This window comes from Dendropsophus ebraccatus, chromosome 6 (assembly GCF_027789765.1).
Source record: "Dendropsophus ebraccatus isolate aDenEbr1 chromosome 6, aDenEbr1.pat, whole genome shotgun sequence".
NCBI lineage: Eukaryota > Metazoa > Chordata > Amphibia > Anura > Hylidae > Dendropsophus > Dendropsophus ebraccatus.
The window spans coordinates 69,906,036-69,978,124 of NC_091459.1; the positions used below are offsets into that span (position 1 = coordinate 69,906,036).

Sequence of the window (72,089 nt, forward strand, 5' to 3'; positions counted from 1 at the left end):
CCCAGGTGGAAAATCCTTAACACAGATATCAGGCTACAGATGGAGTGCTCATCTGGAACAGACGACTATTCACAGTGAGTGATCTACCTTAGGGTCCATTTACACAGAAAGATTATCTGCCAAAGATTTGAAGCCAAAGCCAGAAACAGACTATAAACAGAGATCAGGTCATAAAGGAAAGCCTGACATTTCACCTCTTTTCGAATCCATTTCTGGCTTTGGCTTCAAATCTTTGGCAGATAATCTGTCTGTGTAAATGGACCCTTATGCTACCTTTACACAAAACGATTACCGGGCGGATTTTCGCGATAACGATCAAATTCGAACGATAATCGTACGTGTAAATGCGGCGAACGATCGAAAAATCGTTCATTTTGATCTTTTAACATGTTCATAAATCGTCGTTCGCAAAAAATTCGCCACTCGTTCCGTGTAAACAGTCACCGCGCGATAGTCCGGCCGCCCGCTGCCCCGCCCAGACCCCCGCTCGCAGCCCAGACCCGATCATCCGCAGCCCACTGATTGGCTGAAGGGGAGCCGTTTGAAATTCCCGGCTCCCCTCTTCAGCCAATCAATGCACGGCAGCACTGATTGGCTAAAGAGGGGAGCCGGGAATTTCAAACGGCTCCCCTTCAGCCAATCAGTGCTGAAGAGGAGCACTGATTGGCTGAAGAGGAGCCGTTTAAAATTCCCGGATCATCTCTTCAGCCAATCAAGAGGAAGACCTGCTGCGCGGAGCAGGTAACGTATGCTCTTGGCCGCGGCAGTGGGGGCGACCGGAGCAGCGGTGGGGGTGGCGATCGGGGCAGCGCAGGGGGCTGCGGTTGAGCGGGGGGGGGGGGGGGGGGGGGGCGGTCGGGTGGCATTCTCCATAGGGAATAACCACCAGAACTTACTATAGCACACTTAACCCATGCTTTTTCTACTTCCTGGGCTGATTGATCTTTGGTGCCTCTTGAGGAGATATGCCAGACAGCCTCTTGGACTACTCCTAAGACCTTGTTTCCCTCAATATAGAATGAGTAACTTATCACCTCATGGTCAGTCTTCTCTAGCCCTGAGTGGATAGTGTCAGACAGTATAGACACACCCCCAAGCTGGCAACACAGTCGGTTATTCGGTTATAAATTTCCAGCAAGAACAATAAAAGAACAGCATAACACATATATAGAAAAAGATTTTCCAGAATTGTTATTATATGTATTTTCTAAAACATACAGGCCAGGAGTGATGACAGGTCAAGCTCAAAACTCTGGCATACCTATAAGATACTTGTGAGAACAATATACTGTACTAGACAGAGTAAGTTACTGGTTCATTAGCCAAAGATGGGCTATATTCACACAACATAGGAACAAACACTGCTGTTTGGCATTCAAAAACAACAGCTGTTTTATTAAAGCGATTCTGTACCCACAATCTCCCCCCCCCCCAAAAAAAATAAATAAATAAATAAAATAAAATAAAACACTTGTACCTTTAGATAGCTGCTTTTAATCTAAGATCTGTCCAACTTTTAAACTGGCAGCCCCGTGCCCTACATTGTGTTTGCATTAGGCTGGCACAACCTCTGTCCCTCCTCCCCGCCCTCCTCATCATTAGGAATGCTCCAGGCAGATTGCCACCTATTCCTATGATAAAGCAGTTATCTGAAGGTACAAGTGGTTTGGGAGGGTCAGATTGTGGGTACAGAGCCGCTGTAGTGACCTCACTTGAGTGGAATTTCTATTTATGCTTGTGAAGAACTGTCACTATACAGTGGTCAACCCTATACTACACTGAACATTTAACCATGCTGCACATACAATCAAGTCCCCAGGGGAATATGCGATAATGAAACATGCATGCTCAGACAATACTGTATATGTGGAAAAGGGTAAAAGATGGTAACCTTAGGAAAAGAAGCACACCTCACCACTCCTCCTCCTTATTCTTCTTTATACTCTATGTTGCCCGGCCAGTGTCTCTGATTGCAGATCATTCATCTGTAGGCAGTTTATGTATGAAAAACATTTAGTTATAATTGAATCTTTCAGCCCAAATGTGTTCTAGGGGTAACTCATCTGTCTACAGACCTGCCAGCAGTTCATTCTTTCGTTCTCATCCACTGATGCAAATTAAATAAAGCTCTTTATTTCTCTCATTATTGTATCATTTTTAAGACTATCTTCCCACACAGTATTTTTGCAATCAAAACCAGGAGTGGATTGAAAAAACAAAGGCTATGTTCACACACTGCTGAAATTTAGCGGATGGCCCCCATTAAAGACAAATAATTGCCATTATTTTAAAACAACGGCCGTTGTTTTACAATAATGGCAATTATTTGCCATTAAATAACGGCCATCCACTCAATTTCAAAAGGGATTTGAACCAAAGAATGAGCTGCTGGCAGGTCTTTAGACAGGTGGGTTACCCCTAGACCACGGCTACAACACATTTGGGCTCAGAGATTAAACAATATATTGTGCATAACCCACTGCACACATTACCAAAAGGTACCATGCTTACTAGGGGACTGCCAACTACAGCACACTGTCAGCACCTCAGGAAGAGTACGGGTGCTGACAGATTCCCTTTAATTTAAAAATAAACTATCCTAAAAATGGCTACATTATAGCTTACTTTGCATAGCATGGTCTACCAGAGTACAGGGTTACTTGAATTCGGGAGTTGAAACTGAAAAACAGCTATGATTAGTTACAATGGGTAACAAAGGACATTTTTACTGCAAGAATGCTTTTTAAACTTTCCCCTTTGTGTACAGCTAGCATTGCTTGCGGAATTCACTTCCGGTGTTTGAATTGTTACATGTGCTTTGGACATATAGCATATTTTTTTTCAGTAGAACTATGATAAGCACATTAGCCACAAATCAGTTTAGTTAAAAGTACCACCCTTGAAGTATAGATTACCTATTATTAATGCCCCTGCCATACTTGTATGGTAGCATACAAATGTTATTATGAAGCAACAACCATGGGCTATAGTCTACTATAGTAAGGCTATAATCTAAGTTGGTCCAAACATGTTGCAATCTTCAATAATCTTTCAATGGGGGGTTGTTACTGAATTATGCTGCAAAGTACAAACTCATGGACTAATAAATATGCAATGAGTGGACAGACACAAGCAGGTAAGCCTCTGCACTTAGGTCACACTCACATTTTGATTAGTATGTTCCCCTATTTGTAAACTAAAAGCAAGAGTGGAAACCACATGGAAAAAGTACATTCAAAAGATTTGCACCTTTTTGCATTTTAACCCTTTGAGGACCAGGCCCAAAATGACCCAGTGGACCGCGCAAATTTTGATCTTAGTGCTTTCGTTTTTCCCTCCTCCCCTTCTAAGAGCTCTAGCACTCTCAGTTTTCTATCTACAGGCCATGTAAGTGCTTGTTTTTTACAGGAATAGTTGTACTGTGTAATGGCGTCATTCATTTTACCATAACATGTATGATGGAATTCCAAATATATTATTTATAAAGATATAAATAGGTGAAATCGTAAGAAAGAATGCAATATGGTAACGTTTGGGGGGTTCCTGTGTCTACGTAATGCACTATATGGTAACAGCGACATGACTCTATTATTCTATAGGTCAGTCCGAACACAACCATATGCAGGTTACACAGATTCTCTAATGTTGTATATGTATTTTTTTTATGAAATCCTTTTTTTTGGCAATTAAATATGAATAAAATCGGCCTATTGTGACGCTTATAACGGTTTTATTTTTTCACCTACGGGGCTGTATGGGGTGTCATTTTTTCCGCCATGATCTCTAGTTTTTATTAATACCATATTTGTGAAGATCGGACGTTTTGATCACTTTTTATTGATTTTTTTTAATATATAATGTAACATAAAATAGGTAATCTGCGCACTTTTCCCCCTCTTTTCGTGTACGCCGTTTACCGGTCGCAATGACGCTTGTTATATTTTAATAGATCGGACAATTACACACGCTACGGTATATTATATGTTTATCTATTTATTCATTTTTATATGTTTTATTTATATAATGGGAAAGGGGGGTGATTTAGACTTTTATTGGGGGAGGGGTTTTGGGGTAGTGTAATAGTGTTTTGAACTTTTTTTTTTTTACACTTTTGAAGTCCCTTTGGGGGACTTTTACATACATTAGTGTGATTTCTACACTGATGAATGCTATGCCATAGGCATAGCATTGATCAGTGTTATCGGCGATCTGCTCATTGAGCCTGCCTGTGCAGGCTCAGTGTAGCAGATCGCCGATCGGACCGCACGGAGGCAGGTAAGAGACCCCCGGCAGTCCGTTTCAACGATCAGGACCCCCGCAGTCACACTGCGGGGGTCCCGATCGGTAAGTGACAGGGGACTCCCCCTGTCACTTACACTTAAACGCCGCGGCGCGATCGCGGCGTTTAAGGGGTTAATGACACGCGGCAGCGCGATCGCTGCAGCGTGTCATTACCGGTGAGGTCCCGGCTGCTCACTGCAGCCGGCCCCCACCTGCTATGAAGCGCGCTCCGCTCCGGAGCGCGCTTCATAGCGGGAAAAACACCCAGGACGTAAGGTTACGTCATGGGTCGTCTGGGGACAGACTTCCATGACGTAACCCTACGTCCAGGGTCGTCTAGGGGTTAAACCATGTGAAAGTGGCATAAAGTCCAACCAACCCACGACAAATGTATGGCAAAATAAATGACAATTATTGGTAATTTATAGTAGTCAATGACTAAGGCGGCGTTATGCAAATGGCAAGTCTAATGTTATACCATCTTTTACATGGCTCCAATAGGAATTTCTTTTTGGAAAAATCTGCATTAAATAGTGTCACAAGGATAAGAACTCGGTTTAAAAAGTGAGACACAAGGGCTACAACTAATGGCCCTTTCACATTGCAGTATACCTACAAATAAACAGGCCAAGTCATGGGGACACTGGGGAAGGGGGGGGTATTTATCAACCCCCTGCTGTCTGCTGGTTGGGCAGGGGAGTGTGATTGATAAATGATTATGGATGAGCGAATTTACAATACAAGTGAAGCAAAACGCTTCGCTAGGCTAGCTGTAGATTTGTCAGCCTGCTGACTTTGAACTCTTTGTAATTCAACTCTCAGTGCCTGGAAAAGCTGGATCTAGTGCTGGGAAACTCCTCCATTTCCCAGGGCTGGATTCAGCTTTACCAGCCACCCAGAGCAGAGCGACACAAAGTTCAAAGACAGCCAGCTGTGCTTTACAAGAACTGTTGCTAGCAGGTGTATATCATTGTAAAAATCTACACCAGCTTGGAGATAATGTAATAAATTTTCGCATCTGGCCCCTCAACATCAGTCACACTAGAGGGGCGTGGAGGGGCAGAACAGGGGGCGCTGCCCCTGTGTCCATTAAATTTTTTTTTTCCCCCAGAGGAAAAATGTTTAAGAAACCTAAGCCAGATCTGAGCTGCCGTTGGCTTCACTACATGCGTACAGGATTTATATAGCGGCATTGTGCCTCAACATAAACCTAGGATGCATCGGCGCTGCTGGGACATTTTGAAGCCTGGCGCAAAAAAAATGTCGGACTTTAAATAAATATCTCCCTATGTGTTGCTTCCTTCTTTATTCAACCATAACCACCTATTAATTTAATAGAAACTCTAACTTTGTTAACCATAAAAAAAAGTTTTGATTACAAAACATTGCATGCACTCTTTATTCCCTTTATTGCTTTATCTATGACTACATTCATAGTTTACATTTATACCTTGGGTTAGGAAATACCAACAGAGCACTTTAAATTTTAACATTTTCTATTGTAGAGTGTATAGCTAAAAGCTGGATGTGGTAGCAAGAATTCAGTTAAGTAGTAACAGGGAACTGAGAAATAAGAAGGTTGAAAAGAAGAAGACAAGATATGCTTGAAAAGTATGTGCTGGAAAGATGTTTATTTCACGGATCTCTGTCCAGTTGAAGAGGGCAGCCTCCAATGCCAGTGGCCAACATCAGGCTATAAATCGCAACACGATGTAAATCAAGGATATATGTCCAGTACAAAAAGGAATCACATTGCTTTTCAATGCTTACTTTGTGAGTGTAATCGAGCACTTAAAACTGGTCAGTTGTATTCACCACTTAGAATTAAATGTCATGTTGATACACACATTAACCTCTCCGCTGCTGGACATGCAAGCAGTGAAGGGGTTAAGAAATCATTGCATTTCCCAATAGGAAACTAGGCTGATAATCAAAAATGGAAGATCAAAGTTTATTTTTTGTGTTTTTTTGTTTTGTTTTTCTTTCTTTTTTTTCTTTTTTTTTAACTACCTGCATACAAAAACATATTGCACATCAAACAACCAAAACAAAAATAAAAATACCATACTAAGGACTAACATATGCAGTTTTTATACAGGAGAAACATTCTGGAAATTGAACTTTTTCAGTAGTTAGGATTATGCCTTTGTGGACATGACTACGTTCAGTTTAGTGTTTATAGCAATGTTTGATTTTAAATACTGTACAGTTTAATAAATAAACCAAACAAAGCTCCAATGAAGAACAGTCACTGCCAATAGCTGCAGATGTATATTTGTGTTCCAGTGGTCTGCAGTTTTTTTTCCCTCCATACAGCTTTTTTTTTTTTTTAATAAAAAGAAAACAAAAAACAAAAAAAACATGTATTAAAACGACCAGTTTCCAGACCTAACCAATGGAGAAGTTACAGTTCAGTGCAAAATACTTTTAGACTGCATTTTCTAGTTTTCCTCAGGTGAAGAAGTGGTTGCATATTATTAAAAACGTAACAAAAGCAGCTAATGCTTTCAGAACAAATATTATGCAGCATCCCCCCATTCAATGCCATATTTGAAACAAAACATTTCCTATAGCCAGCACTTTTTCTTTTTTTCTTTAATGTTTCGTATACTATCTCAAGGCACATCTGATGATGTATTTAGAACACAGTAGGTATCAACTTATGTTTAACATGTTTATCAGGATCCCTCCCCTTTCTTTATTCCAAATGGAGGAACTGAAAGTGTGGTGTAAAGACTGGCGATCCTTAATCTATCTTTGGCAAGCTTGTACAAGCACTATTGTAAAATGTAATGTAAAGGAACTGTAAACTAGGACACTCCATTTAGGACACCCCATTCAGTATGGCTTCTTGTTTGCTCCCATCTTGACAGCTTGCAGCGCTCCTTTCAGGTGCTGTTGTCAGTGACTTTGAAGAACTGTCACCATTGGACCCCCGTGGTCCATTTGTGACCTTTTCAGAAGGTCCATGTTCTTCAATTACATCCTTTACCTGTACAATAGGAAGTTAGTTACAGGTGAGAAAAGTTATACCAAACAAGCTATTACAGATTTTCATTAATTATTGATCCATACATGCATCTCAAACTCTGGTCCCTGGTGCCATTATACATGGAGGAAAAATCAATTGATTTCCTACAGCTGGGCTGGCAACAGCACAATTAATTACAATATGGGCGGTTCAGACAACTGCCTGGACTACCCATATTATAATCTGACATTTTTTTTTACATTTTGGACACTATGGATGGGGGTCTTGAGTATAAGTGGGTAGGAGGCATTTTAAAAGTGCAGCTCCTAAGGTGAACTATAGATATGACATGGTGGCAGGTTCTGGGGACAGCCCAATCTGCATCAGGGGCGGTACATGCGGCAGTGACGTGGATGCTTCCCTGACTATATCAAGAATGCCGCACACACTCTTCAATAAATATCAAGGTTGGCCAACGACTTTGTCCATTTTTTTTTTTATTTTAACCCACTATGCATTCAGGTTGACACCCCTGGACTAATACATGTTAACAGACCACGCTGGGAGGGTTCTCTCCTTGCCTAGCATATATTTTTTGAAGTATTAGTACTTGTGAGGAGTTATAAGAACCTGTGCAGTAACTAAGGATATTCATCACTCTTGTTCGAGATTTTGTTAAAGTGTACTTGTCATCATAAAGAAAAATGAAGCAGGGCCCTCTCCCACTCATTCTCACGGCTCTGAGTGTTCATCAAAACTTTGACATGTCAAAAGTTTTTTTATGATGACAGGTACACTTTCATGGCTATTCTGAAGACCTCTCTAACATACATTGTTATTCACTACAAGGTTTTGATTTGCAACTGTGCAATCTACACACATTGTAAAAATCAGCAATAGTGGAAATAGGGCTGCAATAAGCAGCAGCACAGCAAATCACTACTGTAAATATATAATGAACTATGTAAATGGTCAAGCAAATTCTGGTAATTTAACATTTGCAAGATGGCTTAAATGAAAACATCAATAGCATAGGTTTAGAAATGAACGTTAGTGGTTTCAGCCACAAAAAAATCACTGCTCACCTTTTCTTTTTTGCCTTTAGCCAGTGCTTCTTTAGGGAGGCTTCTCTGCCGGCTCTGAGACTCTGCCCTTGAGATATAATCTGCTACTGTCACTGGAAACAGGAGGAAAGCATTAGAGTATGATAAAGATTAGAAATGTAAAAACAAATAAAACATCTAGAGGGGAATTTATCGTACACTGTATGCCAGAAACTGGTGTAAAAACCCTGCAAAGTTTTGCATAAGCCTCATTTCTTACACAAGAAACAAGTGTAAACTGCAATGGAAAGTTATGCCGGTATATAGACGGAGCATGGAAAGCCACATCTGTGGTGCACATCTTACTGCAGCGTAATTCAGATTAAAAACAGAGTATGAAACACGGGTCTATCTAAATTCCCCCCCTGAATGTGTAACATTTTCTCAACATTAGTAATGCATACACACAAGTGCTTTAACCAGTGTTACTGTAAAAATACTGTGTTACATTGAAAACAAATACATCCACTAAGGCACACTGCATAGGCGTTTGTCTGTGCATTGTTAACACATTAGTACAAAACATCAAAACAAGAAAGAGCAGGGTAGTATCCTAGGGCAGGCACTTAAACCATACGGCATGGTCTAAATTTTAGTATCTGAGGAGAAACTAGCATTATGGTATCATAACCTTTCCATTTAAATAAATAAATAAATAAATCTCTCCCCCCCCCCCCCCAACACAAAATAGCACAAGTACCTGGAACTAAAAGCAGTGCATTTCCATGCAGATTAGTTATCACAAATTACACCTATATCAGTTACCTGGCTGTCTATCTTCTGCCTGACCCCTGAAGCGACGCCTGCGGCTACGATTGCGTCGCTGGGGTTTTTGTTCACTATCATCTGTAACAGTAAAGTGCATCAAAATCTTAACTACACTATAAGATGAAGGCAAGTTTCATCATGTAATACACCTATGTAATTTGAAATAAAGTATAAACCACTGTAAGCATAGGTCTTGTAATAGACACAAACTAAAAACAGTACACAGGTTTTATGTATTTTGTACAGACTAGCAGTATAAAATGTGCGTGAAAGAATTTTCTCTAGTCAATGCAAAAATTTAGAGGCATACCCAAGCCATTTTCATTGACAGATGCATTATCAGACTCAGTCATTCCATCCATAAGAGAAGCATCTTCATCAGTCCTCCTCCTTCGTGATCGCCTTCTGCGGTTAGTGCTGTGGTGAGATTCACTTGCATCTGTATCTACTGTCTGGTCTGACTCAGTGTTGTCAAGTAAGCTGTACGGATTACTGTCTGGATCCTTCAGCACTGAGGATAAAAAGCCAAATATAACAAAACATCATTTGTGCACCTATTAACTAAATTTATAGAACTGTCAGTCCAACAAGCTTTAGATTAGTGAGGGGTTTGCACCTTCTGGTTGACCACAAAAGTTCAGCAAATCATCCACAGGCCAGCTTGGTAGTTTAGTACCAAATTTCAAAACTTAAAGGGGTACTCCAGTAAAAAGCTTTTTCCCAGTAACTGAAATGTTATATAACTTTGTAATATGCTTCAATCACCTATCTTACCCCCCCCCCCCCTTAACTTCCCACCAGGAAGTGAAGTAAACTCATTCTTACCGAATGACGGTTGACCCCAGGCTTTTCTGTGGCAGCCATTTTGTGACAATGACATCATCAAGAGGGAGACAGCCTCCCTTTGTCAGATGACTCAGGCTGCTCAGCTCTGATTGGCTGAGCAAGATGTAAGCCATCTAACAGTTTTAATGAGTCAGTTAGACATCACAGAAGACAAAGTGCATCATGGGCAAGCCCAAACCAGGAAGTAAAGAAAAATGAGGACACCAACAGGAGGTTCAGGGACCTGCAAACAGCAGGAAATTCAAACGGAGACAGACTCCGGAGGGATGGTAAATGTAATAACTATGGTTATGATTGTTGTGTTTTGTTTTTTAAGCAGCGCTGGAGTACCCCTTTAAATGTCTTAACATAATAAGGAACATGGCATGCAATGAAATGCTGACCTTGAGGCACATGTACAGGGAGGGAAAGACAAACATCAGTGCATCCAAGCAACGACCGCTTCAATCATATGATTTTGTGAAACAGCCGTCTCTTGAGATGCAGCATTGTGTTCCTTATTCTCTTAATTGGAGTGTACTGTACCTACATGGCTTCGGATCTGCTGTGCACAACCTGCTGTCGATATGGTATCTGCATTGTTGCAACAATCATCCATGTTATAACACTCTTAACACATAAAACACTCCCACACAAAACTGCTGGTACTGTGGTGTAGGTTTTATTAACCCCTTAAGGTCAATGCCAATTTTCATTTTTGAGCTTTTTTCCACTTCATGTTTAAAAGGCCATAGAACTTGCATTTTTTCACCTAGAGACCCACATGAGCCCTTTTTTGCATCACTAATTGTATTTTGCAATGACAGGCACAATTTTTGCATAAAAATACACTGTGAAACAAAAAAAAATTTCAATGTGTGGTGAAATTGAAAAAATAAAAAAACGCATTTCTTTTATTTGGAGGGTATTTGTTTTTACGCCGTTCACCCTGGGTTCACCCTTTTATTGTATCTGATGGCCGGTAAAAAATTCAAATCATTGTTAACAAAAATATGTTCCTTAAAATCGCTCTATTCCCAGGCTTATAACGCTTTTATCCTTTGGTCTATGGGGCGGTGTCATTTTTTTGCGCCATGATCTTTACTTTCTATCGGTACCTTGATTGCGCATATGCGACTTTTTGATCGCTTTTTATTACTTTTTTTTCTGGTTTTGAAGATGCGCAATTTTGCACTTTGGAATTTTTTGGCACTGACGCCATTTACCGTGCGAGATCAGGAATGTAATAAATTTATATTTTGGGCGATTACGTGCGCGGCGATAGCAAACATGTTTATTTATTTATACTTGTAAAATGGGAAAAGGGGGGTGATTTGGACTTTTATTAGGGGAGGGGATTTTTTATTAATAAAAAAACATTTTAACTTCTCTTTTTACATTAACTAGAAGCCCCCCTGGGGGACTTGTACACTACCGTTTAAAAGTTTGGTGTCACATTGAAATGTCCTTATTTTTGAAGGAAAAGCACTGTACTTTTCAATGAAGATAACTTTAAACTAGTCCTAACTTTAAGCAAATACACTCTATACATTGCTAATGTGGTAAATGACTATTCTAGCTGCAAATGTCTGGTTTTTGGTGCAATATCTACATAGGTGTATAGAGGCCCATTTCCAGCAACTATCACTCCAGTGTTCTAATGGTACAATGTGTTTGCTCATTGGCTCAGAAGGCTAACTGATGATTAGAAAACCCTTGTGGAATCATGTTCACACATCTGAAAACAGTCTAGCTCGTTACAGAAGCTACAAAACTGACCTTCCTTTGAGCAGATTGTGTTTCTGGAGCATCACATTTGTGGGGTCAATTAAACGCTCAAAATGGCCAGAAAAAGAGAACTTTCATCTGAAACTTGACAGTCTATTCTTGTTCTTAGAAATGAATGCGATTCCATGCGAGAAATTGCTAAGAAATTGAAGATTTCCTACAACGGTGTGTACTACTCCCTTCAGAGGACAGCACAAACAGGCTCTAACCAGAGTAGAAAAAGAAGTGGGAGGCCGCATTGCACAACTAAGCAAGAAGATAAACACATTAGAGTCTCTAGTTTAAGAAACATACGCCTCACAGGTCCCCAACTGGCATCTGCATTAAATAGTACCTGCAAAACACCAGTGTCAACATCTACAGTGAAGAGGCTTTTGGGCTTCAGGGCAGAGTGGCAAAGAAAAAGCCATATCTGAGACTAGCCAATAAAAAAAAAAAAAAAAAAAAAAAAAAAAAAGATTAAGATGGGCAAAAGAACAGACATTGGACAGAGGAAGACTGGAAAAAAGTGTTGTGGACGGATGAATCCAAGTTTGAGGTGTTTGAATCACAGAGAAGAACGTTTGTGAGACGCAGAACAAATGAAAAGATGCTGGAAGAATGCCTGACGCCATCTGTTAAGCATGGTGAAGGTAATGTGATGGTCTGGGGTTGCTTTGGTGCTGGTAAGGTGGGAGATTTGTACAGGGTAAAAGGGATTCTGAATAAGGAAGGCTATCACTTAATTTTGCAACGCCATGCCATACCCAGTGGACAGCGCTTGATTGGAGCCAATTTTATCCTACAACAGAACAATGACCCTAAACACATGGTAGTGTATATACACAGCAAAGATCCATCAGATCGGTGATAGATTGCTGTGGCCTGCTGCAGGACTCAGCAATCTATTGCCGAGCCGGGATCAGCGTCATTACGACGCTGAGGCCCGGCACGGGCAGAAGAACGATCTCATGATAAAAATGTATCAGAAAATGCACCACCATTTGGCAAATTCTAGCTCCATCATTAGAAGCTACAAATATACAACATATTGAGTAATCTGTGAGGTATACCCCAGCACTGACTCAGCAATTTTAGATAACATTTTAGACAGGCACCAAGGGAATCAAAAAATATTTTTTAAATAAAATAGGCATACCAGAGCTGATAGAAGATTTGCCACCCCTAGATCCTCCACGTCCTCGTCCTGCAGATCCACTACGACCTCTCCCTCCAGGGCGCCTTCTGCTGTCTCTCTGTTGGCGATTTTCTCTATCATCTTCACCAGCTAGAGACCAGTCGCTCAGTTCATCTTTTCTTTCAGATTCAGTTTCAGAGGGATTGGATAATTCCGAATTTGTACCTTTATACCAAACAATCATACATTACAAATGACAAGGTAATAGATTATGTCTGGGGACAAATAAGAATGCTTTATAGCTTTCTCTTTTTTCGTCTTAGGTTTTTTTAAGTCACATACAGACTTTCGTCAGCAGACTACAGTACATCTGTACCTAAGCCTTATTTTATAAGCCTTATTATTTTAGCAGTCTATGGGGATTTTAAGATGAATAATTGGATTTTTCACCCATCTTTGGACTAGTTGTCTATTTGATTCAAATATTTTTTTAATGCAACCATTTTTTTAATCTGCCTGTTTTGAGTATTCACCTGAAAATTCTCAAAAAAGCATCAAAAACAGGGTTTTGGAAAAAAAATTGTAATACCCTTTAAAAAGGCTGCAACAGCCTTCATGTAAAGTGAAAAATATAGTTTTAATTTACAAAAAAAAATAAATAAAAAAATATGAAGAAAGTAAACACACGGATATAGGCTATGTTGATGCACTAATTTTGAAAGTAAAAAAAAAAAAAAATCTTTTTTTTATAACAATGGTCGTTTTTTTTTTTTTTTTTATAAGGACAGCAGCCTTTTTTTTTTTTTTTACACAGCCTAAAATGGTTAGAACCCACGTACCATAACCAGATGTATAATTGGGTCCTCTACGACCTCGACCCCTTCCACTGTAGGACCTGCTCCCACGGACAGATGAGGCAGTGCTTTCATCAGTTGCATAACCCTTTTCCTTCTCTGTGCCACGACTTGAAGATGGCCGGAAACCCATACCAATTTGACGAAGCTGTTCATCGATTTGAAGTCTTTCAAGTCTTAACTGCTCTACTTCCTAAAAAAAAAATGCCAACATTTTTAGGTTCTTCTTACAAAACTAAACTACCACAGAGTTTTAGAAGATTTGTTCAAACTATAACTTACTTTTAGGTAAGCAATGTGATATTCTAGAAGAACTTGGACATTTCCAATGCTTTCTTTTGTTCCAACAAAAACAAATGGAACCATACCCTGTGAAGATTAAACAAAAATGATGGCATTAAAAACCGAACAGTATTGTACCTTAAAGAGGTATTTACATCTCAATGTAGAAAGGGGTTGCCCACTTTACAGTAAGATTGTTCAGTGTACAGTATTGGTGGGTGTACTCACTGTGCTTACTGACAGCAGCTCCCTGTGTACCTCAGAGCTAAAATCACACTTCCCTCCTCCAGGTTGTGCTGTCCTGCTCTGTAGTGATTCTGTCCATAAGATGGCCAACATGGAGGATCATGTGAGCATGCCCCGCCTCCATATCCACCACTGAGTCTGTATATGACTTACCACAGAGCAGGAGAGCACAGCCTGGAAGAGGAGAGTCTGATTTTAGTGTCATGAGGTACACAGGGAGCTGCTGTCAGTAAGTTCTTAGAGTACACTTACTCATAGAAGTACACTAAAAAAAAAAAAAAATTTATAGGGTTCATCAAGTTAAGTATTTTTACAAATACGTTTATTTAGCAAACTTAACTCTTTCTCCTCATGTGTTCGCTCTTTCCTTCCCATTGTTGACAGCTCATTGTCTAGGTTACTGACCCCCACTCTGCTCTAAAAGCAGTGATCTGACTGGAGTGTCTATAGCTATAATGTAAATGTATGGAGATATAGTGGGATTTATTAAACTATTGTAAAGTAGAATTTTCCCAGTTGCCCTTTAGCAACCAATCAAATTTCACCTTTCATTTCCCAAGGAATCTGAGAGGAATGAAAAGTGAAATCTGATTGGTTGCTAGGGGCAACTGAGCCAGTTCTACTTTACACATCTTTGATAAATCTCCCCCATAGTGTATAAATACTGTATAGTATATGCAAATATAAATACTATAACTATATAGACACTAGTTAGATCACTGCGTTTAGAGCAAAGTGGTAGTCTGTAACCTAGACAACAAGCTTTAAACAAGGGGATGAAAAGAGCGGCATATCAGGAGATGGAGGCAAGCATGCTAATTTAATGTATTTGCAAAAATATTTCTCTTTATGTGCCCTACGATATTAACTTAAGTTGAGATAGGAATACTCCTTTCAAAAAAAAAGAAAAAAAAAGGGGGGGGGGGGCAAAGTCACACCAGCTTTAATTTATGTGATAATGAGGAAACTCACATCTTCACGGGGTAACTTTGTTTCATTATCGCCTTCAATTCTTACTCTTACAACTCCAGATTTATCCACAATCTCCTGAATGACTTTTCCATTTTTACCAATAACTTTCCCTGCATTAAAGAAGAATAATGTACATTAAAATCAAACTATATATAGCTCTGACAAATGTCAACACATCCCAAATTTTGGGAGCGCATTAGAAAATTATATTAAGTCTTACCGACGAGGTTTCTGGGCACTTGGATGAAGTCCTCCACAAATTCCAAGTAACTTCGAGCTTTTTTTACTGCTTCAGCACTCTAAAAACAGAGCAGAAATGGTATACATATATCCAAATAACCAATTGTTTAAATAAAGTTTTTATTTTAAACATATACTTAGATAAATCATCATTCTCCATTTTACTATCCATATTATAAAATAATCTTGAAATCTTGCAGTTCTCATTCTCATCACTGGGTCTTAAAATCTGCTGAGACTCCATGAGGAGGCTGCTAAAAAGTAAACATTTCGATCTGTTCACATACCGTGTATGTTATGGCTGTAAAAAAATCAGACGTATTTTCAATGTAATAATGCGCACCAACGACTATCACTGCACACACAGTACAGAGTAATGGCTCTAATTGTTTACAACTATTCAAATAATAAACATGCTCAATTGTGACCCACAAAAAAAATGGTCATTTTGTTTTTCCCGCATCACGATGTAAACTATGATTTTTAGGGTGCGTTTACACAGATTTATCTGACAGATTTTTTAAACCAAGGCCAGGAACAGACTATAAACAAAATCGGTCATAAAGGAAAGACTAAGGGGGACATTTACTAAGGAGTTTTATGTGTGAGACTATTCTAATGAGGATTGATGTATATTTTGTTCCAATATCTTGTGACTGATTCTTTAAAATGTAGCACTGCCATAGTGATTGTATCTAAGTGAAAAGTCGCACAAAAAGGTCACAAAAGATTGCAAAAAATGCACAAGCATATGCACCTGGTATTGACCAGACATAGGCCTGCTCCAATTCGTCCGAGTTTTTAAAAAGTGGCAAATGATAAATTGGACGCTATCCCAGATTATGCGAACTCTTGGGTGAATACTCAAAAACAGGCAGATTAAAAAATATTGCATCTAATAAAAATTCAACAGTCGTATACTGGTTCATAAATACAACTTAGACCAAAAATGGGTGAAAAATCCAATTATTCAACTAATGGGTGCGAAGCCCTTGATAAATTTCTCCGAAGGGTTCTCCTCTTTTCAAATCCATTCCCGGCGTTGGCTTAAAAAATCTGTCAGATAAATCTGTGTAAACATACCATTATAGCTGCACAAAAGTTAAATCAGCCAACAAGCCGACCCCTGACATTTTTGCTGGTGGTTATGCTTTGTAGCAGGATGGCCAGCATGAAGGGGGTGGGGGGTGACCCAGCTCTCCCAACTCCCAACATGAAGGGGGGAGGGGGGGGGGGTCATGATGTACTCTGTTTCCATCTGATAAGAGCCAGAGGCAATTTTCAGGACCCGGAAGCAGCACAACAGTGGCACAAGGAGGGGCAAGCTTAAGTTTTGTTTTTTCACACACCTACCAGCCTGCAGTTTTTCATTTTCTTGGGACTTCTTCTAAGTACTTTATATGCAAAAGTAATCTACTAGATACAGTTTACATGCTTTAGTTGCACAACAGTGAAAAAGCTGTACATTTTAAACACACCTCTCCATAGATCCGAAATGTTCCACTGTCTTCTTCTAGTTCGATAGCTGTAATACCTGGAACTTTTCTGGCTTGCTGGATGTTATTTCCATGTGTACCTATTGCAAGCCCCATTAAATCTTCTCGAACAATAAATTCTTCATGAAATGCTGCAGCTAGCTGCTTTGTACACTAGAAAAAAAGCATTACTTTATAGAAGACATTTCATCTCCCCTAACTGTAAGTACTGTATTTTTCTCTTTTCTCCTCCATAGTGAGGGGTGGGGTTTCAGTGTCTTATAAGAAAATTGTAGCTTTTGTAATAGACCATTTTCAGGCAGGAGGAGGCATTTGGTGACATGCCAAGTCTCCCACTCCCTTACCAAAACCCCCTCCCCCCACAGCATCCTCTAAGCTACCCTTAGGATGCATCCACATGTCTGCTTGGCATACAGCCAAGACAGGCTTAACCTCTTAACGACGCATGACGAGTATACCAGTCATGCGGCCGTTAAGAGTAAACAGAGAGGGCTCCCGACGTGAGCCCTCTCTGCAGCGCGCGGTCCCTGGTTGCTAAGTGCAGCCAGGGACCGCGTGTATTAGCCGGCGCGGCCGATCGCCGCGGCCGGCTAATTAACTATTCAAATGCTGCTGTCAAAGCTGACAGCTGCATTTGAATAGCAGCTGTGCCCCCTCTCCCTGGTGTCCAGTGGGGGATCTCCCCCCCGCGATGCGTTCGCGGAGGGGAGATCCGTTCTAATGAGCCGGCCGGGGCTCAGCGTCGGAATGACGCTGATCCCGGCTCGGCAATCTATTCAGATGGTCTGCAGCAGACCATTATAATAGAGCACCGATCTGATGGATCATTGCTCTATTATATACACAGGATTGATCTCAATGGGAGATCAGTTCTGTGTATATAGAAGTCCCCCAGGGGGCTTCATATTACTGTAAGGGTAATCCCCTCCACTAATAAAAGTCTGAATCACCCCCCTTTTCCCATTTTACAAATAAAAATAAATAAATATACATGTTTTTTTATCACCGCGTCCGTAATTGCCCGAACTATTAATTAATCACATTCCTGATCTCGCACGGTAAACTGTGTAAGCGCAAAAAAAAACCAAACTGCAAAATTGCATTTGGTCGCATCAAATCCAGAAAAAAATTTAATATAAAGCGATCAAAAAGTCGCATATGCGCAATCAAGGTACCGATAGAAAGAACACATCATGGCGCAAAAAATGACACCTGACACAGCCCCATAGACCAAAGGATAAAAGCACTATAAGCATGGGAATAGAGCGATTTTAAGGAACGTATATTTGTAAACAATGGTTTTAATTTTTTACAGGCCATCAGATACAATAAAAGTTAAACATGTTACATATCGTTTTAATCGTAATGACTTGAGGAACATATATAACAACTAAGTTTTTCCATAGGACACACGGCGTAAAAATGAAGCCCCCCCCCCCCCCCAAAGAAAAATAATTGTGTTTTTTTTTTTCAATTTCACTGCGCATATAATTTTTTTTCTGGTTTCGCAGCATATTTTATGGAAAAATTCAGCCTGTCATTGCGAAGTACAATTAGTGACGCAAAAAATAAGGGCTCATGTGGGTCTGTAGGTGTAAAATGCAAGTGCTATGGCCTTTTAAGCACATGGAGGAAAAAACGAAAACGCAAAAACGAAAGTTAGCACGGTCCTTAAAGGGTTAAGGACTGCAGGACTGGCTTAAGGACAACTTTGAGTGTTCTTAAAGGGGAAACTCTGCTGAAAATCTTTCTTTCAATTCAACTGGTTTCAGAAAGTTATATGGATTTGTAATTTGCTTCTATTTAAAAAGCTCCAGCCTTCCCATACTTATCAGATGCTGTATTCTTTCCCGTCTGACAGTGCTCTCTGCTGCTACTTTTGTCCGAGACAGGAACTGTCCAGAACAGGATAGGTTTTCTATGGAAATTTACTACTGCTCTGAACAGTTCCTTACATGGACAGAGATGTCAGCAGAGAGCAATGTTTCAGACTGGCGAGAACACAGCACTTCCTGCAGCACATACAGCAGCTGGTAAGTATTGGAAGACTGGAGTTGTTTTTTTTTTTAAATAGAAGTTACAAAGCTATATAACTTTCCGAAACCAGTTGATTTGAAAGAAAAATATTTTAGCCGAAGTACCCCTTTAAGTGGTCCAGCCAAAGCACTGTTTTAAACTCAATTAGAAATCCCTGGAGAGACCTGAAAATAGCTGTCCTCATCCAATTTGTTAATCTTAAAGGGGTAGTGCGGCGGTAAAGAATTATTCACAGAATAACACACATTACAAAGTTATACAACTTTGTAATGTATGTTATGTCTGTGAACGGCCCCCTTCCCCGTGCGGCTGCGTCATCAGCTGCTCAGTCGCGATTGGCTGAGCACAGTTATGCTCAGCCAATCGCGGCTGAGCATCGGATGACGCTGCAGAGGGCGGTCGGCATTCGGAACAGTCGGCCGGCCAAGGAAGACGTCACTGACTGAAGATCGGAGACGGGGGTCGGCATGTGACAGGTAATGTATAGCGCACCACACTTCCGGGTACACGGGTGGGGGTGGTGGGACACGGGGAAGGGGGCCATTCATAGACATAACATACATTACAAAGTTGTATATCTTTGTAATGTATGTTATTCTGTGAATAATTCTTTACTGCCGCACTACCCCTTTAAAAGAAGAAGAAAGGTAGAAAATCCGCAAACTCAGATGAACAGTGTTGCATCATACCCAAGACATCTGGAGCCTGTAATCACTGCCAAAAGGTGCTTCGACTTATGTACTGAGTAAAGGATCTGAATACTTCTATCAATGCAAAAGTTTTTTTCTTTACAATAAATTTGCAAAGATGTCTAACATTCTGTTTTCACTTTGTAATTATGGGCAACTGAATACAGGTAATGAAAGGGAAAACATGTTTTTTTTTTTTTTCCAAATTTTTTTAGCACATGGCTGCAATATAAAAGGTGAAGGAGGCTGAAATTTTTCTGAATGCATTTGTATTTATTTCAGCTTTTCTGAATAATTCGTACCCTCCTGGCCAGGAGAAAGGCATCTTGACTGGAGTCACCTATCCTAAGTAAATAAATAATTGTGGATCTAGTAAAATCTGCATAGAACGTTTTAATTTCTAAAGAAGTAATTAGAAGTAAGATAGGGAACAAACGTAAGAGGTGAAATATATATATATATATATATAAAAAAGGGACATACTTCTAAATGTTTGGTGGCTTCTTCATTCCTTGACATGAGCATCAGCTTTGTGCGAATACTTCGTAAGTGCATGTCACTCAGTATATTTACCCGCTTCACAGTTGCTTCACTTGCAGACTTGAAATAAGGGGGAAAAATGATATATTAATATTTAACCTAAAATGTGTGTTTATCAAACTACATAACATATAAATACCTTATCTCCTCCCCAACCAGAAATCTACTATTATGTTGCAGCAGTTATACATGTCATGAAAGCCACTATAATATTGCTGGGATGGCATGGGCATACTTGTGAGTGTTGGTTGTAATACATAGCTGACTTCCTGCTTTAATGGCTGAGATAGAGGATAATTGACATCCCAGTCATTAAAGGGGAACTATCAGCAAGGTAGACAGGAATGGCGCTGAGGATGAAGGTAAAAGACATACCTTCATCCTTGGCATCTCCCATCGCAGCAGGTTAGATTTGTGTAACCTGCTGATAGTTCCCCTTTAAGCTCTTTATATGTCATAGTAAATGCTACATTAACCTGTAGTAATGTTTGAAACTGCTATGAAAACTTCAATTCATTCAGCAAACAAGCATCCCTCACAGCAACATAGAACAAAAAGGTTATGGGTCTTGTTTAAATAAGTCTGGCAAAAATGTTTATTTAAAGTGACACGGTCACCCCCTTTGTGCATTCTGACATCTCTACACAGGTGTAAAGGGTAAATTTATAGAGTTTTTCATACCTTATTTCATATCATACGTCATGGTGTTTGTTCAAGTAAAAAGTGTCCTTTTATCAACTGCAGATTGTATTAAGTGGGCGTGGCCTCGCGGCATTAGCGCCGCCCACAACGGCACCGTTGGCACCACCCCCTTGACGCCCATTTGTGTTGTGGGCGGGGCTAAGTGGCACTAATGCCGCGAGGCCCCGCCCACTTAACACAATCTGCAGTTGATAAAAGATGACTTTTTACTTGAACAAGCACCATGACGTATGATATAAAATAAGGTATGAAAAACACTAGATTTACCCTTTACACCTGTGTAGAGATGTCAGAATGCAAAAAGAAGGTGACAGTTTCACTTTAAGTATTGTATTGCCCCCAAAAAGTTATAGAAATTACCAATATACACTTATTATGGGAAATGCTTATAAAGTGCTTTTTTCCCTGCACTTACTACTGCATCAAGGCTTCACTTCCTGGATAAAATAGTGATGTCACGACCCGACTCCCAGAGCTGTGCGGGCTGTGGCTGCTGAGTCGGGTCTTGGCATCACCATTTTATCCAGGAAGTGAAGCCTTGATGCAGTAGTAAGTGCAGGGAAAAAAGTACTTTATAAGCATTTCCCGTAATAAGTGTATATTGGTGATTTGTATAACTTTTGGGGGGCAATACAATACTTCAATAAAGATTTGCGCCAGACTTCTCCTTCAAAAGAAAAATCTGCAAAAACAAACTAAAAAAATAAACATAAATGTATATATTCTGTAGTGACAAAAATGTAAGGTCAAACATACAAAACATTGTGCGTCAACTTTACAGTGCAGAAGTAGTAAAAGCAAAAACACGAACAGACTAATTAAATTTGATATCTAGCGATTGCAGTGACCTGCACGGTTAATAATTAGAACAAAACACACTACAGCAAAAAACTACTATTTTTGCTGCCTTTAGAAACCAATCAGAGCTCCGCTTTTGTTTCTTCAATTGCCATGTGAAACTTTTTATGCAATATATAGATGAGATTTCTTCAAATCAGCCATAAGCTGTCTCCATGTTTTCCAGACCCCCTGGTGGCATCCACCTTCTGCATAAACGAGGAATAAAATAGTGAGCGTTCGATATCTGATAAGGTCAAACCCGATCGCTCAACACAAGTCTCAGACTGAGACAGGGGAAAAGAAGGAGAGCAAGGAATAGTAATACAGGGGGAGATTTATCAAAGGGTGTAAAATTTAGACTGGTGTAACCTGCCCACAGCAACCAATCACAGCTAAGCTTTCATTTTACCACAGATGAAAGCTGAGCTGTGATTGGTTGCTGTGGGCAGTTTGCTCCAGTCTAAATTTTACACCCTTTGATAAATCTCTGCATTAATTTCTGTTCCTGCTCCCTAACAAGCACTATACTCCAACCAGCTTTTTGTTTTGTTTTTGACTAGAGTAAATCCCCTTATAGAATCAAGTCAAACGGATTTGAAAACCACTCAAGCAGCTCATCTTTTAGCCCTACTTGACCATAAGCAAATTCTTACCAGTATAATTAATTGATTACTTTCTGAATTAAAATACACTCTACATGCTCCTACGGCTTTCTTGAATTCTTTATGCACACTTTCACTGGCACACCTGCATAAAAACACAACAGCTGCATTATTAGAGGTACCAAATAGTAACTTTACAATCACAACCATGCGGTCAGATACTGTTTTACAAGGCTATCATTAAAGGAGTACTCCGACAAACACAGACACACAGCGCTGATATACTTACCATCCCTCCGGTGACAAACGCAACTTGAATCTCCCACCGGACGTGTGCCCGTCATCCTCGGATCTCAGTCTCAGTCATGCAGAGCAGTGAATGGGAGAGAAAAGGCTGACGATGCCCATGCCAATCAGGGCCAAGAAAGCTGGAAGCCATGTAATGCGCCCCAGCTAATGAAAAGACTTCTCCTCTCCCATTTACTGCTGTGGAAGACAGCGAAGAGGAAGAAGACCAGGCTCGCCCCCTGCTCTGACGACATCGACCCAAGGGGAGGGGTTGGGGTCTGGGGCCTGGGGCCAGATAGCTTATTAACACACATTACTAAGTTATATAACTTTGTAAGGGTCCATTTACAAAGAAAGATTATCTGACAGATTATCTGCCAAAGATTTGAAGACAAAGCAGGAACTTACTATGAACAGAGATCAAGTCGTAAAGGAAAGCCTGAGATTTCTTCTCTTTTTAAATCCATTCCTGGCTTTGGCTTTAAATCTTTGGCAGATAATCTGTCAGATAATTTTGTAAATTGACCCAAATGTGTGTTAATTAAGTTTAATAAATAAATGGTTAGAGTACTCCTTTAATTAAAGGGAAACTATCAGCAGGTTAAAAGACTAACCAGCTGTTATCACCCTATAGTGCACAGAAATCTGAGGCAAGTTTCTTACCTTCATCCTCAGTGCCATATATCTTTTATGCTAATTAGGCGTTTGGTGCACTGGGGAGGGGACTACCAAATGCACAAATCCACCCCGGGCTGGCCCGCCACTCCTAATGAATGCTATCGGAGCAGGTTGGCTGGGGACTGATCTGTGCACTGTGGGGCAGCAGTGCACCAAAACACCTAGTTAGCATAAAAGGTGAACAGCTAATATAACAAAAATGGCACCAAAGATGAAGGCAAGAAACTTCAACGTCAGCACCCTCTGTGCTATAGGGAAATATCATCAGGTTAGATATAAATTATAAAATGTTTAGCCCACAAAATTCAGGGTTATTTTACTATTACATTAAGGCAACTTACGCTTCTCTCAGGTCTTCTGGAACATCCACCATGCATTTAAAGAAAGAATTCTTTGTCACTGGCCTGTTCTGATTGACAGGTCGAAGTCGCTCAAACGTCACTATTTCATTGTAGGTAGCATCACAAGCAGCATATTCAATAACATAAAACTAGAAAAAAAAAAAAAGTTTAAAATCTTAGTTTAAAACCACGTCAAAGTTTGTCTAACTGATACCCGTTCTATTTTATCAATATCCTTATTTAGAGGAGGTCTCCAGAACTGGACGTATTATTCCAGATGTGGTGTCACTAGAGCTCTATAAAGCGGGATTACAATCTTCCTCTTCCTACTGGTTATACCTCTAGCTATACACCCCAGCATACGATTTGTTTTCCACCACCGCCTGGTTCTGCAGCCTTTGCCAACACAGAACTGCCAATATGATACTCGGATAAAGGATTCTTTCTCCCTAAGTGCATTAGTTTACATTTGGAAACATTGAATATTGTTTGGACCACGTATCTAACAAAACTAAATAATTTTCCATATTACCGACACCTCCAAGAATATTAACCCTATTGCACACGTGTGTCATCAGCAAACAGACAATCCAACCAAACCTTCTCCTATGTCCCTTGTAAACATATTAAAAAGAACAGACCCTTGTGGCCATCACTTGTAACCAGTCCCTGTTCAGAAGATACACCATTAACAGCAACTGATACCTATCTTTCAGCCAACAACAAATCCACTATCCAGGGATTTTTCTCTAACTTCTCTATCAGCTCTTTACGGAGCTTTGTCGAAGTCCAGATAGGCGATATCTACGATACCCCCTTCATCCAGCAGTTTTGTGACATAATCAAAGAAATCAAGTCATAATCAAATCAAATCAAGAGATTAGTCTGACATGATCTACCCGCAGTAAAGCCATGCTACAAATGTTAAGCTAACTGTCCTGTAGTTACTAAGCTCTTCTCTACTCCCATTCTTGTAGATGGGTATATCATTGGATAACCTCCAATCAGAAACATCTCCTGTTAGGAGGGAATGGTTATACAGATCTGTCGGGGGCAGCAATCACCGATCCGATTTCTTTAAGAAACCTGGGGTGGACAACACCTAGACCCATCACCTTATTCAACTTTAAACGAACATGTTTCTCTGCAATTTCAGCCTCTGAAAACACTGGAGCCTAAGCCATACAACTGGAGACAATGTTGTGTCCAACCATCCTGTGATTGTGAAGGCCTCCTTCTGAAAACACTGAGCAGAAGTAGCTATTCAAATAGTCAGCAAGTGCCTTACCTCCGTCAATTAATGTATTCTATCCATTACTTATTTTAGTAATGCTGCAGCCATTCTTCTTTTTCTGTTCACTTATCTGAAGGTTTTATTCTTCTTAAGAGATTCTGGTAATTTTTTTTCCTCTTAAAGGGGTATTCCCCAAAGAACTAAAAAAATAAATGCTCCCAAACCTAGCTGGTCTTGCTCAACAAGTCAACCTGAGTATTTTGATCATGCTTCGCTTCTGATTGGTCCGTGATGTAGCAGAGCTGATGATGATGTAGTTCTCTAACAGCACTCCCTGATCTAAAGAGCTGCAGGAGATGTGTGGAGCAGGCTATCTCTGCAGTACATGAACATTATGCTGGGAGTTGTAGTTCCTCAGTGGCTAACAGTAATATGAAGCTCTCTCTGCATCATATTACTGATGCTGCTGAGGAACAACAACTCCCAGCACAGTGCTCAGCAGCCAGCCAACTTCTTATGATCTATCAGAGCCAGCTCCTTTCCATACTAATGCTGATCGCAGAATGCAAAAAGGGGGTGACAGTGTCACTTTAAAGCAAAAAATACTAGAAATCATTCTTTTAACTGTTTTGGTGGAAATTGCAAGGAATGTAGCCTATGGAAATTACATAATGAATAACTAACAGCTAGAACAAAGTAGTTCAATGTAGACTCAATAAGTAAACCAATACAGTATTAATAACCATAGTTACTATGACTAAAGATTGAAACCTACCTCTCCTTTCATCATTCGGACTTTCGCAAGCCACCATCCACAAGGCTCTTGGTCATTAGCTCTGGAGTAAACCTGAAAGGCATACAGATAAATAATGCAAATTAAATAATCACTCTACAACTAATGAATAACTCAAAATTGCTGATGCTTAATAGCTGTTAAAACAAGGAGACACATGAAATCTGTCGTATATCCAGCTGTGCCTTTATAATCAAGAAGTGTTATTTTATTTTCTTATACAAACAGCCAAAGAAGCTTTTACAAGCTACTGAATAGCTGGGATGCCTTCTCTCTTTCCCCCCCTCCCTGCTTGATTGAGACCTGGAGTCCCAAGCAGGGCCAGGTATGGCAAGGGGGATAAGGTGGTGTTACAGCTTGCCGCATTTCAGTAGCTCAGGAAAGCCTCTATCACTCTTAGCGCTATGGAATAAAAGCATTTTTCTACATTAAAGGAGGCACAGACAGATATACGAAAGGTACCATTTGGCTCCTTTACTAAACAGCCTCCACAGTTTGGACAGTGAATTGCAGCCATACAAAATTATCTTTCTCCACTATTCTGTTCAGCGTCTACAGACTTAAGCACTTAAAGAGAACCAATTATGGCTGAAAATCTATTTTTTTTATTCCCTAATTAGATGTAAATTATTATTTTATGAACATTTTTAAATATAATTTCCTGTTTAGCGACGGCTCTTTTCAAAACAGTTGGTATGGAGAGCGGTAGGATAGGATCCCTTGATCCTATGATCCTTTTCCCGCCGATCTGTTAATACACTGTGATCTTGCACTATCCAGCCCGAGATCGCTGTGTATTAGTGTGTCCTTAATGTGCCTCTACAAGTGTCCCTAAAGCTAACTATAAAGATACAGACTGCCTTTACCCGATCCTTTGTCCCCTGGCTGTTCCGGTGGGCGCCGCCATATTGGTGACGTCACTGCATTCCCGCAGTGCGTTGCAGTGGTGGAGCGCAGGGACGTCATCAAGATGACGGTGCCCACCGACACAGCCAGGGAACAGAGGATTAGGCAAAGTATTAGATACAGACTGCAAAAGGTAGTCTGTATCTTTATAGTTAGATTTAGGGACACTTGTAGAGGCACATTAGGGACAGTAGATTCTATAAGTAGGTTCTATAGGTTAAAATTCCCACATTAGGATGATTTTCTTGAAGCTGCAGTACCTCCAATGCATGAACAGCAAAGAAAAATACAAGCTTCATTCAAATCACTGAGTTTTTAATCTACATAATTAAAGACTAGGAGATAAATAAAAAGACTAAGTGAGATCTGATTCTTAACTTACTTCAACCTCATCCCCTTCAGTTATTTCCTTCTTGATGTCAGGTAGGGGTGGCATCCTAACCTCATGGAATGGAACCTGACGCTCCGGCTGCCAGCTAGAAAATAAACAATATGTCAGAACAGAGCCTTTGTGGAACAAATGAATAGCACATGCAAAACAGAAAACAAGATAGTTACTTGTTTTCAAAAACAACTGTGAGCGAATCTTCATGGACATCTTTGATGAATCCCTGAAATTAAAAAAAAAAAGGATTAAAAAAATTGAGATAAAAATAAAACATATTGTACTGACATTGCTTCTGAACAAGCACAGTTAGTACCAGGGTGGATAAAAATCAGTTTTTTTTTTTTTTTTTAAATAAAAAAAGAAAAAATTATCGTTTTTTTGTTTAACCCCTTAACGACATTGGGCGTAAACTTACGCCCTCGCAGCCTGGTACTTAACGCACCAGGGCGTAAATTTACGCCCGATGTTTACCCGACCGCTGCGTGTAAACACGCGGCGATCGGGTAATGATGGCTGCTGTTACTAACAGCAGACCACCGTAGCTTGCCGGCACGGGGGGGTGATTAACCCCTCCGTGCCGACGATCGCTGTAATTGGCTGATTTATCCAAATCAGCCAACTACAGTGATTTTCCGGTTCCCGGGTCATCGGTGACCCGGGGACCCGGAATTTAATGATGATTGGTGCTGTCCGAGACAGCACCAATCATCATTAGTGTGTATACTAGAGGGGGCCATGGTGCCACCCCCCAGATCGCTGCTATTGGCCGGCCAAGCCCGGCCGGCCAATAGCGGCGATCAAAGTAAAAATAAATATTTTTACTTTGATCTGCACGCCTCAGTCGGTTACCTGAGGTGAGCAGAGCAGGTGTGTGTGGTGTGTAGTGCACCATACTCACCTGATCGTAGCGTCCGGTGCGGCGAATCGGCGATTCCGTGGCGTCCGCGTCTTCGTTCGGCGTCGGCTTCTTTCCACGTCATCGTTCGGCTTCTTCGTTCGGGTCTTGTCGCGTTTTTTTCCGGAGATCTTCGGCTATTTCCGTCAGGTACGTAGTACTGCCCCCTAGCGGCTGGTTAGTGTATATCATACACTAATCAGTGGCTTTTGGGTGAAGAAATAGCATTTTTTTTTTTTTTTTTCCCTCAATTTTTTTTTTTTTTGCGTCCTTTCGCCGCTGAGTGCCGATCAGCATCGCACGTAAGTGCGCCGCTGATCAGCAACTCCGCTTTTTTGGCGTAGGGGGTTTTTCCCCCCTTTTCACCCTTTTTTTTTCTATATCCTACCGCCACTGTTTGCTGAAAAGTACCGCACATAAGTGCGGCATTTATCAGCAACTCTTTTTTTGGCGTAGGTTCCCCCCCCCCCCCCCTTACTGTGAAAAACACGTAAAACACAAAACACTACACTACACTACCACACATTACATTACAATACATCTAATAAAGCTTTACACTACACCACTACACCACATTACATTTACATACCCCCCTACCCCAATCCCCGTATAAAAATGTCACAGAAACGATTTTCGGTGGAAGAGGCGTACGCACTTATCGCCTCTGACACCGAAACAGCCAGTGAGGATGAATGGGGGGATCCTTCATTCCTCCATTCATCCTCATCATCATCATCCAGTGATGATGATTATCCACCACGGCGTCCAAGGAGAACGCCTCGGGCTGCCCCCCGTCAATCCATCCCATCCCATCCCCTGCCCCCCAGACAAGTCATCCCATCCCGCCCCCTGCCCCCCAGACAAGTCATCCCATCCCGCCCCCTGCCCCCCAGACACGTCATCCTATCCCACCCCCCGTCCCCCAGACAGGTGACCCCATCCCGCCCACTGTCCCCCAGACAGGTGACCCCATCTGGACCCCAGACCCCCAAAATCATCAGCCCTGGATTCCTGGCTTTACGGCAACGGCGGGAATCCAGGTTAACCCCACAGGTCTCAGAGAAATAGACTTTTTCAAACTCTATTTCTCTGGTGACCTTGTAAATTTGATGGTGGCGCAAACAAACCTGTACGCGCACCAATTCCTGGCCCAGAACCCCTCCTCTTCTTTTGCTAGGCCCATGGCGTGGACCCCTACTGATGCAGCCGAAATGACTAAATTTTGGGGGCTCCTGCTGCACATGGGCCTAGTAAAAAAACCCACAATGCGGCAATACTGGAGTGGGGATATTATATATAATACCCCACTTTACAGAATGGCCATGGGACGGGTACGATTCGAAACCCTCCTAAAATTCTTGCATTACAATGACAATGCAAGGTGCCCCCCACGAGATGACCCCTCATATGACCGACTGTACAAAGTACGGCCGGTCATAGAGCACTTCTCAGCCAAATTTACTGAGATGTATATCCCAGAGAAATACATCTCAGTAGATGAGTCCCTCCTGAGCTTCAAAGGAAGACTCCATTTCCGCCAGTACCTTCCCAATAAAAGATCGCGGTATGGCGTGAAATTCTACAAACTCTGTGAGAGTACCTCAGGGTACACTTACAGATTTAGAGTGTATGAGGGTAGGGACACCCAAATCCAGCCCCCAGAATGCCCCCCCATCCTCGGAGTTAGTGGGAAGATCGTTTGGGAGCTGATCTTCCCACTGCTGGATAAAGGTTATCACCTGTACGTTGATAACTTTTATACCAGCATCCCCCTGTTTCGGTCACTCGCTGCCCGAGCTACAGTAGCTTGCGGCACGATCCGAAAAAACCAAAGAGGCCTCCCAAGTCACCCTGTTAGAGAAACGATGAGAAGGGGTGCGTGCAAGGCCTATTCCTGTGAAAACATGTTGTTGGTCAGATATAAGGACAAGCGCGATGTCCTTATTCTGACCACAATTCACAGGAATAGCACCACCCCTGTCACTGTACGTGGTACCACAAACGTGGTGAACAAACCTGATTGTATTCTAGAGTACAATCAGTATATGGGAGGAGTTGATCTCTCAGATCAAGTCCTCAAGCCATATAACGCCACGCGAAAAACCAGAACGTGGTACAAAAAGGTGGCCGTACATCTGGTACAAACAGCGATGTACAACGCTTTTGTGTTGTACCGATGTGCCGGCCACCAGGGGAAATTCCTTGATTTCCAGGAAGCAGTAATCAAAGCCCTGATATTCTGCAGCCACGGAGCGGGCCCCAGCGCTTCTGGATATGAAGGACCCCGTATCGTAGAGGGACAACATTTTCCAGGTGAAGTCCCCCACACTGGAAAAAAGGGGAGATCCCAAAAGAAGTGCAGAGTGTGCCACAAAAGGGGGATCAGGAAGGACAGCATTTACCAGTGTGACACCTGTCCTGATCACCCCGGCCTCTGCATAAAGGATTGCTTCAAGGCGTACCACACGTCATTGGAGTTCTAAATTTTCAATATTCTGTCCCTTATTCTTATTTCAGGGGTCACGTTGATCCAGGGATTAGTCTGATTGCCATTATGGAGTCGGGAAGGAATTTTTCCCCTGTGATGAGGCTACTGTTTTCTGCCTCACTAGGGTTTTTTGCCTTCCTCTGGATCAACACAGGTTGAATTTGATGGACTCCTGTCCTTTTCAACCTTATAAACTTCTAATTGGCCCAATACCCCCAAATTAATTAAAATTGTTCCTTTTCCCCAACTAAATAGGCATGGCCCCCATTCCCATTAGAGGATGCCATGATGCAATTAGAAAGCCCCTGTGTGGCCAGGACAGTACAAACCCCCCACAAGTGACCCCATTCTGGAAACTACACCCCATAAGGAATCTAACAAGGGGGGCAGCGGGGATATGCCCCCCTGGTGACGGGCACATTTGTGCTGTGAAAGTGAAAAAAATAGTATTTTTCATCTTCACAGCACATGTTCTACATATGTGCTCGTCACCAGTGGGGTCCATATGCCCACTGCACCCCTTGTTAGATTCCTTATGGGGTGTAGTTTCCAGAATGGGGTCACTTGTGGGGGGTTTCTACTGTCTTGGCAGCACAGGAGCTTTGTAAATGCAACATGGCCTCCGTCCTCCATTCCAGCCTCTAAATGGCGCTCTGTCCCTTTGGTGGCTTGCCCTGTGCCCATATGGCACATTATGTCCACATGTGGGGTATTTTCGTACTCAGGGGAAATTACCCTACACGTTTTGCATTTATTTTCTCTTTTAACCCCTTTTGGAAATGAAAAATATCAAGGCTGGACCAACATTTAGTGTAAAAAAAAAAATATATTTTTACACTAAATCATTGATCTAGTCATTTTTTCATTTTCACAAAGGGTTAAAAGATAAAATAAACACTAAATGTGTAGCGCAATTTACCCCAAGTATGGAAATACCCCACATGTGGACATAAAGCATCATGCGGGTGCAGGGTAAGCCTCCAAAGGGAAGGAGCGCCATTTGGCTAGAATGGATGGTGAATGCCATCTCGCATTTACAAAGGCCCTGTGTTGCCAAGATAGTGGAAAACCCCCAAAATTGACCCCATTCTGGAAACTACACCCCTCAAGGAATCTAACAAGGGGTGCAGTGAGGATATTGACCCCTTGATGACGGGCACATTTGAGCCGTGAAAGTGAAAAAATGAAATTTTTTACTTTCACGTCACATTGTTCCACATTTGTGCCCGTCACCAGTGGGGTCCATATGCTCACTACACCCCTTGTTAGATTCCTTGAGGGGTGTAGTTTGCAGAATGGGGTCACTTGTGGGGGTTTACCACTGTCTTGGCAGCACGAGGGTCTTTGTAAATGAAACATGGCCCTTGAAATCCATTCCAGCCAAATCCAGCCTCCAAAAGCCAAATGGTGCTCCTTCCCTTTGGTGGCCCGTCTTGCGGCCGCAATGCGCTTTATGTCCACATGTTGGGTGTTTCCGTACTCGAAACAAACTGCTCTACACGCTTTGAGCTTTTTTTCTCTTTTAAACCCTTGTGAAAAGGGAAAAAATCAAGTATAGACCAACATGTAGTGTAAAAATGTTTTCATTTTTACACTAAATCATTGACCTAGACTTGGTTTTTTCATTTTCACAAGGGGTTAAAAGAGAAGAAACAAAACAAAACGCGTAGAGAAATTTCCCCCGTGTACGGAAATACCCCACATGTGGACTTAAGGCACTATGCAGCCGCAAGACGGGCCTTCAAAGGGAAGGAGCGCCATTTAGCTTTTTGGGGCTGGATTTCGGTAGAATGGATTTCGAAGGCCATGTTGCATTTAAAAAGTCCCTGTTCTGCCAAGCCAGTGAAAACCCCCCACAAGTGACCCCATTATGGAAACTACACCCCTCAGGGAATGTAACAAGGGGTGTAGTGAGCATATGGACCCCACTGGTGACGGGTACAAATGTGGAACAATGTGGCTTGAAAATGAAATATTACATTTTTTACACTATAATGTTGGTCTAGCCTTGAATTTTTCATTTTCACAAGGGGTTAAAAGAGAAAAGCCACAAAATGTGTAGAGCAATTTCCCCTGAGTCCGTAAATACCCCACATGTGGACATAAAGCGCCATGTGGGTGCAGGGCAAGCCTCCGAAGGGAAGGAGCGCCATTTGGATTTTGGAGGTTGGATTTGGCTAGAACAGATGATGAATGCCATGTCGCATTTACAGAGCCGTCGTGCTGCCAAAACACTGGAAACCCCCCACAAATGACCCCATTCTGGAAACTACACCCCTCAAGGAATCTAACAAGGGGTGCAGTGAGGATATGTACCGCTGGATGACGGGCACATATGTGCCGTGAAAGTGAAAAAATGAAAATTTTCAATTTCACGTCACATTTTTCTACATTTGTGCCCGTCACCAGTGGGGTCCATATGCTCACTGCCCCCCTTGTTAGATTCCTTGAGGGGTGTAGTTTCCAGAATGGGGTCACTTGTGTGGGGTTTCCAGTGTTTTGGCAGCACGAGGGCTCTGTAAATGCGACATGGCCCTTGAAATCCATTCCAGTGAAATCTAGCTTCCAAAAGCCAATTGGCGCTCCTTCCCTTTGGAGGCTCGTCCTGCGCCCCCTTGGCACTTTATCGCCACATGTGGGGTATTTCCGTACTCGGGAGAAACTGCACTACATATTTGTGTCTTTTTTTTCCTCTTATCCCTTTGTGAAAATGAAAAATTGAAGGCTAGAACAACATTTTAGTGTAAAAAATAAATTTTTCTTTTTTCACGCCATATTGTTCGGAAAATCTGTGAAGCACCTGTGGGGTCCAAATGCTCACCGCACCCCTTGTTACATTCCTTGAGGGGTGTAGTTTTCTAAATGGTGTCCCTTTAGGGGTGTTTTTTAGGTTTTGGCACCCCAGAGCCTCTGCCAACCTGAAGTGGTACAGTCAGAAATGACCAAATATAACGGAGCCATTGAAATGCACTAGGCGCTCCCTTATATCTGAGGCTTGTGGTTGCGTCAAATAGCGCAATAGGGCCACATATGGGGTATTTCTATAAACTGCAGAAACGGGGCAATCAATATTGGGGTGCATTTCTCTGGTAATAGGTTTATAAATATGAAAAATATTGGATTACAATAAAATCTCTGCACGGAAAATTAAAATTTTCAAATTTCTTACACACTTAGCTTTTATTTCTGTGACTCCCCTAAAGGGTAAAACACTTTCTAGATATGCTTTTGCAGAGTGTGGGGGGTGCAGTTTCTGAAATGGGGTGCTTTGTGGGGCTTTCTAACATACAGGCCCCTCAAATACACTTTAAACCTGAACAGGTCCCTAAAAATATCTGATTTTGAAATTTTACTGAAAATTTGGAAATTTGCTGCTTATGTTTTAAGCTTTCTATTGTCTAAAAAAAATGAAAGATCGTTTAATAAATGCCGCCAACATAAAGTAGACATGTTGCTAATGCTATTTAATATATAATTTATGTGGTATAACCACTTTCTGTATACGCAAAAAAGTTTCAAAGTTGGAAAAATGAATTTTTTCACATTTTTTCACATTATTTGGGTTTTTTTCATAAAGATTTGTTATGATTATCGACTCCAATTTACCAGAAATGTAAAGTACAATATGTCACAAGAAAACAATCTCAGAATCAGCCGGATAGGTAAAAGCATCCCGAAGTTATTAATGAATAAAGTGACACTGGTCATATTCATAAAATTTGTCTCTGTCATTAAGGCCATTTCAGGCTCTGTCCTTAAGGGGTTAAATCGGATTTTTTTGATTTAAATCGGATTTTTTACAATAAACTTTTTTGAGGAAAATATTTTACCATCCAAAGGTTCTTCCATCATGAGATAAAGCTGAGTTGTTTAAATCAGTAGAATAAAGGCTGTATATGTGTAACCTTCAAAATGCCATGCTCTTCCAGAGGATCGGGAAGCGCTGGTGTTGTCCACTGACGGAATGGTGGGCTGACAGGAGCTGTGAGCCAGTGACAGAAGCGAGAAGAGGCATCCGTGCCGCCATCTGCACTAAGACTTGTCCTATTCTTCCACGGCAAGGATCACGGCACGGATGGTGTGAATGTGCAAACAGGATTTAATGGGCCATAAAATTGTGCATAGTCAAACATCTGCAACCATGGACAATTTTACAGGACGTGTGAATAAGGCCGAACAGGCACAATGAAAAGTAGACTAAGAAAACACAACCACTGAGCTCAGGTAGATCAGCAAAAAAAAAAAAAAAATCCAATGGACTACTCATTAAAGAATGTCTTTGGATGGATGCCAGGCTTTAGTAACCTCTTGTCATGTCAAAATACTCTCAACTAGTGATGTCACGATACCAAAATTTTGAGTTCGATACCGATACTAACTTTTTTATTTCGATACTCAAATACCGGTTCGATACTTAGTAAAGTATAAAAAAAACAAAAAAAAACACAGGGGTAGAAATATAGTCACTAGTCATTATCATTAATACAATTCTGCTCTTCCAAATAGCCTGATCACTAAGACAGCTCTGCTGCACCACCCACCACTAAGACAGCTCTGCTGCACCACCCACCACTAAGACAGCTCTGCTGCACCACCCACCACTAAGACAGCTCTGCTGCACCACCCACCACTAAGACAGCTCTGCTGCACCACCCACCACTAAGACAGCTCTGCTGCACCACCCACCACTAAGACAGCTCTGCTGCACCACCCACCACTAAGACAGCTCTGCTGCACCACCCACCACTAAGACAGCTCTGCTGCACCACCCACCACTAAGACAGCTCTGCTGCACCACCCACCACTAAGACAGCTCTGCTGCACCACCCACCACTAAGACAGCTCTGCTGCACCACCCACCACTAAGACAGCTCTGCTGCACCACCCACCACTAAGACAGCTCTGCTGCACCACCCACCACTAAGACAGCTCTGCTGCACCACCCACCACTAAGACAGCTCTGCTGCACCACCCACCACTAAGACAGCTCTGCTGCACCACCCACCACTAAGACAGCTCTGCTGCACCACCCATCACTAAGATAGCTCTGCTGCACCAGTTACCAAGATTGCGGAGGAAGAGAAGAGGAGGTTACACAGGATCCCACACACTACAGCCGATCTTATCTGCTCCTCTCAGCCCCGGCCACCTCCCCCACCTGCCAGCCGGCTGGATCCTCACATGTGCTGCACTTCCCCCGGTCTCCTCTCCCGGATCTCACAGACCCCCGCTCTCCCTCTTCATCCTCCCCACCTCCAGCCTTCTCCGTCCTCCTCTCTCCGTGACCTCCCGCTCTCCCTCTCCAGCCGCTCTCCTCTGTGCAGCTCCGGCTCCTCTCCCGGACATCCCACTCTCCCTCTCCGTACTCCTCTCTCCCGGACCTCCCGCTCTCCCTCCAGCATTCTCCTCCGTTCTCCTCTCCCGCTCTCCCTCTCCAGCCGCTCTCCTCCGTGCAGCTCCGGCTCCTCTGCATAAATCATCTCTCTGATAACAGAGTCTGGCGGAGCCGGACTCCGTTATCAGAGAGACACCAGCAGCGGGGGTCTGTTACACACAGTAGCCAACCCCCGCTGTATATGGAGCGGGCTCAGGAGGGGTCAGATGCCGCTGTCAGTTTGACAACGGCATCTATATACTTAAATAGCCGGCACTAGCAATAGCTAAGTGCCGGCTATTTGAAATTGGCGCCAATGGGAGCGGAGGGAGGGAGAGCAGAGGAGGAGACTGCAGGGGGCAGGGGGAGGCACATAGAGAACACGGCCAGCGCTCAGCTAGCCGCCCACCGTGTTCTCTGCTTAACTTAAAGTTTCGATACCAGGAAATCCTGGTATCGAACCGTTTTTTTGCCCGAAATATCGATAGTAGTATCGATATTTCGGTGCATCGTGCATCCCTACTCTCAACTGAGTTAGGGCCCTATTCCACCAGACTATTATCGTTCGCATAATCGTTAACGATCTCAAACGACCGCTATTGCGAAAGACCTGAAAAAGTTCACTCATTTCCATTTGCAATCGTTTTTTCTTCGGTATTTGCGATAGTTTTTTATTAGGTATTACTTCGCTATTGCGTTCGTATCTACTGTGAACGACCAAACGACGTCTTATTCAATGTGAACGATTTGCCAACGTTTTGCAAACGAGCAACGATAAAAATAGGTCCAGGTCTTATAAAGCGATCAACGATTTCTCGTTCAATTGTTAATCGTTAACTGCATTTCAACCAAACGATTATCGTTTAGATTCGAACGATTTAACGATAATCTGAACGATAATCGTCCGGTGGAATAGGGCCCTAAGACTGAGCCAAAAGGGGCCACCCTGGTATTTCCTTACTTATGTCCCAATACTCACAACCAAGTGGGACTTAGAGGGGTTACGTATAAGGGTGGTTTGGTGATCTACCCACTGAGAGGCAGCCCTTGGCAATAGGTTTATTTCCCTGAAGGGATACCTGGCTATTCCAGTGTTTTGAGACTGAGGCTCCAAGGACCCCTTTTTTGCATATTCAAATTCTATAGGGGACTCTTGAGAACTCCACTGGATTTTTTTATGCTGATCTCCCAGAGCTCAGTGATTGTTGTGTAAAGTTGCTATAAAGCCTGCCAGGCACTTATTTCAGCCATCTTGGAATAGAGGAGGGAGAATGGGGAGAAAATATTACACACAGTTTTTTGAGTCTTCAACAGAAAGCAGCAGCTCAGAAATGGGGGAAGGAGACTGAATAGACAAGTATGGAAAGAACTGTTAGTCGCACCAAGGACAGCAACATATGAAAAGTTATGTTGGAGTGGAATACCCCTTTAAGTTCTGCAGTCAAATACTTCTGCATAGAAACTTTCTCCAGAAAATCAAGGTCTCAGATTTTAGTCAAATCAAATTCTGCATAACTTGAGAAGCAGATAAGCATCAGATAAAGTCTGGTCCTCAAAAGCACAAGACTGAAAAGGTTTTTGTTTTTGATAATCCACTTAACAAAAAGTACCATGTATATGGTGCTGCCACCAAGAACCAATTACAATGCTGTTATGGCATCAGGTATAAGCCTATATTACAAGTGACATGTTGCTGGGACACCAGGATGGGAGATGACAAAGATCAAAGCCATTTAACTCATTTGCTGCCATGATCAATAGTGACCGGAGCATGTAAGTGGTTAGAAAGAGCTAAGACACTATCTCAAAGGGGTGTGAACTTTCAAACCTTCCTCATATAGTCCAGTTTTTTCATCACTGCTGTTGACGCTCAGGCTCCTTCACATTTTGCATAATGCATCACATGAACTAGAAATATGGTAAAAGACTGCAAGGTAATAAAAATTAGTGTGGTGCACGCCTCACTAAACTGGACCACAGTCTGTGGTTACTCAAAAAAAAAAAAAAAAACATAAAAATGATGATGTCTGAGACAGAACTTCAACTTGAAAGAAGTGACGTTAAAGGGAACCAATCAAGAATCTTAAAGGGGTAGTGCGGCGGTAAAAAATTATTCACAGAATAACACACATTACAAAGTTATACAACTTTGTAATGTATGTTATGTCTGTGAATGGCCCCCTTCCCCGTGTCCCACCACCCCCACCAGTGTACCCGGAAGTGTAGTGCATTATACATACCTGATCCGTGCCGACACGCGTCCGCCATCTTGTGACAAACGTCATCTTCGGCCGGCCCGAACACCTTCGATCTTCCCGAGTGCCGGCCGCGTCATCAGCTGCTCAGCCGCGATTGGCTGAGCATAACTGTGCTCGGCCGATCGCGGCTCAGCGGCTGATGACACAGTTATATCGCTATGTGTGACCCCTCTCTATATCACTATGTGTGACCCCCTGTATATCACTATGGCTGACCTCTATATTACAGGGATCTAGCAGTGTTAGCAGTGTTTCTGTGTGTCTGGTGAATATTTAGTTAGAAACATAGAAGACTGTCAGCAGGAAAAGACCACCTGCTCCATCTAGTCTAGTTGTGAGTAGTTCAGGACATGGGGGCTGGACACTGACTGCATCCACTGCACACACAGAGGAGAAGCTGCTTTATATCTTTCCTCATTCCCTCAGAAATCGCCCCAGGATCATGTAGGACATTAGGGAGAAGCTGCTGAGCCAGAGTGATAAATAACTCCCCTGGTATATGACTGGCCATTTATGAAGGAGCAGGAGTCTGAATCGGGAGTCGGACCTGATAAAATTCAGGAGTCGAAGTTGGAGTCGGAGCTGCGGCTTACCGACTCCACCGCCCTGGTTATGGAGGGTGCACAGATTCATTTGAAGACCACTCCCACACAAAACCCTTTTTCAATGCAATTTACAGTGGTCTTCCCAAAGAGGTTTTATTGTGTTAAGGTTATGTACAAACAGCATTTTTACACCTATCTACAGGAGTTGTGTGGGTAGCAGAAGGTCTCAAATGTTCAGATGTTTTTAATGCCATTTTAGGGTATGTTCACACTGAGCAAATGGGGCGGAATTCCGCCTGCTTCAGTGTCAGACCGCATCTCTATCACTGTCTTAACTTTCAAACTTTTTTTTACTTTTTTTTTATCATGCTGTAAAACAAAGCTATACTGACCAGAAATACAGGTCCAGTCTCCTGAAGCTTTTTAGTCTTGTTCTGGTTGAACGAAAGAGACTAAACACAGGAAGTCCCGACAAGTACAGAGAGTCACGGCTCTGTGTGTCCATCAATCTAATAATTGTCTTCTCTGTCAGTGTGCAGATGACCTGAGAAACACAAGGCTTCCTGTGTTTAGACTTCTTGGGGGGAAAAAAAAGTCAGAACACAGGAAGTGCCTTGTTTTTCATGATTAAAAAAAAATAAAAAATACCAAATGTAAATTGCAAACTTGCTTTATATCACATCTACTGTTGATTTAGGTTTTGAAGGTTATAAAAACAGTGACATAAACTTACTTGTAGGTTAGGGTCGTCAAAAAGCATACCAGTCTTTAGAGAACAGACATGAGATGCCTTATCTGCTGATTGAATTATCTAGACATTCTTGGGAACGCCTGTTTTACCAGCTGAAGCTAAATATCTGGTCAAGTGTGCCTGCACCTGTGACCGCTCATCCAGGGAGGAGACTATCTTATGCCATATTTATACCACTTGTAATAGATCTTGTAACTAAGGAGTCAGAAAGTCAGAAATCCAAACAAAAAGCTGCTTGTAGTTTTAACTAAGTATGCTTTAGAGAGGGCTCACATATAACGTAATGGCAGTTTGAATAGGATTACATACAATTACATACAATTTTCGTCGGGCTCCAAGTATGTAAACGCCGTCCCCCTTAACCCCTTCGTGCTGCAGCTAATTTGGGCCTTAACCCCTTAAGGTCCAAGCCAATTTTCGTTTTTGCGCTTTTGCTTTTTCCATTTTATGTTTAAAAGTCCATAGCGCTTGCATTTTTTCACCTAGAGACTTATATGAGTGCTTATTTTTTGCGAAACCAATTGTACTTTGCAATTACAGGCATAATTTTTCCATAAAATATGTTGTGAAACCGGAAAAAAATCATTTGCGCTGTCAAATTGAAAAAAAAAAAAAACGAATTTGTTTTGATTTCGGGGAGTTTTGCATTTACGCCGTTCGCCCTATGGTAAAACTGACTTGTTATGCATGTTCCTCAAGTCGTTACGATTACTATGATATATAACATGTATAACTTATCTTGTATCTGATGGCCTGAAAAAAATTCAAACCATTGTTAACAAATATATGTCACTTAAAATCGCTCCATTCCCAGGCTTATAGCGCTTTTATCCTTTGGTCTATGGGGCTGTGTGAGGTGTCAGTTTTTGCGCCATGATGCGTTCTTTCTACCGGTACCTTGATTGCGCATATACGACTTTTTGATCGCTTTTTATTACATTTTTTCTGGATTTGATGCGACCAAAAATGCGCAATTTTGCACTTTGGGATTTTTTTGCGCTTACGCCGTTTATCGTGCGAGATCAGGAATGTGATTAATTAATAGTTCGGGCGATTACGTGTGCGGTGATACTAAATATGTTTATTAATTTATTTATTTATTAATTTATATTTATAAAATGGGAAAAGGGGGGTGATTTGGACTTTTATTAGGGGAAGGGATTTTTTATTAATAAAAACACTTTTTTACTTTTTTTTTTTTACATACACTAGAAGGCCCCCTGGGGGGCTTGTATATACATAGCACTGATCTCTCATAGAGATCAATGCTGTGTATATACAAAGCAAAGATCCATTAGATCGGTCATAGATTGCTATGGCCTGCTGCAGGCCACAGCAATCTATTGCTGAGCCGGGATCAGCGTCATTCCGACGCTGAGGCCCGGCACGGGCAGAAGAACGGATCTCCCCCCCGCGATCGCATCGCGGGGGGGAGATCCGTGCCACTAGACACCAGGGATGCACGGAGGAAAGCACTTCAATGCAGCTGTCAGGTTTGACAGCTGCATTGAAGGGCTTAATTAGCCGGCGCGGCAACGGGACCTGCGCCGGCTAATAGAGGCACTGCCCGGCTGCAGATTGCAGCCGGGATCGGTGCCGTTCAGAGCGGGGTCCCGGTCAGATACGTCATGGGTCGCTAAGGGGTTAATGACCAGGCTAATTTTTCAAAATCTGACCTGTCTCACTTTATGCTCTTATAGCTCAGTGATGCTTTAACGTATGCTAGCGATTCTGAGATTGTTTTTTCATCACATATGGCACTTTATGTTAGTGGCAAAATTTGGTCACTACTTTGTGTGTTTTTTGTGAAAAACATCAAAATATCATGAAAAATTTAAAAAAATTTGCATTTTATGAACTTAGAAATTCTCTGCTTCTAAAAAAAGAAAGTCGTAGCACATAAATTAGTTACTAAGTCACATTACCAATATGTCTTCATTATTCTGGCATAATTTGGTAAACATATTTTACTTTTTTAGGGTGTTATGGGGCTTAGAAATTTATCAGCAAATTATCACATTTTCGTGAAAGTTTCCAAAACGGATTTTTTTTTTTAGGGACCAGTTCTTTTTTTAAATGGATTTAGAAGTCTGGTATCCTGAAAACCCCCGTAAGTGACCCCATTTTGGAAACTAAACACCTTAACCCTTTGAGGACCAGGCCCAAAACGACCCAGTGCACCGCGCAAATTTTGATCTTAGTGTTTTCGTTTTTCCCTCCTCCCCTTCTAAGAGCTCTAGCACTTTCAGTTTTCTATCTACAAGCCATGTAAGTGCTTGTTTGTTACAGGAATAGTTGTACTGTGTAATGGCGTCATTCATTTTACCATAACATGTATGATGGAATTCCAAATATATTATTTATGAAGATATAAATAGGTGAAATCGTAAAAAAGAATGCAATATGGTAACGTTTGGGGGGTTCCTGTGTCTACGTAATGCACTATATGGTAAAAGCGACATTATACTATTACTCTATAGGTCAGTCCGAACACAACCATATGCAGGTTACACAGATTCTCTAATGTTATATATGTATTTTTTTTATGAAATCCTTTTTTTTGGCAATTAAATATTAATAAAATGGGCCTATTGTGACGCTTACAACGGTTTTATTTTTTCACCTACGGGGCTGTATGGGGTGTCATTTTTTCCGCCATGATCTCTAGTTTTTATTAATACCATATTTGTGAAGATCGGACGTTTTGATCACTTTTTATTGATTTTTTTTTAATATATAATGTAACATAAAATCGGTAATCTGCGCACTTTTTCCCCTCTTTTCGTGTACGCCGTTTACCGATCACAATGACGCTTGTTATATTTTAATAGATCGGACAATTACGCACGCTAAGGTATATTATATGTTTATCTATTTATTTATTTTTATATGTTTTATTTATATAATGGAAAAGGGGGATGATTTAGACTTTTATTGGGGAAGGGGTTTGGGGGTAGTGTAACAGTGTTTTGAACTTTTTTTTTTTTTACACATTTGAAGTCCCTTTGGGGGACTTGTACATACACTAGTTTGATTTTTACACTGACCATTGCTATGCCAAAGACATAGCATTGATCAGTGTTATCGGCGATCTGCTCATTGAGCCTGCCTGTGCAGGCTCAGTGTAGCAGATCGTCGATCGGACCGCACGGAGGCAGGTAAGAGACTTCCGGCAGTCCGTTTCAACAATCGGGACCCCAGCAGTCACACTGCGGGGGTCCCGATCGGTAAGTGACAGGGGACTCCCCCTGTCACTTACACTTAAACGCCGCGGTGTTTAAGGGGTTAATGGCACGCGGCAGCGCGATCGCTGCAGCGTGTCATTACCGGTGAGGTCCCGGCTGCTGTTTGCAGCCGGCCCCCACCTGCTATGAAGCACGCTCCGCTCCGGAGCGCGCTTCATAGCGGGAGAAACACCCAGGACGTAGGGTTACGTCATGGGTCGTCTGGGGACAGACTTCCATGACGTAACCCTACGTCCAGGGTCGTCTAGGGGTTAAAGAATTAATCTAGGGGTATAATGAGCATTTTAACCCTACAGGGGCTGGAGGAAAGTATTCACAATTAGGCAGTAAAAAATGGAAAATTAAAATTTTCCAATAATATATACGTTTAGATTAAAGTTTCTCATTTTCAAAAGGAACATGAGAGAAAAAGCACCCCAAAATTTGTAACGCAGGTTCTCTTGAGTACAACGGTACCCAATATGTGGGCGTAAACCACTGTATGGGCACACAGCGGGGCTCAGAAGGAAGGGAGCGCCAATTAGCTTTTCCAATGCAGATTTTGCTGAAGAAGTTTCTGAGCGCCAGGTGCGTTTGCAGAGCCCCTGCAGTGTCAGCAGAGAGAAAACCCCCCATAAGTCACCCTATTTTGGAAAGTGCACCCCTCAAAGAATTCATCTTGGGGCGTGGTGACCATTTTAACCCCACAGGTATTAGAGGAAAGTATTCAAAATTGGTCAGTAAAAATGAAAAACTCGAATTTTTCCAATAATATGTTGGTTTAGTTTGAAATTTCTCGATTTGACGAGGAACAGGAGAGAAAACGTACCCCAAAATCTGTAACGCAGATAAAACGGTACCTCATATGTGGGCATAAACCACTGTATGGGCACACAGCAGGGCTCAGAAGGGAAGGAGCGCCAATTTACTGGAGCAAAACCGCAGCTAGTAATGGTTATTAGAATAGCGCAGTTACTAAAATAAAATAAAAAAAATGAGATTACGGGCAACGTGGGGTGGACACGGGCAACGTGGGGTGGACACGGGCAACGTGGGGTGGACACGGGCAACGTGGGGTGGACACGGGCAACGTGGGGTGGACACGGGCAACGTGGGGTGCTTACAGACAATCTGGGGTGGTTACGGGCAACGTGGGGTGGTTACGGATAAACTGAAGTTCATATAGGCAATCTGGCATGGGCACCGCAATCTGGAGGGGGTCAGAGGCAAGGTGCGGTGGTCAGAGGCAAGGTGCGGTGGTCAGAGGCAAGGTGCGGTGGTCAGAGGCAAGGTGCGGTGGTCAGAGGCAAGGTGCGGTGGTCAGAGGCAAGGTGCGGTGGTCAGAGGCAAGGTGCGGTGGTCAGAGGCAAGGTGCGGTGGTCAGAGGCAAGGTGCGGTGGTCAGAGGCAAGGTGCGGTGGTCAGAGGCAAGGTGCGGTGGTCACGTGCAATCTGGCGGGTTACGTGTAATCTGGCGTGATTAGGGGAAACCTGGGGGGTTTATGTGAAACCTGGAAGGGTTACAGACAATCTGGGATTGTTACTGATAAACTGAAGTGCTTATAGGCAATCTGGAGGGGGTCACGGGCAATCTGGAGGGGGTCACGGGCAATCTGGAGGGGGTCACGGGCAATCTGGAGGGGGTCACGGGCAATCTGGAGGGGGTCACGGGCAATCTGGAGGGGGTCACGGGCAATCTGGAGGGGGTCACGGGCAATCTGGAGGGGGTCACGGGCAATCTGGAGGGGGTCACGGGCAATCTGGAGGGGGTCACGGGCAATCTGGAGGGGGTCACGGGCAATCTGGAGGGGGTCACGGGCAATCTGGAGGGGGTCACGGGCAATCTGGAGGGGGTCACGGGCAATCTGGAGGGGGTCACGGGCAATCTGGAGGGGGTCACGGGCAATCTGGAGGGGGTCACGGGCAATCTGGAGGGGGTCACGGGCAACGTGCGGTGGTTACGGGCAACGTGAGGTGGTTACGGGCAACGTGCGGTGGTTACGGGCAACGTGCGGTGGTTACGGGCAACGTGCGGTGGTTACGGGCAACGTGCGGTGGTTACGGGCAACGTGCGGTGGTTACGGGCAACGTGCGGTGGTTACGGGCAACGTGCGGTGGTTACGGGCAACGTGCGGTGGTTACGGGCAACGTGCGGTGGTTACGGGCAATCTGGGGGGGGGGGTAGGGGTAATTTGGGAGTAAACCAATTATTACTATAATAAAAAGTGTGTGTTTTATTTTTTTTTGTATGTTTGTCACTTTTTGTACTTTATACATTCATTTTCACTGTATTACTATGATTACTGTGATATTTTCTATCACAGTAATCATAGTTCAGTGACAGAGACCAAATTGGTCTCTGTCACTTTAAATTTTCCAGAGTTGTCTGGTTTTGAAGCGCATGCGCACTTCACAACCAGCCAGGACGCCGAGGAGGAAGGAGCTCCAGGATCAGGTAACGTATATGAGGAAGGGGGGGGGGACATCACTTTTTATCCCCGGTCACCAATCATTCATGGTGACAGGGGATAAAAAGTGTCGTCAGCACATGGTACAAGCGATCAGCGGTATATAGTATATACCGCTGATCACTTGTACCGGGACCCCGCAGTGGGGTCCCCGATGACTGCCCCATGCTCTCCGCTACCTCCGGTGGCGGAGAGCATGGGGCTTTCATTCATTTAAACTTTTCCATCCCTGCGAACAAACATAGTTTGTTCGCAGGGATGGCGGCGGCCATCTTGGAAATGATGGCCGCCGGGGGAGGGGGGTTAGTGATCGCCCTACTAGGAGGGGCTGATCTGAGGTCTGGGGGACACTTATTTCAGATGAAAGGCGGCGACGGCACCGGTAATCCCCTTTACCGACGGCCGCCGCTATAACGTTAATAGCGGCAATCGTCGGTAAGGGGGGGGGGGCTGGGACGGACCCCACACACTGCCCCAACCCCTCAGCTACCTCGCAGCCTTATTCTCTGCCATCGCCGTAAAAAGCTGATGGCAGCAGAATAAGGACCCTTAGTGACCGCCGTAAAAAGCCGTATCGGCGGTCACTAAGGGGTTAACCTGCAGCAGCCCAATAAATGCCAGGAGCCCTAGAGGCAAGTTGGAGCGTCGACCAATAAAAGTATTCCCCGGGCCACCGCAGGTTAAGGGGGGCAGCGTTTACATACTCGCAGCAAATCAAAAATTCTGCATGGAGTATGTAATTCTATTAAAACTGACAGTGCAGGAATTGCAGAGGATTTAGCTGAGAACACGCAGCGTGAAATTTGCTGCCATTCAGTTATGTGTAAACCCACCTTTAATATATATGCTTATAGTGATATAGGGTTTGGGAGCCATCACTAAACAATTTATTTTTTAACTACACAAAAATTGTGGCACCAACACAATTCCATCACACCTTGACTTTCACAAGGGATGACAATGTCAGTGAACAGATTGTATGCTTTTCTGATCTCACAGGTATATTTAACTTTGTCCGCAGCCTTATTCAGACCTGGTAAGGAAGTCACGGCTATGAAATAATCATGAATTCCTAATAAAGCAGTAGCCCAATATGATTCTGATAGGGCTCTAAAGGCAAAATCTAACTTGAACCCCCTTTGCACATCCATGGAAGTTTTTTTACGGTGAGAATACACTGATCAGGAAGCCTAATGGTGCATTTAGCCATATACACAGATTTTACAGATTTTTTTAAGCCAAAGCCAGGAACAGACTATGAACAGGGAGCAAGTCATAAAGACTGAGATTTCTCCTCTTCTCAAATCCATTCCTGGCTTTGGCTTAAAAAATCTGTCAGATAAATCTCTCAGTGTAAACAAACCAGTAGGAAATCATCAGTGTTGCCTGACCATAAAAATCTTCTTTATCTGTGTTAGGGTAGCTTCCCACTAAGGCTAGGTTCACGCTGCATTTTTGCAAAAAAACAACAAATTCATTTGTGTGCATCCGTTTTGATCTGTTTTTCCATGGACTTCCATTTTGTGGCATTAAAAAAAACGGATCCGTTTTGATCCTTTTTTTTTTTTTTTTTACAATGGAAGTCAATAGAAAAACGGATCAAAACTGATGCACACAAATGCATCCAATTTATGCAAAAATATTTTTTTTTTTGCATATAACGGATGAAAAAAAAAACGGATTGCAAAAACGCAGTGTGAACCCAGCCTTACCGGATTTTGGGTATGTAGCCCCATTGCAAATCACACTACCAACTCGCAGTGTGAGATCCTCTGCGAATCCGGTATGCGTGAAGCTACCCTTACGGCTCTCCCAGTCTGCAGCCCCTGACTGAAGTATAAACACAATGCATAGGTTCCGTTTTGACTCTATGCTAAATGAAACCACATTATAGAACCAAACATTAAAACTTAACTTTAAATTATGAATATATATAAAAAGAATACCCCACAAACAGACCAACAAAAACCATTGAACACATATAGTCACTTTAAAATTAACTACTACTGCCAGCCCAGGCCAATGTTATACTGGTGATATCACAATGCTATAAAATATCTTCTGGTCAGTCAGTGTGCAAACTGCTGGAATCCTCAGGGAGGCAAAGGTCTAGTCAGTGACAGCGGTGGGTTACCGCTGCAGCCACTGACTGGCTGAGCATACAATCCATCAGATGGGTCGGGTACTTTAACCCGAGTTGGGACGTACCAGGAAGGTGGGGGAAAAGGAGTTCCAGTTAAAGAGCTGGTAACGCGGTGGAAAAGGGACAGGTAAGTATATTCCCTATTATTTTGCTACCACCCCATGCCTGCATCGGATTTTTTATTTTAAGGAAACAAATAAAAACTATTATTGACACAGCAGATTTCACTGGTGGTGGGACAAATCCATTTCCTATTTAATCAGAGGAAGGAGCTTGATCCTCTATATGTGTAACAAGGATACAAATATCTTTGTATACTTTTATGCAACCCCTTAGAGTCCCTGGCAACTATTTGATTTTTTTTTCCTCTTTTCCTTTTAAGGGCCATAACTTATTTATCCTATCTACATTGCCATATAAGAGCTTGTTTTGTTGCAGTGTAACTGTGCACCACCCTTTATGTTACCAAAAATTATACTGTAAGGGTGCGTTCACACCTACCGCATCCGCAGCTTATTTTTCCGCGGAAATCCGCAGGTCTGGTAGTGCAGATTTCAACCTGCGAGAAATCCGCATATGTGTGCGTTTTGCGGTTTTTCTGCAGCAAGTTTATCGCAACTGAAATGTCCATTTAGAATGAGAGACATTTTAAACTGACATTTCAGTTGCGATAAACTTGCGGCAGAAAAAACACAAAACGCACATATATGCGGATTTCTCGCAGGTTGAAATCTGCACTACCAGACCTGCAGAAAAATAAGCTGCGGATGCGGTAGGTGTGAACGCACCCTAATGGTGCGTTCACACCTACAGGATCTGCAGCAGATTTTCTGCAGCAGATTTCATTTAAATAACTGAACACAGCATCAAATCTGCTGCAGATCTGCTGCAGATCCTGTAGGTGTGAACGCACCCTAAAACAGGAAAAACTTATCTTTGTAAGGTAAAACTGAACACTGCAAAAAAAAAAAAAAATTAATAGCTACAATCTGACCCCTTTGAATTTTTTATCTAAGAAACTGTATGGAGGTCAATTGATTGCACCATAATCTCGAGTTTTTAACGGTGCCACAGGCGAATGGATTGGACCTTTTAATCCCTTTTTTGTGGAATATGATGGGACCAAAAAAGCTAAAGTTCTAGTATTTAGTACTTTTTACATTTAACACCACTTTTACTTTTTATAAACTTTTTATAATGGGATAGATTTATATTTTTCAAAAACTTTTTTGTTCCCTATCACTTTTGTAGTCCCCCCTAACTAGATTGCTCATAGAGACCAATACAGTACCACTGTACTGTACTGATCCATTATCTTGGCCTCAGCCTGCTGTCGCCAAGCCAGGCTCCCAGTTATCATGACGCAGGGAGCCAACCTGTTACATTGCATCACCAATGACGTTTTCTAAGGCAATTCAAATGCAGCTGTTTGTTTCGACAGCTGCATCTAAATAGATTTATATTCATCACAGGCGTTCTCTCCATGTCAGCTATTAGGGGCAGCCTGAGCTGCCAATAGCAACCAGGGGTTACTGTGCATGAATTGTATTTTTCTAATTCTGGATAACCCCTTCAATTAAAAAAAAAAAAAAACACAAAAAGTGAGTGACCCGCCGCTGGAATCGGGGAGGTGAGTGGACGTCTTTTATTTCAGCCACCTCCTCCCCGGTCCCCCCCAAACAGTGCCCCCACACTGGATAACCCCTTTAAGGTGTTGAACCAGGCCTAGCTGCTACAAAATGTACGGAGCTTTGCCTTGTAATAAAGATAAAGAGGGTTGTCCGAGCATCATGGCCTTTTTAAAGGGGTTATCCAGCACTACAAAAACATGGCCACTTTCCCCCCCCCCTCTCTGGTCTACAGATTGGGTGGGGTTTAAATACTCCATTGAAGTAAATGGAGCTTAATTGCAAACCACACCGAAACTGGAGACAAGAAAGGGGGGGAAAAGTGGCCATGATTTTTGTAGCGCTGGATAACCCCTTTAAACAGACCTAGGCCCCTAAATCAGAGCACATTTGGCACACTAAAAATTGAGCGGGTGTGAACCTACCTTAACCTATACTTTCTTTATGCATGATTTAATTTGGGCCTAAAATGTGAAAGCCCACACTGAGGGAAGCCTGCTTATAAATAGAAAGACCAACACATTTCAGAGAGCTGACAATGTGCCTTAGGATGGCGGAGTGACAGGAACAGCTGAAATACTTTGTACTGAAACTCTCACCTCCCTGGCAACATACTTTAGGTGTCTGTCTTGTTACATACAGGCAATTTATTGTAGAGTTTCATATACGTTCTGAATTAAAGTAGGATTATTTCAACGTATTAACAAGGCAAAATATAAAAGACACCTTCCATGGGACATACACTCATGGACAAGTTTCTATTCCACCACAGCCTACAACCACAAAAATCACTATATTTTTCCTCAATGGCAGTGCCTTTAAGGTGCACAAACAAAAAACTATTTGCATAGAGCTGCTGGTTCTTACAGAAAATACCCAGCAAGCTTATTGTCAGATAGAGTTTAGATAAATGCCTATAATGCAGAGGGACAACAATTCTTTTTCTTACATTAGATGACTGTGCAGTACCTTGGAGTAATGTCTACACTTCCCAGATACCAAATAACCATAGCAAGACCTGTGCAGACATTAAAATAGCAAAGAATGCTGCAAGATTTCTACATGGACAGGTGCAAAACTGTCAATACAGCTCTAGGTTACATTACAAGTTGTAGATCATATCTGTATGTAAAGTGGAACTGAAAAAGTGGAAAACATTAAAATAAACACTGAAGAAAAGAATTCTGTAAGCAACATTTTCAGTTCCAGCTCCATAGGTAAGTATACTTTGATACTGTGATTCCTAAATTTGGGGGGAGGGAAGGATGAAAACAGCTCTTAAGGGTGCCTTCACATGTACCGTATCGATGCGAGTTCCTCGCACATAAATCCAGTGATACTGATTGCTATGAAGCCAATGTATGTGTATTCTCACTGTGTGTTTGGTGCGATTTTTACGTGCAAGTTTTGATTTTCATATGATTTTCACAGGCGAGTTCAACACCACAAAAAACGCAGCTACTTTCATGCGAGTTTGATGCGAGCTTTGTGCGAGAAATAAGCAGCGATACGGTACGTGTGAAGGCACCCTAAGGGTGGGTTTACACATACTGTATCCGCAGCGGATTTCACGCTGCGAAATCCACTGCAGATACCTTCCCTGTCATTTTGAAAGAGAATGAATGAAAGAGTACATATTCGCAGTGGGATGCCGCCCCCCTTAACCCCCTGCCGCCGGAAACATACTTTACCTGATCCACGCTGCCGGAGGTCCCACCCAGCCAATCAGTGACTGCGGGGGCTGGGAGACTCATTCAGCGGAAGCTTGGATCAGGTAAAGTATGTTCCTGACGGAAGGAAGTTAAGGGGGCCAGCATTTACATACTCACAACAAGATGTCAATCCCGCTGTAGTATGAACTCTTTCAAAATTACAGGGACAGTATCCATAGCAGATTTCACTTTGAACTCGTAGTGTGAAATCCGCTACGGATACGGTACATGTGAACCCACCCTATGGGTGCATTCACACGTACAGGATCCGCAGAAGATTAGATGCTGTGTTCAGTGATTTAGTTACATTGATATCTGCAACATCAAATCTGCTGCGGATCCAGTACGTGTGAACGCACCATAAATGACAATCCACATTTATGATTTACACAGAAATTTATCTGACAGGAATGGATTTGTTAAGAGGTGAAATATCAGTCTTTCCTGTATGACCTGGTCCCCGTTTATAGTCTGTTCCTGGCTTTGGCTTTAAAGTGACTGTACCACCAGGCCCAGGCTCAAGCACTGGAGGCAGGCCGACCCACCCTTAGTGGGAGGAAACCCTAGCCCCTCCATGATATGGTTCCATTGATTCTAACGGAGTCATGTCATGAAAGGGGCTGGAGTTTCTTCCCACTAAGGGTGGGACAGTCCACCTCCAGTGCTTTAGCTTGGGCCTGGTGGTACAGTCACTTTAAAAATCTGTCAGATAAATCTATGTAAACGCACTATAAGAGCTATCCATTAGCATTCCACCAACTCATACAGCCTTGTACTGCAGCAGGACCCGTTCATTTCAATGGGCTAAACAGTCTGCTACTGACTACATTCAAGTCACTTCCCACTGGTATATGTCAATTTACCAGCCCACACTATTGAGTCCCTGTACATTAGTGTTTACCAGAGGAAAATGATGCCTGCTGCGGCATACCACAGTATATGTTGGCATCCCTTCCCTTACAAGGCCCAATCAGAAATGTAAACAAGCGACGATCTGATTGTCGCTCTTTTACTGAGATTACAAAACAGCTCGACTATTGATCAGCAAGGGCTGTGTATGTCTGTCTTTCATTAGCAATGTCCATGCAGCCCTTTCTTGTAAAACAAAGTATAGACGATACCTCTTCATGCTCCCCGATGCTTATGCCCGCAGCAAGAATTGCAGAGGTGGTCTCTGAAGTGACGGGCTGCTCAGCCAAAAGCTGGTTGCGGTGATGTCCTGCCTTTGCCAGTGATTGGCTGAGCCGTCTGTCACTTCAGACACCAGCTCTGCAGTTCTGCAGCAGGCAGAAAGATAGCAGGGAGCGGACGGAAGAACCAGAGAGTGTAGTTAGATATGTACATGCTTTATATTATTTACATCATCAGCATTGCTATTACATGCATCGATGATCAGTCAGCGGCTGATACATGATCAGCCGATGATCGTTGTCTTTATTACACAGAGCGATAAGCTGCTGAATCGACCTGATTCGACAGATTATTGCTTCATGTAATAGGGCCCTATGGCATCCCAGTAGCTGAACTGTACCTGGCCCAGAACTGCTGCCTACTACTGATGGGTGAATACTGCTTTTGGGAAAGACTTGCAAGTCTGAGACAGATTAGAGGAGTAAAGTTTCTAACACATGCAGGAACACTCCAAGAACACACTAGCCCTGTAAAACAATCCTGTAAACACTATTCATAATACTGTTCCTGAGGGCACTGGCGAGACGATAATGGCCAACGCCATGCTGTAGACAATGTAACTTATAGGAACAGGTATTGCAGACGGAGTTGGGGAGAAAGAAGTTTACAAACATTGAGCGGTCTCCTAGCAGAGCCGTGTCCACTAAGACTAGAACAAAGGGCGAACACACAGGGAAGATGAGGGCGATGTCAGCCATACTACCTCACCGGTGTAATAACTGAGCCATGTAAACAGTCCTGGCACCTCACAGGTCTTACAGCAGGATGACAACACAATAGGATAGTCACCCAGGTGTAATATTCCTACATGCTCTAATCAATGGTTTATAAATATATGGGCAGCATGGGATCCCCACAGACGTAGCAAAGCGGAGTTTGTCATGTAGCACAACTCAACTACAATGTGGTATTCCATCAGGATGCAGGGGACTCACATGTGAATGAGACAGCCCGGGCTCTGCTACATGTGTGTACACTATCAGCTTTGCAGAGTCCTATCCATAGGGAGCCATAGGACTGTAGAGGAGCAGGCACTGGTACCCATGATGCTTTTCTGTGCTCACATCCCATCATATTGCATATTACCCGCTTCTCACCCGGCCCGATCCTGGTCTATAGAAGACACGGCATCCCGCCTGATGCCCCCCCGTGACCCCAGCGGACAGCTCCCCGGACCTGGACACGACAATGCCCCCACTACACTGCCTAGCACCACCGCGGCCTCTTCCTGCCGCCATCCCCGCACACAGATCCCAGCGCTCCCCTCAGCCGCCGGCTCCCTCCCGTGCTGCGGTGGGTGTCTGCGACCTAGTCCTCTGATCTAATCATTCCGGTAACCGGTCCGTAGATTGGGGTTACCTTGTAGAAAGCTCCGTTAGAGCCGCGCACTTCCACCGTCAGGTCCTCCATGTTGGAAACGCAAAGGGCGATGGGAAGGATTTCTAGAAAGTTTCTGCGTCACCCAAGGAGGGAGGGAGAGAATATGTGGGTGGGGAAAGGGAGAGGAAGGGGAGGAGACCCCGTAGAGACAGGCGGAGTGCTGGTGTGCGCTGGGTGCAGTGTTGTGTGTGAGGGTAGGTGGCTGAGGCGTACTGCATAGTAGTGGCGGGAAATCGTGAGGTGTTAGCGCGTCCATGAGGAGAGCCGCACTGGGTGACTAGGAGTGGAGGAGGGGGCCTGTGACCTGCCTAACATGTGCTACGGGGGCGGGAAGCATGTCCCCATAAAGTCTCTGCATGTGTTGCCTTCTAAATATAGCGTCCTGCCATCCCAGCCCTAAATAGAAGTAGTGTCACTTATCCAGAGCTCTCTCTCTCTCTTTCTCTCTTTGGCATCACACAGATGGATGTGGTAAAAAAAAAGAGTTACTCAGCTTCTTCTAGCAGCTTCCCCGCTTGGTATTACCTCATGGTGAGCAGAGTCCTGCAGCTGTGATGGAGTAGCCATCCTCCATTACTACTACTGGTTTTATCATAGTGGTTGGTAAAGTTGTGTTCAAAATGCATTTGAGCAGTATACTGACTATGGCTGGTCTATTGGGTTTAGTGGAGCAAACAGTGTCTGATTACGTCTCAGAGTCGACTACACGTGGACCCTGTAATGCATCGGATACCTTGTGGTATGTCAGTACACCTTTTTGTCACAATTTTTAAATATATGTGTGTATGCCAGGGTGTACTGACTGATCACAGTGTAAACTCAGCCTTAGGGCCAGTCCACACGGAGTAAAAATGGTGGAAATGCTCTCCACTAAGTGACCATAAGGAGTATTGGGGAGGTTGGCTTTCTCTGGGCCCAATTATTTGTTCCCCATGGTGGTCTCACTGGCCCTTTTCATTCTCCCAAGTTAAATCATAACACACTGTTAGTTGTGTATTAAGTCCTTAACCCTTTAAAGGGGTTATTCAGTGCTACAACAACATGGCTACTTTTCCCACTCTCGTCTCCAGTTTAGGTGTGGTTTGCAATTAAGCTCCATTTACTTCAATGGAGTTAAAAACCCCACCCAATCTGGAGATGAGAGGGGGGAAAGTGGCCATGTTTTTGTAATACTGGATAACCCTTTTAACCCCTTGAGGACAGAGTCTGAAATGGCCTTAAAGGGGTTATTCAGTGCAACAAAAACATGGCCACTTTTCCCCCTACTGTTGTCTCCAGTTAAGGTGAGGTTTGCAATTAAAGGGGTTGTCCGGCGAAAAAAATTATTCACAGAATAACACACATTACAAAGTTATACAACTTTGTAATGTATGTTATGTCTGTGAATGGCCCCCTTCCCCGTGTCCCACCACCCCCACCCGTGTACCCGGAAGTGTGGTGCGCTATACATTACCTGTCACGTGCCGACCACGGTCTCCGATCTTCAGTAGTGACGTCTTCTTCGGGAGGCCAGCGGATCTTCCCGAGTGCTGGCCGCCCTCTGCAGCGTCATCCGAAGCTCAGCCGCGATTGGCTGAGCATAACTGTGCTCAGCCAATCGCGGCTGAGCAGCTGATGACGTGGCCGCGTCATCAGCCGCTCAGCCGCGATTGGCTGAGCATAACTGTGCTCAGCCAATCGCGGCTGAGCGGCTGATGACGCGGCCACGTCATCAGCTGCTCAGCCGCGATTGGCTGAGCACAGTTATGCTCAGCCAATCGCGGCTGAGCTTCGGATGACGCTACAGAGGGCGGCCGGCACTCGGGAAGATCCGCCGAACTTACGAAGAAGACGTCACTGCTGACGATCGGAGACCGTGGACGACACGACATGCGGTGAGTATAATGCACCACACTTCCGGGTCTAGCGTGGGTGGGGGGAAACACGGGGAAGGGGGCCATTCACAGACATAACATACATTACAAAGTTGTATAACTTTTTAATGTGTGTTATTCTGTGAATAATTTTTTTCGCCGGACAACCCCTTTAAGCTACATTTACTTCAATGGAACTGAGTTTCAAAACCCCACCCAAACTGGAAACAACAGTAGAGGGAAAGTGGCCATGTTTCTGTAGTGCTGGAAAACCCCTTTAACCCTTAGGGGACACAGCCAGTTTTCATTTTTGCGTTTTCGTTTTTCCCTCCTCGTGTATATAAGGCCATAGCGCCTGCATTTTTCCACCTAGAGACCCAAGTGAGCCCTTATTTTTTGCGCAACTAATTGTACTTTGCTATGGCAGATGTAATTTTTGCCTAAAATGTGCCGGGAAACCAGAAAAAAATTCAAAGTGTGGTGAAATTGAAAAAAAAAAAACGCATTTCTTTTATTTGGGGGAAATGTGTTTTTACGCCATTCACCCTGGGGTAAAACTGACTTGTTATGCATGTTCCTCAAGTTGTTACGATTAAAACGATATGTAACATGTATAACTTATATTGTATCTGATGGCCTGTAAAAAATTCAAACCGTTGTTAACAAATATACGTCACTTAAAATGGCTCCATTCCCAGGCTTATAGCGCTTTTATCCTTTGGTCTATGGGTCTGTGTGAGGTGTCATTTTTTGCGCCATGATGTGATCTTTCTATCGGTACCTTGATTGCGCATATATGACTTTTTGATCACTTTTTATTACAATTATTCTGGATTTGATGCGACAGAAATTGCGCAATTTTGCACTTTGGGATTTTTTTGCGCTGACGCCGTTTACCGTGTGAGATCAGGAATGTGATTAATTAATAGTTTGGGCGATTACGTACGCGGCGATAGCAAACATGTTTGTTTATTAATTAATTTATTTTTATTTATAAAATGGGGAAAGGGGGGTGATTCAGACTTTTATTAGGGGAGGGGGTTTTGTGTTATTAAAAATACATTTTTCTTTTACTTTACACATATACTAGAAGCCCCCCTGGGGGACTTCTAGTATATGTACTCTGATCTCTCATAGAGATCCATGCAGTATAGTTATACTGCATGAATCCATGAGATCGGTGTTCTATTACTTTTGGCTGCTGCAGCCAAAAGCAATAGAATGCCGAGCTGGGATCAGCGCCATTACGGAGCAGACCCCGGCCCGGGATGGATGCAGGGATCGCCCCCCCGCAATCGCGCCGCAGGGGGGCGATCCCCCCACTAGACCACCAGGTATGAATAAAAGCAAGTATTTAGAAGCAGCTGTCAACTTTGACAGCTGCTTCTAAGTACTTAATTAGCGGGCACGGCGATCGGACCGTGCCCGCTAATAGCCGCGAGCCCGGGCTACACGCGGCACCCGGGATCGCGGCAGTTCAGAGGGTGGTCGCCGCGCGACCCCCATCTGAACTCCCATAGCGGCACGAGGACGTTCAATAACGTCCTGGTGCAGCTATGGGTTAAAGGGAACCTGTCACCCCCCGTACCGGGGTGACAGGTTCCCGACCCCCCGTTAGAGACCCCTATACTTACCTCATCCCGCCGGGTCCCGCTTCTGGATTTGGTCGGGTCCCGGAGATCTCAGCCGCTGCAGCCCGGCGCGCGCGCTGAGAGATGAGTCCAACACCCATAGAGAATGACAGGAGAGTCCAGCGCTCCGTCATTCTCTATGAGCGTTGGACTCATCTGTCAGCGCGCGCGCCGGGCTGCAGCGGCTGAGATCTCCGGGACCCGACCGAATCCAGAAGCGGGACCCGGCGGGATGAGGTAAGTATAGGGGTCTCTAACGGGGGGTCGGGAGCCTGTCACCCCGGTACGGGGGGTGACAGGTTCCCTTTAAGGACAGAGACAAATTTTATGAATATGACCTGTGTCACTTTATTCATTAATAACTTGGCAATGCTTTTACCTATCTGGCTGATTCTGAGATTATTTTCTCGGGACATATGGTACTTTAAATTGTTGATACTTATAACTAATCTTTGTAAAAAAAAACAAAATAACGTGAAAAAAATGAATTTTTCCAACTTTGAAATTTTTCTGCTTATACAGAAAATGGTTATGCCACAAATTATATATTAAATAGCATTAGCAATATGTCTACTTTATGTTGGCAGCATTTATTAAACTATATTTCTTTCTTTTTTTTTTTTTTTTTTTTTTTTTAGACAATAGAAAGCTTAAAGTGACTGTACCACCAGGCCCAGGCTGAAGCACTGAAGGTGGGCCAACCCACCCTTAGTGGGAGGAAACCCTAGCCCCTCTATGATAGGGTTCCATTGATTATAATGGAGTCACGTCATGGAGGGGATGGGGTTTCTTCCAACTGGGGGTGGGTCAGCCCGCCTCCAGTGCTTCAGCCTGGGCCTGGTGGTACAGTCACTTTAAAACAGCAGCAATTTTCCAAATTTTCAGTAAAATTTCAAAATCATATTTTTAGGGACCTGTTCAGGTTTAAAGTCTATTTAAGGGGACTGTATGTTAGTCCCACAAAGCACCCCATTTCAGAAACTGCACCCCCCACACTCTGCAAAAGCACATCCAGAAAGTTTTTTTAACCCTTTAGGGGAGTCACAGAAATAAAAGCTAAGTATAAGAAATTTGAAATTTTTAAATTTTTTTTGTGAGATTTGGTTGTAATCCAATATTTTTCATAATTATAAACCTATTACCAGAGAAATGCACCCCAATATTGATTGCCCGTTTCTACACTTTATAGAAATACCCCATATGTGGCCATATTGCGCTATTTGACGTAACCACAAGCCTCAGATATAAAGGAGCGCCTAGTAAATTTCAATGCCTCCATTATATTTGTTCATTTTTGACTGTACCACTTCAGGTTGGTAGAGGCTCTGGGGGTGCCAAAACCTAAAAAACACCCCTAAAGGGACACCATTTACAAAACTACACCCCTCAAGGAATGTAACAAGGGGTGCGGTGAGCATCTGGACCACACAGGTGCTTCACAGATTTTCAAAACAATGTGGCGTAAAGGAAAAATTAAATTTTTTACACTAAAATGTTCTAACCTTCATTTTTCATTTTTACAAGGGGATAAAAGGAAAAAAAACACCAGACGTGTAGCGCAGTTTCTCCCAAATACGGAAATACCCCACATGTGGACAAAAGTGCCAAGCGGGCGCAGGCTAAACCTCCAAAGGGAAGGAGCGCCAATTGACCTTTGGAAGCTGAATTTCACTGGATTTCAAGGGCCATGTGGCATTTACAAAGCCCTCGTGCTGCCAAAACACTGGACACCCCCTACAAGTGACCCGATTCTGTAAACTACACCCCTCAAGGAATCTAACAAGGGGTGCAGTAAGCAAATAGACCCCACAGGAGACGGGCACAAATGTGAAATAATGTGACGTGAAAGGGAAAATTTTAATTTTTTTAACTCTCATGGCACAAATGTGCCTGTCATCAAGGGGTCCATATCCTCATTGTACCCCTTGTTAGATTCCTGGAGGTGTGTAGTTTCTAGAATTGGGTCACTTGTGGGCGGTTTCCAGTGTTTTGGCCAATGTTTCATCATCCATTCTGGCCAAATCCAGCCTCCAAAATCCCTTCAGAGGCTTGCCCTGCGCCCACATGGCGCTTAATGTCCACTTGTGAGGTATTTACGGACTCAGGGGAAATTGCTCTACACATTTTTTTTTCTTTTTACCCCTTGTGAGAATGAAAAATTTAAGGCTAAACCAACATTATAGTGTAAAAAAATGTATTATTTCATTTTCACGCCACATTGTTTTACATTTGTGCCCGTCACCAGTGGGGTCCATATGCTCACCACGCCCATTGTTACATTCCCTGAGGGTTGTTCTTTGCATAATGGGGGTTTCAACTGTCTTGGCAACACAGAGGCCATTTAGATGCAACAAAACCCTCAAAATCCATTCCAGCTAAATCCAGCCTCCAAAAATGGCGCTCCTTCCCTTTGAAGGCTTACCCTACATCCGCATGGCGCTTTATGTCCACATGTGGAGTATTTTCGTACTCAGGGGAAATTGCTCTACACATTTTGTGTTTTTTTTTTTTTTTATCTTTTAACCCCTTGTGAAAATGAGAAAAATCAAAACAAGATCAATTATTTAGTGTAAAAATTAAACATTTTTTTACACTAAATGTTGGTCTAGGCTTGATTTATTTCTATTTCCACAAGGGGTTAAAGAAAATGAACACAAACTGTGTAGAGCAATTTCCCCTGAGTACGAAAATACCCCACATGTTGACTTAATGTGCCATATGGGCACAGGGCAAGCCACCAAAGGGACAAAGCACCATTTAGAGGATGGAGGCCATGTCGCAATTACAAAGCTCCTGTGCTGCCAGGACAGTAGAAACCCCCCACAAGTGACCCCATTCTGGAAACTACACCCCTCAAGGAATCTAACAAGGGGTGCAGTGAGCATATGGACCCCACTGGTGACGGGCACATATGTAGAACATGTGCCGCGAAAATAAAAAAAATACCATTTTTTATTATTTTCATGGCACAAATGTGCGTGTCACCAGAGGGCCATATCCCCGCTGCCCCCCTTGTTAGATTCCTTATGGGGTGTAGTTTCGAGAATGGGGTCACTTTTGGGTTTTTTTTTTACTGTCCTGGCCGCACAGAGGCTATGTAATTGCTTAATGGCAAGCCTCTAATGGGAATGGTGGCCATACCTATTTAGCTGGGGAAAAGGGACAATTTACATTTATTTGGGGGTATTATGCTAATTATTAGTTTATAACGTTGAAAAGGACAGGTGTACCATCAAATTCAACCTGTGTTGATCCAGAGGAAGGCAAAAAACCCTCGTGAGGCAGGTGTCACACTGGAAAATGGTGTCCCTCCTGATTCCCCTGTTATGCCACACTCTGCACTCCTTCTGGGGTCTCCTGTTTTCCAATGTGCAGGACGTCACCTGGAAAATGTTGCCCTGGTGCGATACAGGGTTCCTCATATCCAGAAGCGCTGGGTCCGCTCCATGGCTGCTAAATATTAGGGCTCTATTACTGCTTCTTATATTTTCGGATCGTGCCACAAACTACAGTAGCTCGGGCAGCGAGGGACCTTAAGAGAGGGGTGCTGGTATAAAAGTTATCCCCGTACATGTCGTAACCTTAATCCAGCAGTGGGAAGATCAGTTCCCACTAACTCAGAGGATGGGAGGGGAGCTGGCATCTGGGGGCTGGATTCGGATGTCCCTTCCTTAATTCACTCTAAGGGTACGTGCACACTGCGGAATGGCGAAGAATAACCAGCTGCGAAATGCACAAAGGGTTATCCTTCACCATCCCGCAGTGTGCACGTACCCCAAATCTGTAAGTGTACCCTGAGGTACTCTCACAGAGTTTGTAGAATTTCACGCCATACCGTGATCTCTTATTGGGACAGTACTGGCGGAAAAGACGTGTCTGGGGGCAGCATTTGCTACGCTACCCCCAAAAACGTCACTGGATGATGATGATGAATGTAGGAAAAAAGGATCCCCCCCATTCATCCTCACTGGCAGTTTTGGTGTCGGAGGCAATAATAGCGTATACGTCCTCCCCCGAACACACCCTGGGAGCCATCTTTATACCGCGATTGGTATATGGGGTATGTAAATGTGTAATGTAGTGTAGTGTAATGTAGTGTTTTTTACGTTTTTTTTTTTTTTAAGTAAGAAAAAAAATATACCTACGGCAAGAAAGGAGTTGCTGATAAATGGCACACTTATGTGCGGTACTTAGCAGACAGTGGCGGTAGGATATAAGGGGGGGAAAAGCCGCTACACCAAAAAGGAGGAGTTGCTGACCAGCGGCGCACTTGTGTGTGATGCTGATCAGCACTGAGCGGCGTTAGGGCGCATAAAAAGGAAAAAAAAAATACTATTTTTAACCTAAAGCCACCGATCAGTGTATAATATACAGCCGCTAGGGGGCAATAGAGCGTAGCTGCTGAAGATTTCCGAAGATAGGCGACCAAAGAGCCGAAGATTTCTGAAGTTAGACGACGCAGACCCGAAGTCAGACGACGCAGAGAAGAGGGACCGCCGATCTTCGCTCCGGACGCCGGGATCAGGTATACACACCTGTTCTGCATCCCTCAGCTACCTAGCTGAGGGGTGCAGAACCCGGGGGACACACTTTTTTTAATGCTTTGATCGCCATGATGGGCCGTAGCACACATACACACAGCCTGCTGCAGCCATAGCACACTCACACAGCCTGCTGCAGCCAAAACATACACACACACACACAGCCTGCTGCAGTCATAGCACACACATAGCCTGCTGCAGTCATAGCATACACAGCCTACTGCAGCCATAGCACGCGCACAGCTGCAGCCATAAAACACTGAAGAAAAACACACAATATTCTCCCAGAGAGGAAACACCACTCTGAGGACAGAGGTTACTGCTACACTACTTATGTCTTCTCCTCCTCTATATTACACAGGATATCTCCATATTACACTGCTGCTCATATACAGTCATCCAGCATCCAGGAAGAGATCAGCACAGATCTCCCCCCACACAATGGACTCTTCCAGCTCAGAAACAAACTGCCAAATAGTGACTTACAACTTTTCCATGACCACCCTTTTGTAATAGGGCCAGTGTCCTATTACTGATATATTCCCCGACCACCCTTATGTAATAGGGACAGTGTCCTAATAGAATGTTGCTCATAATATATATCCATGAGCAAAACTCGTAAAATTCATATCAAAATTTAATTCTACGTTTTTTTAAAGATTTTTTTTTAAAGTTGGGGTCGGTACTTCAGCCAAAACTAGCTCCAACTCCACGACTCAGACTCCACAGCCTTGTTTTTTTTTTTTTTTAAATAAAAATGTGTCCTGTTTTTTCTTTGATTTACAGGCTCAGTAGAGGAAGCCATCTGATACACAGCATCCATTACTATTCCGGGGCTTATGGTGCGTTTACACATATTTATCTGACAGATTTTTGAAGCCAAAACCAGGAACAGACTATAAACAGAGAGCAGGCCATAAAGGAAAGACTGAGATTTCTCCTCTTTTTAAATCCATTCCTGGCTTTGGCTTCCAAAATTGGTCAGATAAATCTCTCTGTGTAAACACACCATTAGGGTCTATTTACACAGAAAGATTATCTGACAGAATATCTGCCAAAGATTTGAAGCCAAAGCCAGGAATGGATTTGAAAAGAGAAATCTCAGGCTTTCCTTTATGACCTGATCTCTGTTTATAGGCTTTCTTGCTGTGGCTTCAAATCTTTGGCAGATAATCTTTCTGTGTAAATGGACCCTTAGGGCCCTATTCCACCGGACAATAACACTGGCCAACAAATTTTCAAAAGTTGTTTGGTTCCGAAATAAAATTAGCCATTTCTTAAGGATTTTTATGTGCTGAATTCAAATATCACAAGGAAAAATGTTAATTGGCTCTAGTTTCTATGATATGGAAGAGTTCTCATGTTACTGTTTTGTGAATTGTATAGAATACAGTATAATAGCCGACATATTTATTACAATGCAATCATAAGGAAGCAAGTTTACTGTTTATAAACTTTTGAAATATATTCATAGGAAACTTAGTTCTATCTGAAATCAACTACAATTTACAGGCATATCTAAGAATTGTTACAAATTAATTATGTTTATTGAACTCTGGAATGAAGGTCCTTATCCAATGGCTTCTCGGTGCATTTACACGTCTTTTGTATTCATACATGGGATTATCTCTGTTAACTGTCCAACAGTAATCTGCAAGCATTGATGGGTTACATTGAGGCTAGGTTCACACTGCGTTTTTGCAATCCGTTTTTTGCAAAAAAAATGGATGAAAAAAATCGATGCATTTGTGTGCATCTGTTTTGATCCATTTTTCCTTTGACTTCCATTGTAAAAAAAACAAACAAAAAAAAACGGATCCGTTTTTTTTTTACGGACACAGAAACGTAGCTGACACTTTTGTGTCCGTAAAAAAAAACTGATCCGTTTTGATCATTTTTTTTTTTTTTTTTATAATGGAAGTCATTGGAAAAACGGATGCACACAAATACATACCATTTTTTTCATCCGTTTTTTTGCAGAAAACAGATTTAAAAAACGCAGTGTAAACCTAGCCTTACCCTGATACCTTTTTTCCATGTTGGTCATTCTAAGATGATGCAATTTACCAGTTAATGATGCAATACTGATGATGCAAACTTTTCCCAGTATTGTATCATAGGCTGTGAGAAATATAGAAAGTACGTCTATATCTTGAAAATTAGAGCCAATTTCAAAATTTGAACATCATTTTCGATTTCAGCACCCCAAAATTAGTTAAGATCAACTGTTTTCATGTCGGAACCTTTTTGGCCGTTGACCAGTGTAATCGTTCGCATAATTGTTAACGATAAACGATCCAAACGACCGCTATTACGAAAGACCTGAAATCGTTTGCCCATTTACATGGAAAGATAATCTTTACTTATGATCGTTCTTGCGGTCGTCTTGTCGTTGCTATTGCGTTCGTCACTACTGCGAACGACTTTTTATTCAATGTGAAGGAGCAACAATAAAAATAGGTCCAGGTCTTATTAAACGATCAACAATTTCTCGTTCGGTCATTAACTGCTATTCAAACGAACGCTTATCGTTTGCATTCGAACGATTTAATAATAATCTGAACGATAATCGTCCGGTGGAATAGGGCCCTTACGGCCAGTTCACACTGAACAAGATCGTCGGAATTCCTGCCGTGCTCAGTGTGCTGCTGTAAGTGAATGGAGAGGGCGCGCGCTCGTCCGCTGCTGCCGCTCTCCGCTCAAAGATCTAACATGTTACTTCTTTGAGAGGAGAGGGAGCGGACGAGCGCGCGCCCTCTCCATTCACTTACAGCAGCACACTGAGCACGGCAGGAATTCCGACTATCTTGCTCAGCGTGAACTGGCCCTTAGTGTTAACCAGTTTAACCTTTAATATTGCCATAAAATGCAAAAGTGCTTACATTCCCTTTGTGTACTTTAATGAAATGTTTGGCCCGCTCCGGCAGCTATGAACATCCATACCACCACAGGTGCCGCAGGCAGGAACGGCACTGGCACCACAGACCCCACTCCCCCCTTCATCCCCGCTCTCCCCCTCAACCTCACTGCAGCGCCGAATCCCGTGGTTCAGTGCCAGAAGACGGGAAGGTGAGGTGAATAGGTAAGTTGTTTTTTTTTTGTTTTAGTTACGCGCATTACTATAGGGGCATTACAGGGGACAATTCTATGGGACAGAACAGGGGACATTCTTACTATATGGGCGTACAGTAGGGACATTCCTAGTATATGAGAGCAGGGGATATTACTATGGGGGAACAGCAGAGGGCATTCTTACTATATGGAGGCACAGCAGGGGACATTATTACTATATGGGGCACGGCAGTAGATGCTACATACAGAGGGTAACTCACATGCCCACTTACTTTACTGCACATGACACCAAGCAGCAGAATTACTCCTGTACGGGAGCCTATAAGAGGGAATAAAGGAATGATGATGCTGGAAATGTGTGGAGCCCAAGATGTTTGTCTGGCAGGTTCTAAAAAGATCAATTTTAACTGCAAGAAATCATTGTGGTCTGAGGCGGATGGAGAGGAAAAGGAAAGTGACGACTCAGATAAAAGAAGACCACCTGTGAGTCACTGTACGTTTTTATTTTGTATTTCGTAGAACGTTATTTGGTAGGGGTTCCCCAAGGTAAATAGTAATAATTAGAGATGAGCATTAGGGTACTCGTTACTCGAACGAGCATCTCGCGATACTCGAGGAAATCTCATCATCCGTTTCCTGTAAGTTTGCACGCATTTTCGCAGCCAATAAACATGCAGGAGACTCTTTGGTACATCCTGCGATGACGTGGGACCCATACATGTCGATAGTAGCGATTGGTTGGCCAGATCAGATGACCCTGCCATATAAAACTCGTCGCCGGCAGTACTCGCTTCAGACGCATGCTGTAAGAGATCAGGGACAGAGCTGCTGATGGTCAGGGAGAGTGTAGGATTTAGCATTCCAGTAGGCAGGGTATATACTAGCAATATAAACAAACAGCCCTTTTCAGGGCTTAAAGAGTAACTGTCATATTTTTTTTTATTGCAGAAATCAGTAGTATAAGCGATTTTAAGAAACTCTGTAATAGGTTTTATCAGCCAAAAAAGCCTCCTTCTGTACTCAAGAAGCAATCTCCCAGCCCCCCCCCCCCCCCCCCCCCCCGACTTCTTATCTGTGCATTATCAGGCAAACACGTCTTCAGTACAGAGAAGCCAGTGAAGACGGGCTCTGCTCTCTCCATTGTAAGCCTATGAAGGGGGGAGGGGCTGAGGGAGATGAGGGAGCAGGAAGAGGTGACATGAAGGTCAGCTGTTTGTAGACTCTCTGGGCACCTAAACCGCAGGATTCTGGGGTCAGAAAGGTCAGTGCTTATCTATGAACTTACTGAGAGAAGATTGCAGGGTGTTGTGCTTTGCTGAAATCCTCCGTGCTCAGTCACTCCTAACAACCCCTCCCCTCTCCATAGCCACATAATGGAGACAGAAATCCTGCTTCATTTGATGTGAGGGGGGAGGCTGGGAGATTGCTTTTTTAGTACAGAAGGAAACTCTTTTAGTACATAAAACCTATTACAGAGTTTCTTAACCCCTTCGTGCTGCAGCTAGTTTGGGCCTTAATGACCAGGCTAATTTTTCAAAATCTGACCTGTCTCACTTTATGCTCTTATAGCTCAGTGATGCTTTAACGTATGCTAGCGATTCTGAGATTGTTTTCTCGTGACATATGGCACTTTATGTTAGTGGCAAAATTTGGTCACTATTTTGTGTGTTTTTTGTGAAAAACATCAAAATATCATGAAAAATTGAAAAAATTAGCATTTTATGAACTTTGAAATTCTCTGCTTCTAAAAAAAGAAAGTCGTAGCACATAAATTAGTTACTAAGTCACATTACCAATATGTCTTCTTTATTCTGGCATAATTTGGTAAACATATTTTACTTTTTTAGGGTGTTATGGGGCTTAGAAATGTATCAGCAAATTATCACATTTTCGTGAAACTGATTTTTTTAGGGACCAGTTCTTTTTTTAAATGGATTTAGAAGTCTGGTATCCTGAAAACCCCCATAAGTGACCCCATTTTGGAAACTACACACCTTAAAGAATTAATCTAGGGGTATAATGAGCATTTTAACCCTACAGGGGCTGGAGGAAAGTATTCACAATTAGGCAGTAAAAAAATTGAAAATTTTAATTTTCCAATAATATATACGTTTAGATTAAAGTTTCTCATTTTCAAAAAGAATATGAGACAAAAAGCACCCCAAAATTTGTAATGCAGGTTCTCTTGAGTACAACGGTACCCCATATGTGGGCGTAAACCACTGTATGGGCACACAGCAGGGCTCAGAAGGAAGGGAGCGCCAATTAGCTTTTCCAATGCAAATTTTGCTGAAGAAGTTTCTGAGCGCCAGGTGCGTTTGCAGTGCCCCTGTAGTGTCAGCAGAGAGAAAACCCCCCATAAGTCACCCCATTTTGGAAAGTACACCCCTCAAAGAATTCATCTTGGTGTGTGGTGACCATTTTGACCCCACAGGTATTACAGGAAAGTATTCAAAAGAAGACAGTAAAAATGAAAAACTCGAATTCTTCCAATAATATGTTCGTTTAGTTTGAAATTTCTCAATTTCACGAGGAACAAGAGGAAAAAAGTACCCCAGAATTTGTAACGCACGTTCTCCTGAGTACAATGGTACCCCATATGTGGGCATAAACCACTGCATGGGCACACAGGAGGGCTCAGAAGGGAAGGAGTGCCAATTAGCTTTTTCAATGCAGATTTTGCTGCAGAAGTTTCCGAGCGCCAGGTGCGTTTGCAGTGCCCCTGTAGTGCCAGCGGAGTAAAATCTCGCCATAAGTCACTCCATTTTGGAAAGTGCACCCCTCAAAGTATTCATCTTGGTGTGTGGTGACCATTTTGACCCCACAGGTATTAGAGGAAAGTATTCAAAAGTAGACAGTAAAAATGAAAAACTCAAATTTTTCCAATATTATGTTCTTTTAGTTTGAAATTTCTCAATTTTATGAGGAACAAGAGGAAAAAAGTACCCCAAAATTTGTAACGCAGGTTCTCCTAAGTGAAAAGGTACCTCATATGTGGGCATAAACCACTGCATGGGCACACAGGAGGGCTCAGAAGGAAAGGAGCGCCAATTAGCTTTTTCAATGCAGATTTTGCTGAAGAAGTTTCCGAGCGCCAGGTGCGTTTGCAGAGCCCCTGTAGAGTCAACCCATTTTAGAAAGTGCACCCCTCAAAGAATTTATTTTGGGGTGTGGTGAGCATTTTGACCCAACAGGTGTTTGAGGAAAGTATTCAAAAGTAGACAGTAAAAATGAAAAACTCGATTTTTTCCAGTAATATGTTCCTTTAGTTTGAAATTTCTCAATTTCTCGAGGAACAGGAGAGAAATGTCACCCCAATATATGTAAAGCAGGTTCTCCTGAGTAGAACGGTACCCCATATGTGGGCATAAACCACTGCATGGGCACAGAGCCGGGCTCAGAAGGGAAGGAGCGCCAATTAGCATTTTCAGTGCAGATTTTTCTGAAGAAGTTTCTGAGCGCCAGGTGCGTTTGCAGAGCCCCTGTAGTGTCAGCAGAATAGATTCCCCCCAAAAGTCACCCCATTTTGGAAAGTGTACCCCTCAAAGAATTCATCTTGGGGTGTGGTGACCATTTTTACCCCACAGGTATTAGAGGAAAGTATTCAAAATTGGCCAGTAAAAATGAAAAACTCTAATTTTTCCAATAATATGTTGGTTTAGTTTGAAATTTCTCAATTTGACGAGGAACAGGAGAGAAAACGTACCCCAAAATCTATAACGCAGGTTCTCCTGAGTACAACAGTACCCCATATGTGGGCATAAACCACTGTATGGGCACACAGCAGGGCTCAGAAGGGAAGGAGCGCCAATTTACAGGAGCAAAATTGCAGCTAGTAATGGTTATTAGAATAGCGCAGTTACTAAAATAGAATAAAAAAAAATGAGATTACAGGTAATGTGGGGTGGTTACGGGCAACCAGGGGTGGTTATGGGCAACCTGAGGTGGTTACAGGTAATCTGGGGTGGTTACGGACAACATGGGGTGGTCACGGGCAACCTGCTGTGGTTACGGCAACCTGGGGTGGTTACAGGCAACGTGGGGTGGTTACGGGCAACGAGGGGTGGTTATGGGCAACGTGTGGTGGTCACGGGCAACCTGCTGTGGTTACGGCAACGTGGGGTGGTTACAGGCAACGTGGGCTGGTTACAGGCAACGTGGGCTGGTTACAGGCAACGTGGGCTGGTTACGGGCAATCTGCTGTGCTTACAGACAATCTGGGATGGTTACAGGAAACGTGGGGTGGTTACGGGCAACCTGCAGTGCTTACTGACAATCTGGGGTGGTTACGGGCAATGTGGGGGGGTTACGGGCAACCTGCAGTGCTTACAGACAATCTGGGGTGGTTACGGGCAACTTGGGGTGGTTACGGGCAACCTGCAGTGCTTACAGACAATCTGGGGTGGTTACGGGCAACGTGGGGTGGTTACGGGCAACCTGCAGTGCTTACTGACAATCTGGGGTGGTTACGGGCAACGTGGGGTGGTTACGGGCAATGTGGGGTGGTTACGGATAAACTGAAGTTCTTATAGGCAATCTGGGGTGGATACCTGTTATCTGGCATGGGCACCGCAATCTGGAGGGGGTCGTTGGCAATTTGGGGTGGTCAGAGGCGCTGTGGCGTGGTCAGAGGCGGCGTGTGGTGGTCAGAGGCAACGTGGGGTGGTCAGAGGCGACGTGCGGTGGTCAGAGGCGACGTGCGGTGGTCAGAGGCGACGTGCGGTGGTCAGAGGCATCGTGGCGTGGTCAGAGGCAACACGCGGTGGTTACGTGCAATCTGGGGGGGTTTACATGTAATCTGGCATGATTACGGGGAACCTGGGGGGTTATGTGCAACCTGGAAGGGTTACAGACAATCTGGGATTGTTACTGATAAACTGAAGTGCTTATAGGTAATCTGGGGTGGGTACATGTAATTTGGGGTGGTTAGGGCAATCGGGAGGGGGTCACTGGCAATTTGTGGTGGTTACGGGCAACGTGCGGTGGTTACGGGCAACGTGCGGTGGTTACGGGCAACGTGCGGTTGTTACGGGCAACGTGCGGTGGTTACGGGCAACGTGCGGTGGTTACGGGTAATCTGGGGAGGGGTTAGGGGTAATTTGGGAGTAAACTGCAATTATTACTATAATAAAAAGTGTGTGTTTTATTTTTTTGTATGTTTGTCACTTTTTGTACTTTACATATTCATTTTCACTGTATTACTATGAATACTGTGATATTTTCTATCTCAGTAATCATAGTTCAGTGACAGAGACCAAATTGGTCTCTGTCACTTTAAATTTTCAGAGTTGGCTGGTTGTGAAGCGCATGCGCACTTCATAACCAGCCAGGAGGTCGAGGAGGAAGGAGCTCCGTGGATCCGGTGAGTATATGGGGAAGGGGGGGTGACTGGGGGACGGGGGTGACATGGGGGGTGGGGGGGCGACTTGGGGGGTGGGGGGACATCACTTTTTATCCCCTGTCACCAATCATTCATGGTGACAGGGGATAAAAAGTGCCTGGATGCACATGGCACAAGCGATCAGCGGTATATAGTATATACCGCTGATCGCTTGTACCGGGACCAAACAGGGGGGTCCCCGATGACTGCCCCATGCTCTCCGCTACCTCCGGTGGCGGAGAGCATGGGGCTTTCATTCATTTTAACTTTTACATCGCTGTGAACCGACATTAGTCGGTTCACAGCGATGGCGGCGGCCATCTTGGAAATGATGGCCGCCGGGGGAGGGGGTTAGTGATCGCCCTACTAGGGGGGGCTGATCTGAGGTCTGGGGGACACTTATTTCATCTCCCCCCGCCGTAGATTCACGGCGGGGGGAGATGAAAGGCGGCGGCGGCACCGGTAATCTCCTTTACCGACGGTCGCCGCTATAACGTTAATAGCGGCGATCGTCGGTAAGGGGGGGGGCCGGGACGTACCCCACACACTGCCCCAACCCCTCAGCTACCTCCGGTAGCCGGGGGGATGGGGTGGGGGCCGTCCCGGCCCCGCAGCCTTATTCTCTGCCATCGCCGTAAAAAGCTAATGGCAGTAGAATAAGGACCATTAGTGACCGCCGTAGAAAGCCGTATCGGCGGTCACTAAGGGGTTAAAATCGCTTGTACTATTGATATTTAATGTTTTAAAAAAAATGGCCCTGAAAGGACAGTTACGCTTTAAAAGCTTTTATTAATACTATTACTACAGACTGCTGGCTGGGAGTTGCAGTGGCTGCTGGGTGAAAGGGGGCATTCGGTGTTGCAGACACACCCCTAAGAAGTGCTCAGTGTACTCCTTCGATTTTGGGGTTGGTGATCCTGTTGTACTGCACTGTATAGCTGGGAGTTGTAATGCATCTCGCATAGAACTTACTTCACTGCTCATATTGTATTGGGGTGATAAAGCGTGTGTACAGTTGTTGCCCATACCAGATAGCACCACCTGAACTAGTGTGTACTGCACTGTATAGCTGGGAGTTGTAGTGCATCCTGCATAGAAATCACTTCACTGCTCATTGTATTGGGGTGACAAAGTGTGTACAGTTGTTGCCCACACTAGATAGCACCACGTAAACTAGTGTGTATTGCACTGTATAGCTGGGAGTTGTAGTGCATAGAACTTCACTGATCATTGTATTGGGGTGACAGAAAGTGTGTACAGTTGTTGCCCATACCAGATAGCACCATCAAGCCCCCCCCCCCTAAACTGGTGTGTACTGCACTGTATAACTGGGAGTTGTAGTGCATCCAGCATAGAACTTACTTCACTGTTCATTGTATTGGGGTGACAAAGTGTGTACAGTTGTTGCCCATACCAGATAGCCCCCCCCTAAACTAGTGTGTACTGCACTGTATAGCTGGGATTTGTAGTGCATCCTGCATAGAACTTACTTCACTGCTCATTGTATTGGGGTGACAGAAAGTGTGTACAGTTGTTGCCCATACCAGATAGCACCGTCAAGCCCCCCCTAAACTAGTATGTACTGCACTGTATAGCTGGGATATGTAGTGCATCCTGCATAGAACTTACTTCACTGCTCATTGTATTGGGGTGACAAAATGTGTACAGTTGTTGCCCATACCAGATAGCACCGTCAAGCCCCCCCCTAAACTAGTATGTACTGCACTGTATAGCTGGGATATGTAGTGCATCCTGCATAGAACTTACTTCACTGCTCATTGTATTGGGGTGACAAAATGTGTACAGTTGTTGCCCATACCAGACAGCACCGTCAAGCCCCCCCCTAAACTAGTATGTACTGCACTGTATAGCTGGGATATGTAGTGCATCCTGCATAGAACCTAATTCACTGCTCATTGTATTGGGGTGACAAAAATGTGTACAGTTGTTGCCCATACCAGATAGCACAGTCAAGCCCCCCCTAAACTAGTATGTACTGCACTTTATAGCTGGGATATGTAGTGCATCCTGCATAGAACTTACTTCACTGCTCATTGTATTGGGGTGACAAAATGTGTACAGTTGTTGCCCATACCAGATAGCACCACCTAAACTAGTGTGTATTTCACTGTATAGCTGGGAGTTGTAGTGCATAGAACTTACTTCACTGCTCATTGTATTGGGGTGACAGAAAGTGTGTACAGTTGTTGCCCATACCACATAGTACCATCAAGCCCCCCCCCCCCTAAACTAGTGTGTACTGCACTGTATAGCTGGGAGTTGTAGTGCATCCAGCGTAGAACTTACTTTACTGTTCATTGTATTGGGGTGACAAAGTGTATACAGTTGTTGCCCATACCAAATAGCACCACCTAAACTAGTGTGTATTGCACTGTATAGCTGGGAGTTGTAGTGCATAGAACTTACTTCACTGCTCATTGTATTGGGGTGACAGAAAGTGTGTACAGTTGTTGCCCATACCAGATAGCACCGTCAAGCCCCCCCCCCCCCTAAACTAGTGTGTACTGCACTGTATAGCTGGGATTTGTAGTGCATCCTGCTTAGAACTTACTTC

At 43.3% G+C, this 72,089-nt stretch overlaps 1 protein-coding gene across 2 annotated transcripts; it reads right to left on the reverse strand.

The window, feature by feature from the left end:
• Positions 1-6,861: 6,861 nt before the first annotated feature.
• Positions 6,862-53,273, reverse strand: FXR1 (FMR1 autosomal homolog 1). Of its 2 annotated transcripts, XM_069975126.1 has the most exons (17): positions 53,017-53,273; positions 27,152-27,204; positions 26,976-27,069; positions 25,670-25,741; positions 23,661-23,809; positions 22,405-22,498; positions 20,153-20,269; positions 16,926-17,096; positions 15,428-15,506; positions 15,208-15,317; positions 13,990-14,076; positions 13,693-13,900; positions 12,875-13,078; positions 9,434-9,634; positions 9,121-9,201; positions 8,338-8,429; positions 6,862-7,273 (listed from the first exon to the last, which is right to left on the reverse strand). In XM_069975126.1, exons 1-17 carry the CDS (start codon positions 53,065-53,067, stop codon positions 7,106-7,108), a joined length of 2,031 nt encoding a protein of 676 aa, XP_069831227.1. In that variant the 5' UTR covers positions 53,068-53,273; the 3' UTR covers positions 6,862-7,105. The 2 variants fall into 2 exon arrangements, with proteins under 2 accessions (XP_069831227.1, XP_069831228.1); XM_069975127.1 differs by lacking the exon at positions 9,121-9,201 and having other exon boundaries at positions 53,017-53,270.
• Between the last annotated feature and the right edge of the window lie 18,816 nt (positions 53,274-72,089).

What these genes read in the sequence shown, in the direction of transcription:
- FXR1 (XM_069975126.1), bottom strand. Translation starts at nt 53,067, where the DNA reads ATGGAGGACCTGACGGTGGAAGTGCGCGGCTCTAACGGAGCTTTCTAC. An exon ending in ATCACATTGCTTACCTAAAA is followed by an intron (nt 13,901 to 13,989) that starts GTAAGTTATAGT and finishes TTTTTTTTTTAG; the next exon opens with GAAGTAGAGCAGTTAAGACT. An exon ending in CAATTATACATCTGGTTATG is followed by an intron (nt 13,079 to 13,692) that starts GTACGTGGGTTC and finishes TTTGGTATAAAG; the next exon opens with GTACAAATTCGGAATTATCC.